Raw genomic sequence first — 51,978 nt, forward strand, 5'->3', positions numbered from 1 at the left:
AAAATATGCTCTCTTGTCGAGAATTAGCTGAGAATGTCGATACCCCTCTTACATCTGCGTGCTAAATAAGAGGCTACAGCCAGCAGCTGGTTAGCTTAGCTTAGCATAAAGACTAGACATAAGGGGAAACAGTTAGCCTGGTTCTGTCCAAATGAAACAAAATTCAGTTACCAGTAACTCTAAAGATCACTAAGTTATATTTGTTTGTTTAATCAGAAAATAGGAGAACACTACACCCATTCAAGAAAAAAATCCCTCACACACCCGCCCATAAATCTACAATTTCCCAAAATGTTGAACGATTAAGATATGATTGACTTCTAAAAACAGGCATGGACAGAAACAAAAAGACTCTACAAAGAAGAGGCGCACATGCATGTTCATCCAAAAAGGCTCTTTAATTGGTCTAAGTGATTAATTACAGGGAGAGTGAGCCAGGTAATATAGATACTAGAATAGCTTTCAATTACCTCATTTAATTTTGATCATTTAACAGTTAGAGGGGATGGGAAAAGAGGGATGATAAGGGAATATAAAAGAGTGGAAAAGAGAAAGTGATGAAAATCTTAATATAGGCCAACTGATAGAGTTAATACAGTAATAACAAATATTCCAGTAAATCAGCAACAGCTTTACAAAAAGAAAAACTGAGAATGTGTGATTAGAGTGTGATTAGAAAAATTCAAGAGTGACTATAAATTCCTATCATATGTAGAATACATAAATATGACACTAATCAGCCTCAAATAACACATTTTCTCTATACTGACATAATATTTAGATGCAGAATTGATCTATTGTGAGGCCCTGTGTGATGTTGTGCTGTGCTGCAGCCTCATACTGAGGCCCAGTGAGGAACAAGAATCCATGGTTTAAGACACCTAGTGCTGGTCAGTGCTGTCCCAAAACTTTAATCATTTTGCAGATTGTGTTCATATGGACTGCTTTCACAAAGTCTCCGCTTCCGCTGACTCATCACTAAATGAACACTTGAAAGGTTTAGCTCCAAAACATTATACGTCTTTAAAGAAGTTACCTGAAATTCATTAACAGAGGTCTCAAAATGATTATTTCATTCTAGAAAACTGCTGCTCTTCTTTGTCTGGAGTCAAAATGTTTTAATATTGAATGTGTTATTTTGGAATTAAACTCTTCACGTGTACGTCGCAGCTGTCCTCACAAATCTTGCTACAGTGGCTGCTTGTTTTTGGTGGCTGTATTTAAAGATACAATCCCTTATTCCTCCCAGCTGTAAACAGTTCATCTACTTGACGACACCCAAGACTGAATCCCAACCATCCACAATAGAATATACACAACACACACACAGCATGAAAACTCTGGTTATAGTTTAACCATGCGCCAACACCGTGGACTGTTGTAAATCTTAGTGCACATTAAAGCACAGAAAACACACAAGCGCTGTCATACGAAAGTAGCAAGTGGGTAAAACCTGCCAACAGCTTTTCCACAGCTTTCTTGAGGATAAATTGGTAACAGTGCAGTCTTCTTATCTTACTGTAGTGTACATCAAAAAAGTCCCAAACATCTGTAAAATGTGCAGACCCAAACTTCTATTCTTTACCACATAAAGTCACATAGGAAATCCACAATTACTTCAAGTCACAACTTCCTCCTCCTACATTAATACAACCACTACTCCCTCTCCACAGGCTTGTCCTCTATTGCTCTACAGTATCCATTTTATGTGGTCCCTTTTGGCTCCCATCAGACCTCAGACTCCAGACTGGATACCCGTCGCCAGGGGCGAAGTACACAGGGGCTCCCCACAGGCTGGCCCCCCGCTCCCTGACCAGACTTGGCCTCTGATCCAGTCTGGGATCCCTGATAGATCCCATAGGCCCCATACACACTGTCCTGGTACAGCAGAGCCCGTTGGCTTCCACATCTCCCACCACCACAAGCTAGCAGCTGGCACATGGGGCTGGGGCTTGGGTGGCTGCTGGAGGTCTGACTGTGTTGCTGCAGGTCTAGGGGACCGTGGTAAAGGGGCAGTCCCGGGTACGAGTTCAGGTAGTGGGTGTACTGTCTGCTGAGCAAGCTGGTGGCTCTCCGTACCATCCCCCGCCCTAACCCACTCCCATGTCGCACTGCTTCTCCATAGGTGGGGAGGTGGGCGGAGTGGGAGTAGCGCAGCCTCGGGCCCTTACGCCCATTGGGCCTCCTCTGATCCTCCCTTATGTGGAGGTAGGCCTGGTTCCGTGGGAGGCACAGGTTGTTTCGAAGGTGGGCAGGGTTGTAGGCCTTTGCAGGTGTGTTTGGTGTTAGAATGCATGGGAACAGGTCTGGCAGGGTGGAAGGTGATTGGCTGGACAGGGATGACTGGGATTCGTCGAGCTGGCGCATCTGCTCGCTGCCCCAAGTCGCTTTAAGGAAAGAGGGGCGGCGATGCCTGCGTCTCCCTCTCAGCACGAGGTCCTCAGGGGGCCAGGAGCTGTAGTTTTCTACCCGAGGACATATCACCTCACCTGAGTAGATGTTGTCAATGCTGGGGGCAGAGATGTGGTTGTCTTGGAGGTGATTGGCTTTGAGCTCACTCAGACAGACAGGACCTTTGTCATTCTTTTCCTGGTCCCTGTGTTTTCTCCTCTCTACATCCCCATCCTCACATTGGAAACTCTTGGACCTTCTTTTCCGTCGGGAGAAGCCTGCTTGGATGTGTTGGTTTTGAGGCGAGGAGACCGGATGAGAGGTGTAGATGTCAGGTAGTTGGAGATCATTGTAGGGTATGAAAGGTGAGTGATGATGAGTGTCTACATAGAGTCTCCCAGTGGTCTGGTAGTGGTGCGGGTGTTGATGAGGGAGCGGCTCACCAACGGCCAGATGGGGACTGCTGAGGCTGGACACAGGAAGTGGCCGGTCATACAGACATGAAGTAGAGTGAGTCGGAAGCGTATAGCGCAGTGGCGTGGGCCTGGTCACACCCCTCTGCTGTTTCAAAGAGGTAACAGCAGTCAGAGGTGGGCTGAGGGAGCGTTGGGGAAGGGGGCAGTGATTCTCGGTAACATAAGCAAATCCTCCCGGTACAGCCTCTGTGGCGACTTGTGGAATACGAACAGGTAAGCTGCCGCCATGTCGACTCAACTGCTCTATGGTCTTGGTGGCGTTGTCCAGAGAGGTCTCAACATTAGCAGTGGAGACCAGGTCTTTGGCAGTGCGAAGCATCTTCAGCATGTTTGCTTGAGCGTAGTTGGACGTCAGGTCAGGTTTGGCCAAACCAGATGAACGCCCATGATCCTCCACTCCATTGAAACAACTATAAATACCCTGAGAGATAAAAGAGAATGATAAAGAATGAAAAAGATAAAGAATGAATGAATGAGAGAGGAATAAAGGAGACAGGAGAATAAAAGAAGAATATAAATCACCCAATCATTTGTAATTAAATCAATAGTTAGCCACAAACTGTTTAACCTTGAATCAACCTCGTGGTCCTAAGGGGACAATTTCACAGACGAGAATTCATTTGTGCATCTCAAAGTGACGATCCACCTCCTAACTAATAAAAACCCCACTGGCAGTGAAATAAAAAAAACTGATTTCATTAATATCTCATTTTATCACTGAGGCAAGACTTAGTCACAAATTCATTATGCATTCTCCCGGGACTCAAAGAAAAACAGTTTAAGCTGAGAGGATTGCCCCAATAAATGCACAGGGACACACATGCCTAAAGTCCCCTGCAGAACAAACTGTCTCTAACTGCATGGACAAACAGAACCAAATCCCATGACTGCTCTCTACAGTTGGCTGAGAGATCCTGAAAAAGCTAAATTTAATTTGGCCCTTGGGGCCGCCCCATACGGATTAATGATCAGATAGTCATTTAGCCGTTAATCTGATAAAACCCGGATCCAGGCACAGTGGTGTAATTACACGGCCGAGGAGCATAGAGGCTGGAGTCCATGGACATTTCTCTGGCTGTATCTTTAGCCGGAGCTTTTTTGCCTCAATAACCACATTCCCAAACAACAGCATCAACAAACTGGGTACTGATTTAGGCTAATTGCAAATGAACATTAAGCAATCAAAGTTAAATGCTGCGTAAACATCAGAATTAGTGCTGCTTTTCTTTCCTTTCATGCCTCCTCTCTCCCTTCCCCTCTCATTCTTAATAAGAATGCAGTGCCATTTTTGCTGATATTATAACAAGGGACTCTAATGATACCACGTAATTACATGCAAATACACACCCATTTGCTCTAATTTATCATCACATAAAAACTACTTCATGTAAAACAGTATATTACACTGAAAAAGCAACCAGCCAACCACTTAGAGTCAAAACAATCTACCAGCCAATCTTTCAATCACTCAACCAAGCTGTTACTCAGCTAATCCAATTACAGCAAGCCAATCTGTCACTTAACTAAATAGTCAATTCAGTGAAGTATTTTCTCAACCCCACTTCCATAAACCAAGCAACCAGCAAATGACCCAATGACCCAACCAAGGATCCACAAACAACAAGCTATCCAGCTTTCCAAAAAAAAAAAAAATCAACCTACTAACCCTACTGATGGCCAACAGGAAGTCAAGTTTGTGAGACTTGTGGAGGGAGTGTCGTAGTTTCCAGTAAAGCAGGTGTTCCCAGGCAAAGACCAGCAGGCTGAGGCCCATGGCTACTAGCAGCATGTAGAAAACGCCCGCCATGTTATCAATGTCCAGCTTGCTACTCATCACTTCGTTCTTCTCATTCTGGCAGATGCCCGACAACCACACCGTCTCCAAACGCTGAGTGTCTCCTGGAGAGACAAAGGTTTATGTTAGGAAAAGGGTAAGAAAAGCCTTAAAAAATTAAAATAGATGCTTCGTGTTAGCCAAAAAATTAAAAGCCAATTTAATGGATGTAGTGCTACAGTTCACTGACCAATCACACAACCAACACTTCAGTTATACGACAGTTTTGAACTGTCTGATGACAGAAATGCTTGAGAGTCATAAACATTGGAATCCTTCTCTTCACTAACTTACCACGATGTGAACAGGCCATTAGTCTGTACTTCATCTGTGATGCACATGATCTGGTGGATTGGATCAGGGGACTGACTTGGCTAGTCAAGACTCTTTGGCCTGAAAACCTCCCTGATTTCCTTGTTTGTATGTTTAGCATCTTTACTCCTGCTCCATTTTCCTAAAACTGAGTGACTGTGTACAAATTGTGTACACGTCCTACACTGTAAATACTGTCAAACTAAAGCTGAAATTCAGCACTTATACCTCTCCAACCCCAAAGACCCATTCATTTTAGAGTTTCTAAGTAGACCCATTATTTATATATATATATATATATATATATATGTACACACACACACACACACATACACATATAAAAAAAAATAATGTTATAGTTATTTTATTTTAAATCCAATAAGACACTGAGCCAATCAAATGAAAAACATATCACCCTTCTTATCACTGCAGTACATATGCATACAACAACTTGTCTTCTTTATGCTTTTGCAGTGTAAATGCATTCCACCATGACAACAAAACAAATTTTGAATGAGAAGAATTTACAGCACTTAAACGCATCTCCATTAGCTATCATTACTACATAAGCTACTCCTCCAGGCCTCTGAACAGGTGGCCACCTCTTGAGTTGTGCTCTACCCAGCGGCCTCTAGGGAGCATGGCCCATTTTATCACTCAGTTACCTTATGTTGACCACAAACACACTATCTATTACATCATCACGAGTGAGTACGAGTGAGTGTGTGTGGAGGGGGGCTCTTAAGCTCTCAGAGGAGTGAGGATATTAACTCCACACCGGCAGTCATCATGGTGAGAGTGTGTGTGTGTGTGTGTGTGTGTGTGTAATAGAGATAATCATATCCCTAACACTCCCTGCTGTTCTGCAGGATATTAACTCTTCCCTGTAAGCCCACTTCCCTGCTAATACAGCACACACTGAACTGGACTGATGCCAGTTGCATGGTTTACATACAGTGTGCCAGAGAGACAGAAATAGCCACAAGCAAATAAAACAGAGGAAAGTGATCAGTGTGTGTGCAGGTATGGGTTATGTATTATATGATGTAAGGTGTGGATGAATTCCCACCGTCTCCGAGGAACTGCAGCAGCGCCAGGTCAATATGCCGTTTCCAGCGGGAGTCCTTCTGCAGTGCAATGCCATATCCTGTGGTGGCAAACACTTTCCCGCTACCGATGGTCACCAGCTTGCAGCCCTCATCCTTCCCGGCCATGTAGTTCAAAACAGCAGCATCGTAGATGAAGGCATCCAGCTTCCTATATACAAATAGATTCATACATTACTCTTTGTCTGAAATGTTTAGCTCTTGCAAAGTTCTTGCATACATTCTGCATACAAGGTTGTATTTATGGCTATATGTTTCTCTCTTAAAGGATCCTACAGCATCACTGGTTTTACATGTGCATGTTTTAGCCCATTAAATACAAATGGTGATATCTATCGCTGTAGAGCACTTTTAAAAGCATTTTAAAAGAGATTTTTTTCCTATTGTACAGGCCATTGCCTTCAGTTCATTTGAGACGCAGCTTGCTAAGATATCCATGATGACAATATTGATACATTGATGTTTTGCAAGTAATTTTTGCCATGCAAACTATCCTAATTTAGACTGTTAGCATGCTAACATTACAGCTAAGGCTGATGGGGAAAGTCATTTGTTTATTTCTACTTGATGTTTTGAGATGGTGACCATGGACGTCTTCACCAAACTTTGTCATGATCAATCTGAGATATTTTAGTCTGGACCTACTGACTGACATCAGCATCCTGACATTAAGCACATCGCTTGCATGGCTAAAATTACAGGTGAAAAAATGATCAAAAAGCATGTTTCAGGTCTCTGAAATTGAATTTTCATTCCACACTGGCATAAGAAAATCAATCGATCAATCAAAATATAAAATGTACAATGTACAATTTGTAGTTAATGGGCTCAAAATGTGCAAAATCACTTCAAGTGTTCTGAGCTTATTCTTTGTAAAGACAAATGTTTGACAGCACTTTTCTATACAAATTAAGCTGCACTAGACAGGATTTTTCATCTAAAAATACACCCATCACATCTGCCTAATTCACAAATAGGTGCTACAACACAAAGAGCATCAAATATCTGCTGTATCACCCAAATTACTGAGGTGTCTTATGTCTTCACTCTCAGGAGGATCTGTTAAATATAAACTCTTATCTAATGGTGTCACAAAGTAAAAATGTCAGTAAAATTGTACCCGGTTTTGAGGCTTTCTAGAGCTTCTTCCACCCCCTTCTGGTTGTATTTCATCATGTGTGTGTGCATGTCGGGGTAGTTGCTGCGGATGTTCCTTTCTGTGCTCCCGTTTGGGACCGTCCCGAAGCGGAAAGGAGGGTAATGCTCATGTGGTTTCTGGAACTGTAGGGAGAGAGGGGATGAGAGGAAAGGGAAAAGGGGGAGAAGATATGACAGATGAGGAGAGGGACACAAGAGAAGAGAGGGAAGTAAGAGAAGAAGAGTTTGGTGAGGAGAAGGAGGGAAAGAGAGAAGGGAGCAAGGAGAAAATGAAAGGAGAGGAGAGAGACTGAAAGGAGTGAGAGGGCAATGGGGGAGGAAGAGGAGCCGGCAGAAAGAGAAGAAAAGAATAAAGTAGATGGGAGGTGATGAGCACAGAAGAAAAAAGGAAGAGGTGAAAGAGATGAAGGAAGGAGAAAAGAGGGAAAACGAAGAAGGGCAAAAGAGGGAGGGAAGAAATTTTAAAAGGAGAGAGAAAAGAAGAATGAAGTTATGAGAGGGATAAGAAGGAGGAAGAGGAGGGAGAAAGAGGAGTGAGGAGAGACAGAAGGGGAGAAGAAATAAAAGGATAGTAATGGAAAAGGATGGCAGGAAGAAAGGGGGATAAAGGTGGATGAGACCAAAAGAAAGGAAAAAGGAGAGGAGAAGGTGTAAGGCGAGGCAAGGAGTGAATGGCAAGAAGAGATGAGGTGAAAAGAAAAGTGAAAGAGAAGAATAAAGGAGAAAGGAAAGGAAAGGAAACGAAGGGGGAAAAAAGCAGGTGTAGGGAAGCAGTAAAACAAAGGAGAAGAGAAAAGATTAGAGGCAAAGAAAGGGAAAAAGATGAGAGGAATGGAAAGAAAAGGAGAAAAGAAGAGAGGAGTAAGTAAAAGGAAATGATCAAGAAAAAGAAGAGGAAAAATATTTGGGAAAAGAGGAGAAAACAGGGACCAGAATGATGAAATGGGGTCGAAAGGAGTAAAGAGGATGAAGGACTACTCAGTTAAATGAAATCCATTTTAGAGTCGTTCCATTTTTTTCCAAGAGTGACTTCATCAGCAGCCAGACTCAACTCTGCATAAATGGACAGGGTACCTTTCCACTCACCTCTGTTTGATTAAATGTGATATTAGTCAACACACATCTGTTTGAATCATTTCACTGCCCACAGATGATCCTAATCCAGTTCAATCTGCACCCGATCGAAGTTCACATTTCACGAGCTGATGTATTAATGCAGGACGAAGCAGAAATGCATCTGTTAGAGCTCAATTAGACTGTAAACAGGAAAGATCTATTCATCTTGGTTACGGCATTGACCTTTTGAGCCGAGCGCAAATGAATGGGCCAATCAAAATGTGAGCATGTGAGTGGGTGTATGTATGTGTGTTAACATAATCACTCTTCAGCTGCAACTGCAGTGTTTTCAGTTCAGATGCTACACGTTTTTTTTCCCCTACATAATCAGCTGTTCGAACAAAAGCCCACATAACTGAGAGAAGATTAGAAATTAACGGATAAGTTCTCATATTTTCAGGTCTATCTCAATACAGTACACACATGCCTGTATGTACATTGAAAGCATTGTTAGTCGCTGTAACTGTACATCTTATATATACTAACATCAAAGAAATTCCTTTAAAAGTTTAATGTAAGCATTGGGCAACAAAATCCATATGATTGTGCACAAAAAGTGCAGTTGGAGCTAATACGAGGGTGCAGCAGTCTGACTTATGCAACAGAACAGCAAGAAAACACAGAAGAATTTAATTCAACAAAGACTGTAACTTTAGAATAACAGTATTTTCTCAGCACAGTGACTCTAAGGCCCGGCCTTCTTGAACAAACTCCAGAACTCTCCATAAGTCATTCATTAAGCAAGTAGTTACTTACAAAATTGCATCCAGATACAACTTTCTGAAATAAATCAGAATCAGATAAACACCCCTCAGTCCAAACTATCAGACCTTTATACCCAGTTAGATGGCCAGCGACCTTTATCACACCCAACTCCCCCAATCAGCTCACCAATATAAAAACCCTCTGGCCATGAGAAATACATTGAAGTAATTCCAACAGTTACTGGCACTAGATTTGTTACAGCTGTTAAATTACATTATAAACTGGTAACTGAGTGTATAAGCAAGCAGTATGTATTATATATTAATCATGTGTACCATGTGTTTTTTACTTTGCCCTTTGGTGGACATTTTTCTGTATCTGAAATACTTGCCAAATGTGGATTAATCGTATTAATGGATGAATTTAGTCCCAGCAAATACATATTTTAGTCCAGTTTGAGTAATGCTGTTTTGAGAAAGTAGCTGTTTTTAAATGGCACTACATATTTGTGAACCATTTTTAAGGATGTACGTCTTCAGAAGATACGAATGAGCTTGAGATAAAAGTTCTCTCCAGGTCCACTTGGTTCTTCGTAACTGAGACTCAACCTGGGACCCAAGTTGGGCTGGGTTCACATTATAGGTATCAGGTGCTTTCCCGTTGTATTTCTGAGGGTCTTTGGCCTGGGGGTCAGTGGATTTAATCTAAGCTATCAGTTCTGATCATATAGTTCATAATAATCATCACAGGAGAAAAAGCAAGTTTTGAATGTGACAAAGAGTGTGAACTGTAAAGTTCAGGAAAAATTACGTAACAGTTTATTTTACAGGTTCATCATTTCTGAATAATAACAATTTCCTAATCATTTCCAACAGGTTTCCTGTAAAGTGCCATGCAATTTGGTACTAATTATAGCACAAATAGTGGTAAATTGGCACTCCTCCAGTTTATTAAAGCCTCTTAATTGCTAGAATTTATTTAGAGTGCACAATAATCAACACTGACATTTATGCCTTGATGCACCTGTAGTACCAACACAAAAATGTGAAATTTGTCTACTTTGTTTACAGTTGAACATACAGTATATGAATGATATTAATAATTACATTTTGATTGATAAATTAATCATGAATGGATATTCACTTTGGTTTAAATGGAGCTTCTCTTCCAAAGAAATTCCTATTTTCCCCATAATTTGTACCACTTAATACAATTCTATTCATACAGCTCCAATGCAATTTCCAAAATGAGATGTTTCGACCGGGATTGCTCATTAATTGGCGGCAAATTATGTTGGCTTTGGGTCTGTTTGGGTCAGCCGGCTTGTAAAACAGGTCTGATTATCCTCAGGTTTATTTAAATCAGGTTCTGGCTATCCTCAGGCCGTTACACATCCAGTCTCCGGTTTGAAAAATGTAATTTATGCTCGTCAGGTTTGAGTAGGTTTTCCACAGTTCTGTTTTGGATCAAGACATAGATAAGGTAGGGTTGGAAAGTATTGAGAGACGGATTAACATTTATTGGCAATAGGAAAAATATAGAATAACTCTTTCCTTATCCTTTTAACCTGCATGATGTGAACCCCACCAGCCTACGGCCTAAACCCACCTAATCCTTCTGCCGGGTAGGATCTCAGATTTAAGGAGCAGCTGAGGTTGTATTGTGCAGCTTAATTTATATTGGTCCTTTATGCTGTGGGACATAATGCATCTGCATAAAGTTAATATTGTCAGTTTCAACCATAGATCACTTTGGTGGCTCTGCTGATCTTTGCCGGGGCGTTGCTTTCGCCATCAGGGAAGAATGAAATGCTTCCTTGTAAAGCTTCTCTGAGGCCCTGTGTCCAGGCTGTGTGTGTGTGTGTGTGTGTGTGTGTGTGTGTGTGTGTGTGTGTGTGTGTGTGTGTGTGTGGTAGAGAAAGTGCATAGATGCTGTTTTCTTCTGTGGCTTGAAGGTTTTAAATCGTTTGACATTTGGCGATCTTGTTTTAACAGTGTGAGAGAGACGAGAGATGGAGACGGCACAGGGGGAATATTGATGGACAGACTAAAATACTGACAGGACAAGTCAAGACTCAGACACCATCTGTATTGACAGAAGGCAGTAATTGATTAGTCATTCATGCCCCTGGGCTCCCCACTGATAGGAAAAGGACAGAAACGTTCACGACAAAGTCAGTTACTTGATTTCATCTTGAAGGCTTTCTGCGAGTCTTTTGTCTCTCTTCCGTTCATGGTTTATTAGTCGATGCAGAGTGATGAACAGAGAGAGAAGGAGATGATGTGGCATGAGCTGAAACACACAGACGTGGTTTGCTCCATATCTCACGGCTCCATAAAAACAGCCTGCTTTCTGTGTGTCTGAGTGGACTTTTAATGACTGTCCCTCATAATCACTCCGAGGTTATTATCGAAAGTGAAACTGTGTTTTTTCAGTCTCTTACCTTCTTGTCGGAGAGCCCAGACACTGTGTCGATATATTGTTCCTGGATCATGAAGGCAGCCAGGTTGGCAGTGTAAGAGGCCAGGAAGATGACAGCAAAGAAGGCCCAGACCAGGACCATGATCTTACTGGTTGTTCCTTTAGGGTTTTCGATGGGGACCGAGTTGTTGAAGACAATGCCCCACAACAGCCACACTGACTTCCCGATAGTGAACGTCGGACCACCAGGAGCTGAGCAAACAGAGGGAGGAGAGAGTAAGACAAGTTATATCCATGTCACAGTTTCCTGTATAAAACATGGAGACACCTTTAGCCCAAAGTGGCGAAATCAGTGGTTTTGTTTTAGGATTAGGTCACCTGAATACCAAGAATCATGTCCAAAAAGATAGTGGCGTACCCAAGGAGTATGTTGTAAGATACACTCAAGAAACAAAAATAGCTTCGAAGAAATAAGGGTTTAAAATTCTTCATAAATATTAGGAAAACATTTTAGTGGTCTCACGGTATCTAGACATGCAGATAGTTTTTTATCTGCTCTGGTTTTTGGGATCACCAAAAAATAAGCCTCCATCCCAACAGAAAAACAGTTAATGGAAGTTTGTTTCTGATGCTCAGAACATTAAAACATTACATTTAAACATATTTTCCAAAAATCAATACATTGATACATTGCTGTGAACAGTTTCTGTTTGTAATTCCTCTCAAGGTCAACACGTATGCCGCTATTGGCAGGAAAAGAGATGTCAGAGTTATGTCTTGTCGAGTTTGTTAAGGTTAGTTCATGTATTATGTATTTCCTGTTTTATTGTGGTGTTCAGCTTCTCCCTCTTGTTTCAGGCCCCTTGACTTCCTGCCCTTGTGTGTTTCCCGCTGCTGTGATTGTCTGCCCCGCCCTGATTGTTTCCACCTGTGCTCCCTTCCCTGGTGTATATATTGTCTGCCTCTTCTCTTGTCCTGTGCCAGATCGTCTTGTACCCTTGTGTCGAGTGTTCCAGCATCCTAGTCAGTGTTCGTATCTTGTTGAGAGTCTGGTCAGGTTTGTGTTTGTCTGTAAGTATTTTTGGGTTGTGTCTGCTTTTGGTGCCTTGTCTTTGTTGATTGTGTTCTACAATAAACTGCACCTTTTTGCCATCTGTTTGCCTCGCGTTGAGTTTTTGAGTCAGTTTTCTTGTGTGTGCTTCTGGTCGTAACACAGAGTTTCTGTGGTTAAGGTTTGGTTGGGTTTAGGCCAACTTAGTTAGCTTAGTTCAGGTAAAGGGAAGATCACTGTCATGGTTTTAAAGAGCCAGTGTTGACTGTCAGTAAGAAACTAGAAGGAAACGGCTGTCTCCCTGTAAAAGTCAAATGTTTTGCTGAACTATCCATCCTCATGACCTTTTTTCCTGTGCAGATTTTGTGGCTCTAAAACAATACTCTTGTAAATTATCTCCTCCTTTGCTCCTGATAAACAGGAGTCCTCATTTCTACAGCTACTAGTGGTGTTTTCAATCAAATGTGAACATATGCTGCAACTCCTGACACAGATGTTTGATTACATTGTTTTTAACACACATTTGTTTCTACAGGTTCTCATCAAGGAAAATATGTCTACTGCTCACTGCGTAAGTACTCGTGAACCGTCACATGCCCCTCTGCAAACTTCCAAACAGAACAATTTCACAGCCTCAACCCGTCTCCATCGCTCTCTGCCACCGTTGCTTATGTGCAGCAACGGAGGGTGCCACCGCCATCAATCACACTTCGATTAGCACAGCGACGAATGCTAATTAAAACAGGAAAATGACCTTTCGGACCTGGAGACGAGGCACGCTCTGTCAGCGCTGCATTCTGGGATTGATTAGCCCTCTCCCCAAAATCCTGTTGAGGAACTCTTAATGTTGCAGAACGTGCAGACAGGGCTGGATTTAGCGGCATGCAGCCTGGCTTACTGTGAAGTGCTTTGTAAGATGCAAATTAAGTACATTTCATGGATCTTTTTTTATTTCACAGCTTCTGGCTATTTTATGGCTATTTTTTGATGAAGTAAATAGAACAAAATTTATCCTTATTATATCCCACTCAGAAATCAGCAGACTTGCAAAATATGTGAGACTAACAAAATATGATTGGAATCTGTGGGACAAATATGGACTCTCTCTCCTGCTTACCTCTCCTGTGGTGATGCTACTGTGGTGATCATTCACTCCCCTATCACTGTACTCAGGGGGAATAAACCCTACCAGTGGGGAAAAAAAAAAAAAAAAAGGTGTAAAACTCACATTTGGCGCTGACCAGACTGCGGTTGTAGCCGACTGGACTGAAGTATTCGAACACAAAAACTGTCACCGCCACCACGGTGAGGCACATCACGAACATCATGACCCACACTGCTGGGCTATAGGGCTCTGAAGGAGGAGAAGTGAAGGAACAAACATAGAGGATTAAAGTAAGTCTCTTTTGTACTTCCTGCTTTTTAAACCACAGCCTGTGATGGAGTCACCATATGTGGTAGAAGGATAGCAGGAAGGCCTGACTGAGAAGAAAATGAGAATACAGAAATACACTGTTCAGGATTTTGTGCTGAATTTTGTTGTTTGGGGTTTGGAAAAGGGATTTAGGTGTGTGTGCAGTACGTAAGGGGATTTAGTTGTAGGCTACAGTTATCGGCGGGATAAAAGCTTAATGAGAAGTTTCCTGAAGCGTCTGCAGAGACAGAACTTGTTTAAGTAGGCCATCTTAGGAGAAAGTGATGAGAAACAAGGTGGTGGCAACATGGCTGACACCTACTGTACATCAAACTGCAGGATAATGGATGTTATGACCGGTTTGAACCAGCACAATCAAATCGAAATGGATGTAGAAGGAGGAGTTATTTTTCTTACCAAGAAAGGCAGATGGGGAAACTGTCCCGTTGCTGCGAGCTACCATGACGCTGATGCCTGTCTCAACAAACGGCACAGAGAAGTCGATGATTTCGGAACGCTCCTCATTGATAGTGAGAGAGCCGATGGCCATGTCAGCTCGTCTATACACAACCTGAGAGAGGAGAGTAAGTCAGACAATAAAGTAAAGCACGGTAGAAGCACAGTAGGGCATTGACAGTGGTCAGCAGTGTAAAAACATGATGTTCTGCATTTGTGTCAAACCATTTTTGGTTACTATATGTAAAATAGACCTGAATGGGTGTATTTTATCACAACAAAACCTGCTTCCCAGCGTCCCAAAGGACAGGCAACCAAGATCCTCTTTGCTGAAAAGAGAGCCATTTCTGAATTTCATGAGCAGTCCTTTTTGAACATGTAGGCCACAATGCAGCAAACACTTTGTGCTCCAAGTAAGACATGACTCTAATAAAGGCTGTCTGCAGAGATATATATGACAAAAATACTTGTCTCATCATCTGAACATCCAGAGAGAGAGAATGCTACATCTCAGGGGTGCTCATATCCACGCTTGCTTTTCTGAAAAGCAGGAATTTTGTTTTTATAAATGTAACACACACACACACACACACACACACACATACATATGCAGATACATACCCTGAGCAAAATGCCTGCAGGCACAGAAACATAAGCAAGAAGGTTCTCCAGAGGAACACCTGTTCAGGGTGTTTTACTTTCAAATGCAGCTGTGTTTGATGTGACTTGTGTGGTAGAAAGGTGTGTATTAGCTCCATATGTATATGCATGGCCTCACACCACTGACCTAGATAAAACCCATCAAAGAAAGTCTCTCGGCCATGCAATGCTCGTGTCACTTAAAGCACTATGCATCATTACTGCCATCCACTGCTATGAATCCTTCTGTACAGCTTTGGGGTTTTTACACCACCCGTCTAAATGGACGTTAGTGCTGCTCAATGTGTATTCAACCATTTGCTAACATGTTTACCAAAACAACTTCATAAAGTGATATGTCGGTGTTGTGTTTACAGTTTGCTGCACTGCCCAAGAGATCCACAAAAGTCTATTAATTAACGCAGCTTTAAATAATTTCTTACTTTTGTTGTGTGACTTTGTACTTCATGACTTCATGTTGCTAAATTTGTGTCTGCAGTAGGTATATATCTAAAGTTATTTCATTTCCCGTTTTCTATAACTAATCTGGTTAAATAAACTTACATATATAAAGAACAGTTACTGTTTATTGTATGCAGTGTTCTTAAAACTATGGGTCAGCTTCCACTGCTGTTTTTGGTGATATCTAGCATGCTACACACACATAACTTACCTTTAACGTAATTAGGGCATGCCATAGCCCAAAGCTGCATTTATTTTAGTTAGATGTGTGGATGAGCATTTTAAAACACCTTGTTCATTCAGGGAATTATCCTTCTTTAAATAACTCAGCCCTTACTCTCACCTCCCCAATCATGCCGTTCCAAGTCCCACGAACCAGCTTGCCATGTTTTCCGTTGGTGACCAGGTAGAGGTCATAGGAGAACTTGATCGTGCGGGACAACTTCTTCAGGATGTCTATGCAGAAGCCCTTACAACACAGTTTGGTGTAGGACTCCGAGTGGCCGATAATACTGTAACAGAAAACAGCATCAAACATCTGGTAAATCCAGTTTTGTTTTTTATATCTTGTGATCAAAAACACTCTCTGGTAACTGGGACTGTAGTTATCTCTAGACTTTTTTCTAGACTAAAGCTGTTTGTTTTCATGGGCTCTCACGGCGCGAGCATCATCTACGGTAGCAAAGTGAAGGGCAGGCGATGGCTGGTTCATTAGCTAAAATCAATGTCTGTTAACAGGATGTCTTTCAAGACGGAGACAGACGGAGGAGATGCTTAGAAATTTCAAACACACACACACACACACACACACACACACACACACACACATACACACACACAATTGCAGTGTGACAGAGCCCACAGTGGATGGTTGAGTGACTGTGATGGCCTCTAATCAAAGGCCATTACGGTGTATAGCATGTGAGGGACACCCACTTCCTCTCTGTGGCCTTGCTACTTAATGGGGTGTAGAAGAAGAGCACAGAGGGACAGGAAAAGGTGAAAAAAGAGGGAAAAATAATAGAATAAAAAATAACAGAGAGCCACATAGAAGCAACAGAGGACAATGAAAGTTAAAAGCAGACAAATTGAAGTCAACAAACTTCCTAAAAAACCTTCCTTTTTCTCTTTTTCATCCATTCAGCTGCTAAAGTGGAGGCCTAAACCTAAACTACGCTGTGTCTGTTTGTGTGTGTGTGCGAGCGTGCGTATGAGACTGTGATTGAAATAACCTCAGCATGTAAATGAGTCAGTACAAGAGCTGAAGAGTGATTAAAAAAAAGAGCATGTGGGTGAATAAATGAGCAAGACATTGAATGAAAAAAAAGTCAAGCGAGTAATTAACGTTCAAGTTGATTATTTTCAACAGCGTAAGAGTTCATTTTAGACACATTTAAAGTGTTTCTGAAAGGCTCTCTTCTTTCACAGGAGTCAATAGCTCTGATAAACGCAGCGTTAATTAATTGCTGCAGGAGCCGGCCACCTGTCGTTATTATACACACTCCACTGACAATGCACACACACACACACAAACACATTTAAATTGTGCCATCTCTCTCCACCACACACACACAAACACATGCACACATATAGTGCAGTATCCTCTGAGGATTAGCAGCAGTTGTGTTGTGTAGTGGGTTCTGCACAAAATGCCCAGAAACTAGTGCAGTGTGGAGGGAAAGCACCATGAGGGAGTTACACCCAAGATAGAGACAGAGGGGGAGGGAGAGAGAGAGAGAGAGAGAGAGAGAGAGAGAGAGAGAGAGAGAGAGGATTTTCAGGTGAACAGTAGACAAGACACACACGGCGAACAGCCAGACGAGGACTGACAGGGCTGTGGTTTCAGTTTGGAGGGAAAGGAGGGCAAGAGTAAAGGAGGACAGATGGAGGGGGAGGAAGAGGAGGAGGAGGGCATTTGAATGTGTGGATATGTAAAACTGATTAGGAAGCCATTGAAAAGTTAATGTCCTATAGTAATTGCTTCATGTTAACAGTCAACAAACTATCATAAACTTATATGCCAGCAATTCAGACCCAAAGATAAACTACCATAGCAGACAAAAGACTCTGATCAACTACATACTTCCTATATAAGCTTTGCTTGTTGTTGGCGTTCCAGTTCAGTCCCAAAGTGTTGGATGCGGTTGAGGTCAGGGCTCTGTGGAGGCCAGTCATATTTTTCAACAGCAAACACAGTAAACTATTTCTTAATGGACCGCACTTTGTGAAAGGGGACACTGTCCTGTTACCACAAGGTGGCAAGTAATAAACAAAGTAATTGCATACAGTAGCATGATGATTTCTCATTAAGTAGAACAATGGGAACTTATCCAAACCAAGAACCCCAGACTAAAAGCACACAGAGGTACAACAGGCCCAGTATCATTGGTTAAATCTGCAGTACACCATTTACTTCCAGTGCCAGCATTTAGTGTGAAGGCAGGAAGTGGTGTATCCTTCATGTAGTGATGGTAGAGGTCAGGTAATGAATTGGTATGTAACTCACCCCCCTACAACGTAATATTTCACTTTTTTAACTAGACATTAACCAAATGTTGTAGTTCCCAAACTGTAACCAAACCATAACCAATCATTTACTTGCCACAACCAAGATCTTTTGTTAACCTTAACCATAGTTGTCAGATGCAGATATTGTAGACAAAAAAACATAATTTCAAAAACATCAGTAAAGGATGTTAACCATCACTAGCCCTAAATGTTATCCAGAGTTTTATAAAATCATCCAGTATTAACAACCATTATTCGCTTGTTACAGAACATCTGTTCAAATACTTTTGGTCATGTAGTGTGTTTAATTTACAATAATAAGAAATTCAGAAATTAAGCAAATCCTCACATTTGAAGCACTGGATCCAGGATATGCGTTGCATTTTTGAAATATAAATTACTAAAGCAATTAATTAATTATCATTATTGTTAGAACTAATCAAAGTATCAACTTTGTGTGTCAGCACTACTTTATATTTAGCATCTGGTCACTGAATTTTGTGCTAAGATTTTTAGAGGTGGATTTTAGTGTAAAATTCCTGCTCTTAATCAGGTCAGCAAGTAGGCTCAGCTTTCTGGCAAAAGAAGCCATCATCTGTCCAAAGAAAGGATTTTTAATGAGCAAGACAAAAAGTTTTAATCACGCTAAACATCTGCTCTGCAGGGAAGCTGCTCAGACCACACAGCAAGATTAACTGATTTATATAGCAGCAGTCTTGTCTCACTCTCTTTTCTTCTCCGTTTGTTGGTCACCGTCCAAATGGGACATGCCAGCCAAAGAGAATGGTGCAAGAGAAACAGAAAGGGGGTAGGATGGGATAACACTGTCCCATGCTATGACAGATGTCCCCATGTTGGACAGATAAATCTTCTTTACTGGCAATCAATGTGCCATCGCACCCAACAACAGCCGCTACATATCTCTCTATAATTAATGTGCCAGCCACGGTCAGCTCTGCAATCTGCATAACCGATACATACTCATAGACAAACACACACACACACACACACACACACACACACACATGTGGAGTCACATGAGTGAACAGAAACATGGCATTTATAGGCTGAATTGATTGCTTTCTGTTGTTTTGGGTGATGAAAAGGTTAACAATTATGTGCTATGAAACATATCAACATCTAATGATCCATCACAAGTTATGGTGGTACATGTGATGCTTGCTGGGTAAATGTAAAAGGAACTTAGACAGAATGGGGGTCATTGTAGTTCCACCTTTGAGCCAGCAGCCGAGGTAGCAACATAGCCGAATCAACATTTGCGTAAAAAAGGTGAATTTGGAAGCTTTGCTTTTCCATCTATAACATGATACAAATGACACTATCTGCCTGCAATTCCAAAATTAAGTAAGATTGAAATAGTTAAAAAAAAAAAAAGTAAAATGATTTTAGCCCTGATATTCAAATATGAAATATTTACGTGAACATGTAACTGTAACACAAACTTCTCTGTAAAAATACTGAGGCAAATGGAGCTGGCTTTACAACTGGAATCGTTCTACTGCTGGGTAAACTCCCGGCTGCAGGTAAACAACATAGCAGCATGATTACATAGTAAAATAATCAATAACCGGCAGAGAGAATTCAGTTAGAAAAAACAAACCTCCAGAGTGCAGATAGGAGCTACTGTGTCTAAGGGGAAGGAGTCGTGTGCCAACAGCAACATGAAAACAGCAGCATACAAAGCGAAGGTGTGCCTAAAGGCCTTTAAATAAACCACCAAATCAGTGCAGTGAGATGTGGTGGGAGTGGCAGGTTAGCTGTCAGCTGACAACACGATGCCTGACTTAGTATCAGGGCTTTAACAAGTGCAGAACTGGCAGAAAATGCAATGTTTTGTCTGTTCTTGCATCTCTTGGTATGCTGAACAATATGTGTGTCCTCTGCTCTTAATTAGACATGATTAATAGATACTTAGAAGGAGCACTTCTCCTCTGTTGTGCTGCATCCTCGCATACCAAAAAATAGTAACTGAATAAAATCTCAGCATCTCAGTCAAAGAGAGATGTTGTCCACAGAAAATATGGCTCTTTTAGAAACCTATTCTAGTCTGGTCTCAATAAATGTCTCAGAAATAAGATATGATAAGAATAATGACGAACATAGAAAACCATACAACCATAGTGAACCACACAATATACTGTTATATAAGATTATGTAGCAAGGTTGGATTTTTACTTATTTAGTTATTTAATATCTGTGTCAGTGGGATTTTGAATGATGTTTTTCTTACTTCTGGAACATGACCTTCCTGGTTTCACGTTTGGCTCTGCACTGCGCGGCATTCAAATCACATAGTTTCACAATATGTAATTTCAGGCACACTTGAACGCCACCGTTTACAGGAATCCCCATCAATCTGACAACCCACGCAAAAGAGCAGGGATCTTCATAACAAGCTTTAGAAAAGAGTGGGTGTTAAGATTTTTTTTTTGTCAAATTTAAAACTGCACATCGAAGAGCAAGACAAGCTTGGATAAGTTTAATCATTTTGAGCTCCCATTTTTCATCTCAAAGGACAAACACTATTGATTTTAGCAGGATATCGTAATGACTCCGGCAAGTCAAGGACACTGTTGAAATTCACGCATGACACATGAATTCTGTTTGTGTCACTTATTGATCAGATAAACTGTGTTTTCAGGCCAGTCAAAGAATGAACAGTGATTTTAAATGAGACACACTTCCCAGTAGTTGCTATGTGTGTTTCCAAACTGCTCCTGTTTCCTGTGTGGAAACAATGAAGCTGAGCTGACAAAGTGGTTGACACTAGTTATTATGTTTATGACAGACTTATACTTATACTTGTACTTCTAATGTCTATGGTTGTTTAAACATAATGAAGACATTACGTACTCCTGGATAAAGTAGGTAGTCAGAGGTAATAGCTGTTTAATGGCTGTTTTCTGCCATGCTGCGATCTGTGTTTGACACCGGAGGTGTGTTTTTAAAGTGCTTAGACACTCAGCACACACAATTACGCTGTGTTTAATGAAGTGTGGAGGTCTGCGGTGTCTACTCAGAACTAAACTGGGGCAGACAAACAGAGAGGGAGGGTGCAGACATGCATGTGTAGGACTCGGTAATAAATGCTCGTTGATAAGTACTTAAGTTTTGGAACCCGAACCAAAATGATATTTAACTTTACATGTTTTGCAGGAGCTTTTTCTTATCAAAGAAAAAGAAGGCAAATCTCGCTAATGTATATTGTGGCGAAGCCTAAACAAAACTGTCGAAAATTTCTGTTCAAATGAGGAACATTGTGATCAAAGAATAAACAACAGAGCTTGACAGTTCATTCTTCATCCTAAAAACAGCAGCTAACAAAACAATCTCAACTCAAGGTCCACTTATTCGCTTGTTCTGGAGCTTCTGGTATTAATGGATCCTGAGCCGAGGTTGTTTTGTCAGCTGTTGCCTCAAAAGTCAAGAATGAACTGTCAAGCCCGACTCTTAAGTCGACAACGGACGAGGGGAATTTGCACATACAGCCACAGAGAGGAAACAGAGCAAGCTGAATCTGCTGATGAGGACACTGTGATACAGGTGAAAGCACAGATACAAGTGAGTAATGGTGAAATCTTTGGTTGCCAATCAAACGTGGTTGTCCAACAAAATCCGACGATGTAACTGCTGCTACGACTCATGTTTACAAATCAACAAATCAGGGCACAACATGACATATACTACACTTGGCATGTTAGCATAATGCTACTGCTACAAACACAGTTATCTCAAACTCGCTTTGAGGTAAATCAGGATTTCATGTCGCCCTCTTTTCCCAAGACGGACCTTACAATGTCATTTTCCTCATCCTCCTCCTTCTTAACCTTGATGCCAAAACTCCAGCAGCAGGTTGGAGACAAACATGTTTTGGTTTGCGGCACGGATGACCTTGATGAGGGCCCCAAGCAGAAATACGTTGGTCCCAGCATTGATGTTGTAGAGTCTGACCAAGGCTTTATTTGAGCCATCTCACACAGTGTGACATGCAGTGAACTTATAAGATCGTTGTAGTCGTTGTCTATAAGTTTTAATAGTTTTATCAGCCAATTAGTGAACAAGATAACAAACCTTATGAACATTCACTGCCAGCTTTTGGTGTTCACTACCCAACCCTATCTGTGACTGTATGTTTATGTTGTGTCTTTGCTTACATCTACATATTTGTGCAGACATAACAAGCTGTACATGCATTTGTGTTGCTGTGTGTACCTCTCTGTGTAATTGGACTGGCGCCTGCAGGGCACAGTGTTGCGAACACATGTGCCAGTGCCCGGGTCCACGTTCTCAACTATGACGAAGGGATGCTCCTCCAGCGTGGCCACGGTCAGGTGGCGGTCATCAGACACATGCTCCAAAAAGCTGCCATATCGAGGCCAGACCGGGTAGCGAACCTGGAGGATCCCTCGAGCGTAGGTACCCACCTGGAGAAGGAGGGAGACAGACAAAGAGCTCGTCATTATCGTGTACATTTGTGTTTGAATCTCAACCGTGACCTTCCCTGCATGTCAATCCCTTCTCTCTTCACCTGTCTTGTCTTTCCCTACTTCACAGGATGAATGATTTTTTTTATTATTTTATAAAGGAAAATTAGCATCTGCTGACCTGGAGGAAGAAGGTTAGAAGATGAAAGAAGAGTAAAGTTCATTAATGCATACCAAGAAGATTTAAAAGTCTTTGAGTAAGACAAAAAAAAAAAAGCAGACACTAAAACACGGAGCAAACCGACCGCATCACATCAATAATACATCCCAGCATGTGTTGCCTTCAATCTGTGTTCATTTTGTTGACTGATTATTCAATTATTAATTTTATCTTTTTCAACTGAATAAACAAATTGAAATGCCACTGTTCATAAATGGGAACTGTTCAAGTAATTAGTGTTAATTATTATCTGCATTTTTATGACTTGGTGTGTTTAAAGTATTTGCTGCTTTTGTCGAATGGCTTTGATAATGGAAAAAAAATTGGGTGAGCAAAGAATCAAACTGGAATCGACAAACCGATATGCTGACATGCAGTTATACAGTGGCATGGTAACTAATGAAAAAAAGGCAGTAGATTGAGAGTTTAATGTCAGATGGAGCCACTTTGGAGCAGAACTGTTGTATAATGTCACATCACACGATGAATAATGCCACCGATGTCGGCACTAAACTCAGTGAAACCTTCTCTGTGAGAGCCAGGACTGTTTGTCACATCAACCCAAACCTAATGAGCCATACTGAGCTCAGCCAGTGCTGACTTACTGCATGTGAAACTCGGTTCCTCACAGCTTTAATGAGACCTCTTTTTCATACCAACTCTTAAATCTGCTCTTCTGCTCGCTCATACTACTACTACACACTACCGCTGCTGCTCGCTCCTTCATCATATATGAATGATTTACAAATCTGCATGAAGGTACGGTGTGATGTTCAAGATGGTGATTTGTTTCTCTGCGCCATCTGTGAATGACAGAATCGCAGAGATGCCAGTTGTGAAGATCAATCATTTCAAACTGTCTTTCATAGGATTCTCCGATGTCTTATCCTCTCATGGAGCATCTTAAGCAGACGCTTTGTCATACACCAGCCACCCTCACACTCATTAGGAAGGTGCCAAAACTGTTATTGATTATTAAAGTACAGTATGAGGATCTTGAGATTTCCTCAATACCTCATGTTAGAAATCAAATTAAATGCTGATCATGTCTGCTGATGTGAAACGTCTTCCCGGGGCAGCAAATTTAAATTAATTCAGCACTGCTTAAATGATATATACATTCTGGCTCCCTGTTGCTGCTCACATCCAGTCCATCCTGCTGCTGCCAACCTCCACGCCATGGTCACCCCCACCACGCAGCTCTACCACTGCACTCCTCTGCCCGTGGACGTTCAGCCATCCCATTACTCAGAAGACCCTGTGGTTGCTCATCTCAAGTCAAAGCTCCTCTCTGCTCTGGCTCCACAGTGGTGGGATGAGTTCCCCACTGAACTCACTGCCCACCTTCAGGCTAAAATCCCACCTCTTCAGATTACGTCTCAACAGTCTTTGGTAGCAAAACACATCCCTAAGCAGTTTTACTACAGCACTGAACATGTTTTTAGTTGTTTGTTATTTTTAAAGGAATACACCACCAATTTTTGATGGGGGTGAACTTTATCCTACATGGTTTGAATGCACTTACTGCAAGACAATACATTTTGGACAAAGGCCTCCGGTGAATGAACGTAACGTAATGTAAACTGCATATGAAGTATCCCTTGTAAAAGACCATGTTTAGACTGACAACAGCACTTCAAACTCACGGATTCATCACTATGTTTTTATGGAGTGTATTTCCTCATTTCACTGGTTCCTGAAGCAATATGCTCCCACCATCACAGCTCCTAGATGCTCCACTATGTTCACCAGCTAGTGGCTAACTTGGTCTGTCAGCTGTTTGATGCTGGAAGGCATACAGTTGGTTTATTTGAGCTTTTTTAGCTGAAAGGATCTTCCTGCTCTTTTCTGCTCCTGCTGCTGGAAAATTAGGTTTATGAGAGTGTTGTCAGTGAACCAAAACAGTAAAGTTGCAGGACAAACAGCTAAACAATGAATTGAAAGATGCTATAAATTTCCATAGAGCTAAGAGGAGCAAGGTTTTTCACTACAAGTGACTTCTTTCATATTGTAGATACATAAAATATTGATTATTGCAGCTCTACGCCTTTTATAGTATTATACTTCAAGGTAAGTATTGTTTTCCATTTTGATTCCACAGGTCAAAGAGTAGATGTGAGAATAACAAGAAAAAAAGAAAAGAGAAGAACTACAGCAGCACCCTTTTGACAGTGATGAGGAGCAATACCATGTTAAACTGCCAGGGTGTCACAATGGAGGACATACACTTGAAAAGAGCAAGTACACCACAAGCTGTCATCATTACGGATGGGCTACATGACACGAGGAGGAGGGACAGAACAAGTAGTGAGAGATCAGGTTGCAATAAGGAAATAGTGAAAAGGAGAGAGGATTCACAGAATATAGACACTTGGTATCTTGTTTTAAGTGGTGTCCGGTTCCCAATAATGTGTGTGAACAACAGCAGTGCTTCATACCACACCTGAACACGAGGACATGTATGGATGAAGTGTATGTGAGGCTGCACAAGTGCAACTTGAAGATCAACAACTCCATACAAACCAAACCCCACTTCAGCACAATTACATGTCCATGTTCATACACACACGAATACACACACACACACCAGCGAAGAGGTGACATTGATAAAGTAGGTTGGTCTTTCCAGGGTAGAAATAAATGAGTTCAACTGTAGCTGTGAGATTACATTTAGGTCTCTCTGTTTAGTCGCACTTTTTCAATACACCTTCAGGCTTTGAAAAGTGTGTGTGTGTGTGTGTGCATATATATATGTGTGTGTGTGTGTGTGTGTGTGTGTGCATATGTGTGTGTGTGTGTGTGTGTGTGTGTGCACATGTGTGTGTGTGTGTGTGTGTGTAAGAGGGAGTAAAAATACTCCAAAAATGTCAAAGCATGGTGGCTATGAGACTGTGGTAAGAGAAGAATATGACTTCAACAGGAAACCCACACAGACACACATTATTGATTTGAAATTGCGCCTTCACTTGTTCCTTCAAATATCACCTATTGGTATGCTAGAAGTTATTTTGTGATCAATGGTTCAAGTTTAGACTTTTAATAAATCCACTTTCCCCAAGACAACTTTTCTTTAAAGGTTTTTCCTCAATGCTTCTTGATACCTCCAGTGCAACAGGCAGATAATTGTTGCATTCACTGTGATTTTCCAACTGTGAGGGGCAGTGAGGGAGAGTGAAGAGGGGAAAGCAGAGGGAGAGACAAAAGGCAAAGATACTGCATGAGGAGAAAGAGACATACTGGTTTTCTTAAAACAACAGGAAATTGGTAATTCAGCACAGACAGCCCAGTCAGAGCAGCAGTGGTCTCAGTCAGTGTTGTGGTCAAGACTGCCTAAACCGAGACCACATGTATCAAGAGTGAGGCAGGACCAAGACTTTGAGGGGTTGAGAGCAAGTCAAGACCGAGGCAGGGGGAGGCAGTGCCACACTGCATGACACACTTGCAATAAAATGAAGAGCATACAAACCATAAGCTCTTCTCAAATTAATCTCGAAGATCCACATTCCCCATAAAAACACCCACAGAGAACTAATGAAGATTCCTTTTCATTCACCTCTTGTATTGTAATAAATATGAGTGTCTGTGTGTGCTATGAGAATTGTCTTGATAAAATACTCAAAGGGGAAAGCAGAGGTGTATTTTATGTGTGGGTATTTTCCTTTTTTTATGAGCAAACAAATACAAGCAAACACTAGGGAGCTCAAATCAACTTAACCATCTTTTACTCTTATCTTCTCCTAAAAGCCATATAGTATTTAAGTCTTTGTTTTTCTCTGTCTTGTCTTAAACAATATTTGTTGCTTTTGAGCAAACAACCAGCCTTGTGCTAATGTGTGGACTCTTTCCGCAAGTACCAAACAATAATATAAGTAATATAGTAATTATATGTGAAAAATTTAGGCTGAGGAAGTGTGTGAGTGAGAGTGTTTTTCTCAGTTTCAAGTTTACTTTTAAAGGTTCCATGTTCTTCTCATTTTAGAGTTCATATCTGTGTTTGGAGGTCCTGTTAGGACAGCAGTTTAGTGATACACACCACACCTCTTTTCCAGTCTTCAAACAAAATCCTGAATCTGTGTCTGAGACAGTAAAAATGCAGTTGATCCCGAGACGAACCTGAGATCTTCAAAAAGACCTCTGTCTAGTATTATAATACGCCAGGACAAAGTGTGAGTCGGGTTGAGCATTAGGATTGTTTCAGGGAGTGTTTTGTTGGTAAGGATTTTGTAAAGATTTGGTCTGTGTGATTGTGATGGTTGGCAGAATAAGACCTTACAGTTGTTTCTGGTTCCATAACTTTTTAAATCTTAATAGTGTTACAGTCACTTGCATAATCTGATTCCTCAGAGTAACCTGGTTGATTGTGTTCATTAGACAGATATAATACATTATTAATCCCAGTGGGACATCGCAGATTAGAGTGCATGCAGCAGTAGCAGACCATATATTTATTGCACCGTTGAAGTGAATACATTTGACAGTCTACGCATCATTTGCGTGCCTGTGTATATGTGTGGAGATAATATTAGTTTTGGTGTTGAAGCTCCTGAAAACTTGTCTTAAATTTATCAGATTTCTCTGCTGTGTTAAATATTAATGAATAAATACGAATAAAATAAGCAACATTCAAATTTGAGATTTAGAAGAATATATTGCTAGTTATTAATCATGATGAGTTTAAAGCCAAAAACTGTTTCATCAGGACTGTGTGTGTGTGATCTGATCACAGTTCGTCAACAGGACAGTGGTAACGCGACGGTAACATGAGCAAACTGTTATATATATATGTATATATATTATATTCTTAATTCCTGATAAGTGCAAGGGAAGGCATGACATCACTTTTCCCAGATCTCTCTAACAAAATCTGCTCCAACATTGGCAGAAAACAGTGCATTCATGTTGGACCCCATCACTTGGAGTAAGAAACTAAGCGAGTGAAGAGGTTTTCAGGGTATTTAAAGCACTGTGTTGGGCTGCGGTGGGACTAAATGAATCAAGATCTGATTTAGTGTCCACATTTCAGGTCTGTGCAGAAAAACTCTCTGTGAAACTGGTTCCTCTAAAACGAACCTGAACCCTAAAAATAAAAGTCATGTAGTTGTCTATAAAACAGTCCTTGCAAATGTCACTGTCAGCCTCAATAATCCGTGAGTCCCATTTTATTATGTCATGGTTTGCTGTGCCAACTCAAGTCAGTCCTCTGTGCAGTTAACTACATAACCACACTGTACTCTCCTTTGGTTTCGTGATTCAGTTTCAGGTGCCAAGTACCTTGTCCCAGAGTCTCTCCCGGTCCAGAGCGACAATGACCATGGAAGGGTTGGAGAGGAAGCCTTGGTTGTTAAAGGACAGATCTTTTCTTTCCCATGTCACATTCAGCATGTGCCTGCAACCCACACAGACATTAGGTCATACACGAAAGCATATAGTATGCAATCAAGGACATTGATTCTACATCACATTAGAATTTGCATTTTCATTTACACAGATAGCAACAAACACAATGATCACCGCCTAATTAAGCCTAAAGCTCCCCTGGGAAGGCTTAATCTAATGTGGGAGAGTGGAAGTGGCTCATTAGGGGATGATAGAAGCTACTGATTGGTGGAGGGCAAGGAATTCCTACTGAGTGATTTCGCTGTCTGTTAAGGTATACATCCATGACAGACTGAGCTTTGAATAATTAATCAAGGTTAATTTACATTTCAGACCATGTGCAAAGGAGGTGCAAAATACCTTCACTTCATGTGCTGAAGTCACACGAAAAGAGTAAAAGCTAAAGTTGTGCTCCTCTGTCAATGCATTAGTAATAATCCAATAAGAATTGTCTGGAACAATTAAGTCAAATTAAGTTTAGGCTGACAAAAGTATGCCTCACCTGAAGAGAGTATTGTTGTCTGAGTGTTTAGCCAGTTTGTTGCAGTTACCATGTCCCTCAGGAACAAAACCGTACTGCTTCTTGTAGCTCTCAGCCCCCATCGCTACAATGGCGACACCTTCCCTCACCCTCTGCCGCAAGCTCTTCCTCCACTGGTCTGTAATCACACCAATAACACCGACGGGGAAGCTGACAGGTGGAGGGCTGTTGGGGTTGCCTACGGCCAGGCTGGGGAGGATCCAGATGTATCCTGGCCCCAGCAGACCCACCTCAGCTGCCTGACTAAACAAGTACTGCGCCTCTTCATAGGAGCAATACGCCAGCAGGACCTGAGAGTCCACCTGCAGACAGAAAAGAAAGAAAAGGTTTTGTTAATTGGAGATTTAAGCTTCACTACAATAAAGTGACACAATTAAAGCCCAAAGTAGTGCAAACCACTGTTACACTGTAGTGATGAATTTAAGAGTAGCCCAAACAAGGATTCTTATATCTCATTGTACCTGCTGCAGCATGCGCTTCGTCCTCACGTCACTGGCCCCAACAGACATTTCCAGAGATAATATATCTTGTAGATTCCACAGGAAATAGGAGGTATCTGTGTAGGACTGAACTATATCCACAAAGGTGTCGTAACCTGGCAGCAAGCTGGTGATCACCGCAAACTCGCCCCAGTCATACTCCTCCATGAGCTGAAACATATCGAAATAAAGAAGTGAGTGTGGTATCACTCTTCTCATTCAACTCTAAGAAAGCGAATAGGTGTAATTCCCAAAATGTCTGACTATTCCTTTGAGCATTAAACTGAGCATGAGACCATGTGTCACTCAAAACATTTCAATTACTCTTTTTTAAAGATGTTTTCTTATATAGTCTAATGTGTAACATTGGAGTTGACTCCAGCAGGACAGTAATGACAAGAACAAACTAGAAAGCTTTTAAAATCCGAACTGATTTTGAAAAAAAAAAACACATTTCATCACAAATACACCTGTCACTTTCACAATGGATGCTTCTCAGTTGTGGAAAGGCTCACACTAGATGAGATTATCCCGCTGACTCCCAAAACATCAGCAACATGAAGCCCGCTGATCTCATGAGAATTTATTCAATCTCTCATAAATACAGATTGTATTAGTTCATGGAAACTGGGCCAGAACTCCAGATCAGGGATTCCCCCACTGATTGCTGGGATGTCCTCGCATGGTGTTGAGAGGTCCCACATGTCAGGGTTGACCCTGTAAGCATTTGGTATGCCAAATACATTTTAAGTGAGGTTTATTGTAATACTGAAACACATTTCTGTACCTTGAACATGCTGACAATCTGCTGCTCCAGAGACGCTCCCATCTGCAAGAAGGAGGACCCCTCGGCCTGTAAATGGTAAGAAAGTCGCATGTAAGGATTCAGGCAGGGAAAATCTCATAGGGTGAAAAGTTAATGACGAAATAACACTTGGTTTAGTTCAAAAACACTTCAGAAGGGTGGATTTTTTAAGTTTCTTTTCTTGACACTAGATATGTACAGTTCTTTATCCGACTATGCTGCCTTTTTGCTTTTTGTCCATGAAGAAGACTGTTAAACATGCCCTTGTAAAAAATGCATTATGAGTTGTGAACGGGTTTCATGGACACTTGCGCGATGAAATATTCACCTGTGAAGTGAGGATAAATCAGCAAGCGAACATCAGAAGCAGACTGACGAAGGATTTTCCTCATTTCAGCAGTACCTTTAACAATGTTCTTGCTTTGAATGATCAAATTTTCAGATTTCAATGAAGCCTACAATCACTTAAATAAAAACATTACTGTTAAAAGTCACATAAGCAACACAGTGGAACAGCCAATTAAGTTGAAGAGAAGTGACAATGGGGGAATAAGTAAGGATTAAATGCTTGGACCATGGATCTCAAATCAGCTTTATGGAACGTTTAGAATTCCAGTTAAGTCCTAAAAAGCGTCATTGGAAAGTTAAGAAATTGACATTAACATACATGAGAGCAAACATGAACAATTTAGCATTAATAATCAGTTTGACCGAGAGCAATGGATACAACATGCAGCTGTCAAATGCACGCTTGCACCCTAGAGCAATAAAGATGTAGATGTAGAGTGAAGTAGAAACCGTTACAACCAATATTTAAATTACAGTTTACACCTTTATTGTCGCTCAGTCCTGCCGCTGTCTTTCTGCCAGAAGTGGTGGTCCAATGCTGTTTGCGTCTGTATGTGTTAGCATATATTTGCATACCATTTCACTGTGTTTTCATGTTTGTTGACAGATAAGATAGACGTTATGAGAGCCCACTGATCCCGTGTCCTTCAAATAGTATTCAAATAAAGTGGGCTATAGGGATGAGAGGAGGAGGACTATTGGAAAGTGTGAGAGGGACTGGATATGGACACAAAGTGGAAATCATCAGCTCATAAAGCAGAAAAAGATCTTTTTTTTGTCAGCTTGCAACACTAACAATATAACACATTTGCATCAGGAGTAACAGATATATTCCAAATCGTGATTTGACGATGAAAAAGGTGTCCACACATCTATGAAATTTGATCTAATTTGGATGGAAATTCAACATTTATTCTAAGCATTTATGTTACACATAATTGGTGTTTCAACAGCCTTTAAAGTACTACAATTGAATGTGAATTAGGTCCTAGCAACATGTCTTTTAAATCTTGTTGAAAGGATGATTATATATGTAATTTAGCCACCTAGAGATCTGATATCTACACCTGATGAGCAGATACACACATATGCACAAGCAAAACACACAAGATGCTTATGGTGGCAATTCAGGTGGAAACTACCAGCAAAACTTGCTAAATGTTATTAGATTCAACTGAAACTGTTCAACAGTCTGGACGCCCCGTCCTGGCTTTTTTTCAGATAAGACCTCTTAATAACAGAGCCAGGATGGAAGATGTAAGTTGCCTAAAGGTGCTGTATGGCATAAGTAGACTTGTGATGTAAGCAGGTGCAAGACCGTGCAGGGCTTTAACACAAGCAATAATATTCTGAATTTGCTTCGATAATGGACAGGGAGCTGGTGCAACAAGGCAAAGATCAGGGTAATATGGTGTGTTTTTTTCTGTACGGCAACGTCCTACACGATGGAGACAGGAAGTGTAGGAAATCTCAGCAACACGCATGTATGCATATAGAGAAGTCATGCATGAAAGTGTGAGGCAGGAGGAGCGTGCGGAGAGACAGAAAGGATAGTGTTAAACTGTCAAGCACCATTTGGGACCAGGTCTCAGATCTTCTCAGTCTGTTCTTGTCTCAGAGGTGACTAACTGTCATCTCTCCTTCCTGTTGCTCTTCCCTCTCCCACAGCTCAGAAGCTCTGCAAAGCCCCAGAGAGCCATCCAGCCTGAGGAATACCACAGGAATATCACAGCTAGTCTCTCCTTCACTCAATTTTACCAGTTTTATGTCTGTCTGAGCTTGTTTGAGTCTTACCTCCGGAGGCTGAAACTCCAATAGACCACTGACTGGGCTGCGCACCAAATAGCTATAAAAATAGCAGCACACAACCATGTCAGGCTGTCACTGAATAAATAAAAAAAAAAAAAGGCTCTGGATTGGCAGCCCTGGTTAGCTATAGTGTCCCACTTCATCTGATATGACCGAGGAGTGGTGAGGTGCGTCATTTGAAGAGGTGTCATTAAAATCCAATTTGTTTTGTCTGAGCTATTAAACAAACAAGTAATGTGTTAACCTCCCTTGGGCCAATAAGTGTTTCATCATTATCCAATTAGCAGCATCTTAAATTCAAACAAACTTAAATCAAACAAACTCAGCAGCAAAGTGTGATGAAAGACGTCCACTTTCCCTTTCACAGTGAAACCAAGCAAGAATTACAACAAAATTACTTCTTTTCCGTGTCTAGCTCTCACACTCACACGAGAAAAGAGAGTTCGCCCTCCCCCTTCATGTCCCCCACTTCCCAGCCGTCTTGTTTCACCACCTTGGCAGTGCGGCTGTCACACACAGACGTAATTAGCAGTCCTACTGCAGGAGCGTATGGTAATGTGACAGAAGGACGGTGGACATGGTGGTTGCTCGCACACTCCTCTCCTCCCACGGGGAGAACTCTGTGCCGTACCTCCCATCGGTGGAAAGACGGGCTTGGGTCAAACAGGAAGCAGGTCGCACACAAAGATGCACTCACTCATATACTGTATGGACTCATATACCCATGCATGTATATGTGGACAGTATATGTCATTCTACACTTCTTTTGTACATATGCAGGCTTCCATCTCCAGCACATTTACTAGAATTACTATGATTTAGTGCTATTTCAAGGTGCTTGTATGTCATTATTACCATTTTCTGCTACTCAGTATGTCGACTCCACTACACAGCAATCGCAAATATTTCAGTTTTTCTCCACTACATTTATGATGGCCACAGTTATTTAGCAATTTGAGGTCTGCTTACACATTAATGTACAAGTATCAGTAATAATAATCCTATAATATAAAACCTGCACAGTGTATACTAGGAACTATTCTGCTTTAGTTTCTTCATAAACTTTTTCTTTATTTGTTTATTTATTTTGACATATTTTATTTGAGAATAACATATAAACGACACAAAAATCGATGCCCAACTTGAATATGCTCACACACACACACACACACACACACACCTGGGGAAGGAATACAAGCAGCTAAGAGAAATTCACCCTAACTGTGTTGACAAACGTTCATAACAGCACAGATCACCCACGTGTGATTGCTAAAATGAGACAAAGAAAGGAAAATCCTAATCCGTGTATAAATACAAATGTGATCAACGTGGTCATCAATTAGTGCAAAAATGGATGCCAAGATTCTTCCAATTGGAGCTGTTTGAATGTGTGAATGGAGAATCAAAGAGTCCATCCAAGAGCACCTAAAGAGAGGCTCTCTGTCAGCAGAGAGCGTCCTGAGACACGAAGGGTTAAAATGTATGTAACATGTGTCTGCTTTTTATTGAACGACTGAAAAAGGGAAAGTGCCGTCCTCCATATTTTATCAGGCAACAAAGCATTGATTTCCCTTTTCCAAGCCTTCTTAATACATTTGACAGATACGAGATCCCTGGAGAAAAAAATCACAAATTTGGTGATAAGCTTCTTACTGTCTGGTGAAAATGAAAGCAATTCCAAAAGTGTGTCTTTTACAAGTGGATTCAAAATTGTGAACGTTTTGCCTCACAAAATGTCTCAGTTACATGTGATAGGAAAAAAATAGATTGAAGTAGATTATACTTTTTGTCTTTTGGCCTTATTTAAATCTTGAGGAATCATTGAGGGCATGCCATTTTTTCAATGATGGCAAGAGAACAATTAAAATAAAATTAACACATAGACAAATTAACAGCAGTTGAAGCATTCAATGGCAAAGTAGTTTTAAATCATGGTTTAAGTGGAAGCTAAGTTTTAATGAGCGTTTAATGTAGAATGTGTGCAGCACAAAATCTAGAAGCAGTTTTCTGTCTTTAAGCTTAATTGGGACCAAAAGATACAACCTTGTGGTCTAAACAGAAGTCCCTTAAACCCTTTTAAACACCATATAGTAAATGTGTCGTCCAGCAATGGGCCAAAGGCATTGTTGTGTCAAAATGGCGCATTTCCTGAAACACTAGGGGCTTTGTTGATATGTTTAATTTGAGAATCTTCAGTGAGTTTCTTTCAACAAAACTATGACTTATTGATCTCATAGCAGATGCAGGATTTGTAAAAAGTATGGAGGACAGTGAGGCATTATGTTTTTTTTGAGGACATAAACTCTAATTTTAACCAGAAGGGGGCAGGATTGAGTGATTCATGGTCTGAAGAACCCCATTACCAATATGGCAATCCTCCATCATTAGCTGCCCAACAGTTATCTTCAAATACTGGAATACCCAAACCTCCATCCACAGTGGGCCTAAATAGATGTGAGGTTTGGATAATCAGTCTTTTTTCTTTATTTTTATTGGCAAATTTGGAAAGCTATAGATATTTTGGTTAATGGCATTTACTCTTCCAGTTGTTGATAGAGGCAATGTCCTCCAGTATTCTATGCTGCATTTTAATTTATCAATAACTTCTAACATATTTTATTAGAGCAAAGTTCAGGATTGTTTGAGATTTTAAGTCTTAAATATGTGATTTAATCCTGAACAATCCTTATGGGGCAATCCTATAAAATAGCCTTTTCTCCAATAAAAAGTTACATTTTAGCCCAATTCATTGTGCAAATGAAATTTTGCTGAATGATTTAATATATTATAAAAGTTAAGGACAATAAACTTCAGGATTCATTAAGGTTACAAGTAAATCATCAGAGTACAGCATAAAAACACACTGATGTATCAGCTGGAACACCCTTGATGTGATGATGACTTCTTATCCCAACGGAGAATAACAAAGGGGACAGGGAACCTCCCTGTCTCTCACCTCCATACAGACTGAAAGGCTCTGATGAGCTAGTACTTGTTATGACAGAGGATTTAGGTGAGCGATAGATCATTTCAATCCTGTCCACAAAAATATTCCCAAATCAAAACCTCATGAAAGTTTCAAGCAAATTAGACTATTTAATAGAGTCAGAAGCTTTGTGAGCAAAGCACATTGAAAAAGGATCAAGCTGGGATAAAGCCAGCTTGATCTGGTTGGATAATTGCTGCTATATGTTATTTAATCTGGTGGGTAATACTTAAGTTAAACTTTTGTGATCAAAATTGAGGCCTAAACAGGTCTATAATTACCAGGATTCATGTGATCTTTTTTTTTTGCGCTTTAATCTGTACCAAAGTAATCTGTCAACAGTTTTCAATGCAGAATTTGCTGAGACATCCTTATGTTTAGTCCCTTATAGGTCCTTTATAGATCGCACTGCAGAAACAGGGTGAGTCTCCCTAAAGGATCACATACTCGTGCCTATTCTCCCAGCATGCAGCGTATATACTGAAATTAATAGACACAAATACTGAGCACATATGCTTGAGTAAAAAAATCCTCCTGAAACAGATGTTTCAGTTTGTATTCCACTGTTAAGAGTCTGCAGTGTAAAGACATATTGAGGGGATTAATCTGTATCATGTGATTCAGTGTCAGTTATACATTAGTGACGGGTTAGCTGTTGGGTCATCCAAACACATGTACCAGCTTATCCTCTTTCTTCAAGTGGTGAGGTGATTATGTGGTCATCTTTAGTATCTAGCGGTGATTTCCTGTTGTTCTGTGACTGACATATATATCATGTTATATATGATTTGATATATGGACACAAGACTATAAATGAAGTTTCAGTATAATTTTCTTCTCAGAGCCTAAATGGTTAACAACCACTGGTGAGAGGTAGAAAGACATAAATTATTAGCAACTTGGCTGAACTGACCGTTTGAACTGACACAGTTTTACGCTCCATTGTAGCGCACTGAACATTTTGTGTCCCCATTATGTTGGCAGAGGTGCAAACTGATTAATTTTCAAGCGTGGAAGGAAACCTTCGTTGACACCACAGCATTAGCAGTTTGATTGACTACTTATTGAAATTATTGGGCCAAACTGTAAAGCTTGGAGGTGGCCTGGCCATTAACATGCTTCCATTCCCAGTGTTCATGACCTGTTTATGGAGTTTCTGGTTTTCTGGACCATGAGAGAGCTAGAGAAGAGAAGAGACACAAGTACAGAAGGACAAACGCAGAAAGCGGGTCAGTCTGGCCACAGAAACAAATCCCAAAAAAAGAAACTTGCACAGTGCTCCAATGAGAGACGTCTGGCTCATTGCATCACTTCGGTCCAATATCACAAACAGAGTGTGACCTTAGACTGCAGCCAGGACTGAGACTGTAGCTCCTGAAATATAATCTTCTACTGACAGCTTCAAATTGTAATAAATGATGTTATACGCTTGAATACTCGAGCTCAACAGTTTCTTGGCTTCAAAAATCCATCATGTGCACACTTAAAAGGCACTTTTGTTCCTGTTTACTAGCAAACACATGAAGCTGTTGGCTTTGTTTATTCCAGACTTCATCATCTTCTACAACCACGATCACTCATTTGATGTTTGGAAGTGTAACAAACAAAAGACTGGTGTGTGAGTGATCAGATCAAACATTTACTATTTATTCCCTCAAAAATCAGAGAGATTTAATAGTGCTCCACGATAATAGGCAAGAATTGTCATCTGTAGCTAATTAATCTGTTCTCTCCCAAAACTGTGTCACAGCAGCCATGATAAAATGTTTTATTATGACCTCATTACTTAATTATTAACGTGTGAACAGTTTCTGCAAAAGCAATTATGTTCTTTTATGTGTAATGTGAAGATCATGTATCTCTAAAATGTCACTCTGGCATATTTAAAGCTTGGTGCTCATTTTTGAGATGATTCCAGTGTGTTTTGAAAGGGTTTTATGAACCACTCAGCAACAGAGGTGCCAGTCTGAATGATCTCCTCCACTTATGTCATAATTTTCATTATTATTTTTATTGGACTTTTAGCAGCCTTAACACCATGAGTTCAATTTGCATCTATCAGAGTGCAGGTTTTTACCTTCCTAGAACAGCACTAACATGTCTAACAGACTCTTATTCCATCTATGAGCTATGAGCTATTCATATATGGTTTAAATTAGTCTGTCGTCTGCATGTGATGGAGGTTGCCACATGGTTTTTCATTGCTTACTTTTGGAAGGTGACCACGGAGGATGATGTAAACCTGTGTACTACTGCATGTTTATTTTTTGTATTTGTTGCTAAATTTTGGAGGCATAAATCTGTAAAACTGGTCACAAATACTTTTGATTTTAAACAAGGCAAAATTTCCTAAAACAGCTGAGCACTGAAGTTTTTAGCAAATGGCAAACAGGAGTAAGTAGTAGCATTTGTTGGGGACTATTTTCAGCAACAGATTAAATGAACGTTTGCTGCTCTAGCGAGTGAGCATTTATGGAGTATGAGAGATTGACTCAAACTAAACTCCAGTGTGTGTTTGTTAGTTGTAATGGAGGAACAAGTCACACAGTGCACATACTTTACATTACTGATGAGTTTTTAGGCAATGGAAAATGATGGAATGTGTATATATATATATATATACATATATATAAATTAAGTATCAGTAAGTAGACAGCCCTGTGCACACACTTTAATGCAACAGTTTGGGGAGGGTTTTGCCAAGTTTAGGGTGGAAAATCTCAACTGGACTGCGCTGAGGAATGACTTAGACTTTATCCAACACGTTTGGGATGAACTGGAACACTGACTGTGAGCCAACATCAGTGTCCAACTTAACTAACACTCATGTGGCTGAATGGGAGAAAATCCCTGCTGCCAGCATCGTCCAACGTCTTGTGAAATGCCTTCACTGATATTGCAGCGGATTAATGTGGTAATGGTTTAGGAATGAGATGTATACATGGGTTTAATGTGTTGATATTCACATACTTTGTTTCTGTATCCACGTATTTTTGGCACTGTAGTGAAAGCTTAAAAATCATCAAATTTGGAGATACGCAGTTTTCACACAGCAGACATCGATGCCAGTTATTATCAGTCATACATCATACTATCATTATTCTTATACTCATTTATCAGACAGTGAAATATTGTGCCACATAAATTGAAGTTTTGTTGTTGTCATTAAAGTTTCTTGTTGTTTCCCCCCGCAGCCTCGCAGGCGGCTTCCTCCCTCCTCCCTCCCTTGTCTCCTCTCCTTCTCCTCCCTTTATCTCCTGCTCTACTACTCCCATGACTCGACATCTGGATGCAGCACCCTCTAATGATCACCCAGTACACTGCAATGACTCGCAGCCAGCCAGCTAAGGACGCACATACACGCACACAAGAAGACAAAACACACTCAACCTCTGATTTCCAACTCCTCAGAGAGACACGTTGCAATATTTTTTCTTTCCCTCACAGGCCCTATTGAACAGTCTTTATGCCTTTTCTCTGCTGTTCTTCACGATTTCTCATTTCCTCCTCTTTGCCTTTGCTTGATGTGTGTGCCGTCTGACAAAAGACACACTTCCTCTCCTCCCTTCAATCTTTTCATCTTTGTCTCATTCCCTCCTTCCTTGTTGTTTGCCATAGAGAGATCACTGAGACAGGAACCATAAATAGGCGGCCCGAGCGGGTGCTGCTTCTTTTTAAACCCGCCATCAAAGATATTCATCATCATCAGGCTATTGATAATCAAGCACTATTGAGCTCTTTTATCCTTTAAGAGAATCATGCACTCACACATATGTCTTTCTCCATCCAATCCACCTGTCCCATTGTACCAGACACCTCTGACAAGCTTTTTTTCTTCTTGCTGACAACAAAGGAGTGTATAAGAGAGAGAACGAGATCGAGGCGGAGTGTGTGGAGGAGGAGGGCTGAATGAGGCCTTCGACAGGCAGACCTCAGAGGAGAGTGCTTTACTCTTTGTGCTATATAGAGAACTGTCACTCAACACTTTGGGCTCGTCAGACAAACGGTCTCTCAGTACGATAGATAATGTCCCATCTGTGCATTTGTTTTTTGCCGCTGTCAAGCAGAGAGGTTAAATAACCAAGACTGAGCCAGCTGTGGTCGTCTCTGCAAATTACAAACCAGAGATTGTTTATAACTAACAAACTCCCAAATATTTTGGAGTCTCAGTGACCTTTTAGTCAGCGGAAGAACTGCCTGAGACAAGTATCAAAAGCACATCTGGGGTAAATATGAACACCTCCTCGCAAGTTTAAGATGAAGCAGCGACAGTTACAGGGAAGAGGGAGGTTATGCAAGGAAGCAGCAAAAGAGACTCACAGAGAAAAGAAGAGTGAATGGTTTGGTTTTTGGGGTGAATAATAAGAGCTGTGGGGGGCATCAGCCTCCTGAAGGGTCTAATTAACAGTTTAATGGGGTCCTGGAGCTCAGAGAGCGCAGAGAGGAGCACAGACCTCTCGCTTCTAGCCACAGTTTTAATGGATTCAGCCGACACACAACATAGCCAAAAAACTGGATTCAAATGTGTCAAAGAGTAAAGGTGATGGAGGGACTGGGGGGAGAGAGACACTACGGGGAACAAAATGAGAAGCGGACAGAGAGTGGAAAGAAAAGAGGGGAATGGAAGAGGATAAGAAAAAGCAGAAGTGGGGAAATAAGAATAGAGTATGTCACTTGCAAAAGAAGGAAGGGAGACTTATCTGTGAGACAGTAAAACACTGCCTTCAGGCAGCTGTCAGCCAAGCTTCATCGAAGCATCTTTCTCCTCTCTCTGTCTCTTACTCACTCACTCTGCCTTTCCCACTCCGCCATCAAAATACAGCAAATCAATCACCCTCCTGCAGCTACAACTCCGCCTGTTTAATACCCATCGATGACGTGACATCAGCAGATACCTTTTGATTAACAGGCTGATAAATGCAACATGCTATGGTTTACAAAATGTTGCCTGAGGGAGAAATCCACCAATCACTGACATATAGCTACACTTTCCAGCTTGGTTAGGATGCTTCTTGTGGGAATGCACCCATTTGGCTGTGTGTGTGTTTGTGTGTGTGTGTGCGTGTGTGTTATAATACGTGAGGGTGTTCATTTGCATGTGTGTTTCTATGTGTGAGAGTGGTTCTATAAATACAAGGTGTTGATGATGGCAGTTAAGTAATTAAAGGAAGGAAGGGAAGACAAGCAGGAAGCATGGAGCTTGAGAGGAAGAAGGGAAGGAGCCATTTTGCAAATCAAAAGAAGGGAAAAGAAGAGATTAAGAACCTGTCTGGTGTCATCAATCTCCTCTTTACAATCTAACTGCACAGCTCACCGCTCTCCATCTCCATTCATCAATGAGATACACGTTAAATCATAGCAGGAAAAACCTGCTGCTCTTCAAGTGTGCAGGGATGATTGATTGAGGTGCAGATCGCCCGTAGCACTTGTCTCCCCTCGCAAAGTTTCCCTTCCCACAACTCAGACTTTTCCCAGCCACAGATTATAGGAGCTGATGAGGGTCGATGGCTGCAGTCATCGCTGATAATTCACCCATCTGTATTGCTCATATCCAAATATTTGCATGCAGCGAGTTGCTTGCCAAAGTAGGTTTCACCGCTCTGACCTACTTAGGTTGTTTTAAGCTGAATGACGCCAGTGTGGAAGAGTTCTGACTAAGACAGGAGGCTGTGAAGGGCGGGTGCTGCTGCTGACAGGGTTTACATTACAGGCTGTTGTTCATTTCATTGCTAATCTTTTTCTCTTGTTTCCTTAATTACTCATTTTACTGTTGATGACAAATGTTATATCAACACCTCTGGGACACAAAATGGATTTTGTGTCTTAGCAAGAAGGCAGACTTCTCGAGCCCTGGCTCAAGCTCTGGGGTGGTGATGGGCCGCTGCTGAAATGATTGGCTCATTATTTTGACAGTACCTTGTATGGTATGACAACTGCAGAGCCGCCACTGATGCCCACGATCGGAAGAGCTGTCTGAGTGGAGAGGAAGTCCAGGATCTGTGCCACTTCTGCCACCTGAAGACAAAACAGACAGGCAAGAGTAAAAGTTCATTCTTGACCTTGGAAAAGTCAAACACCTGGGCCAATTATATCAGCTGACAAAATACATTTAAATGCTCTACCAAAAGATTATTTAAAAGAAAAACACTGTTTAAAGAAAAGAAGTTAACGTTTATTAATTTTTTTCCCACAGTCACTGTCAGTATCAAGTCATGTTTGTAATCAAGTAATTTAAAAGTTAGGTAAAATTGTAAATGTAACTATTTACATTTTGCCTCTACAATTTGATGTAGCTTCTACTCCCTTTACAATTTGAATACCAACAGCATAATTTAATTTGAGCAAAAATAGCACATGCTTGGCATCTCAATTAGTTCTTCTTTTTTGCAGCCCTACTTTATGATTTAAGCTGACAGGACAGGTGCTTTTTTACATTAAAGTGTTGCCTTGTGCAGCTTTAGGAAACATGGATGTGGGTGACTGAACACCGTGACTCTGGAGAGGATGTTTTATCAGAAAATCCAAAAATGCATAAAACATTTTTACCTGAGCGTCGGCACCTGAGCCAACATCATCCTCAAACACCACGCCGTGCAGCCTCTCTGTTGCCATGGTATCACAGAGGTGTGTCAGCAGGTCACGGGGGTTGGTGTCGTTGACCAGCACAGTCACCGGGCTGACAACCACGGGCAGGTCGACAAAGTTTTCCCCGCTGAGACGACCTCTGACCTCATTCTGGTAACTGGAGCCGCTGAACACCACCGCCACGTTGATGGTAGGGTGGAGGAGGAGCGGGCGGGCCTGCAGGGGGAGCGGGGAGGAGATGAGGAGGAGGATGAAGAGGAGGAGGAGGAAGAGTGGAGGCCAAGGAAAAGGAGGGGGGTGTCCCCTGGGAATGGCCATGTTGGCAGCCTACTGCCTGGAAAGGAGGGGTAGAAAGAGGGCGAGGGAGGAAGGGAGAATGAAGAGAGCAACAGTCAAACATACAAGCTGCTGATGATGTTTTTGACATAATTCATCATCATCTGTCATATCCATCCTTTGTTTCTCTCTCCTGGTCTGTCTCTTTCTGACCCTTTTGTATGACAGTATTAGCCCTGCATTTAGACTCCTGTGTCATGAGGAAACTGTGTGTTTGTGTAATCCTCCATAATCCAACCCCCAGTGTCATGACTGTAATCACCTCCCCATCTCTACACATCTCTAATTCAGCACAGAGACACACTCAAACATACACACCGTGTACAAGCAGGAACCTCATTACTGGGATTACATTACATTACATGATATTACTTCTCTAACCTCACGGTGTGGTGTAATTCGCGTAATGTCAGAAATACAACAAGTGAGCTACAAAAGCTACAACACTAATTGCTGTTGAAATCTGTCAACTTGTATGTAACTGACTGGTGCTGGTGCAAATATAAAACTGCTTTCAACGAAATTGTATTACTTGTGCACATGTTGTCAGAACCGAATGGATATCTATTTCGCAGATATTACTGAAAATCAGTTTTTACTCACTGGTGATGATTTCCTTATTTAGAGGACAGGATGATCACACACTAAGTTTTACTGGACCACCAATGTTTGACCACACTAAAAGCAGTTTTAATACAAGCTTATGGTACTGCCTTAAATAAACATTCACCATTGTGTCATCAGACAGCAGTCTCCAATGTTAAAGTCTGATGGTTTGTTGACCCATCCACACAAAACAGTGTGTTTGAGTTTGTGGCTCTATGATAATGTCACCTTAACTCCTGCCTTACTCCAGACAGACAAGAGTCATAATTACTACGACCTCTAGAGGGCTTTGTCACCTGAATGTAAACCTGCATCATTTTTTGGGATTTGCCATTAATGAAACTGACTAATCTGACAGCATGGGCGAAGGAGGCTAACAGTCTTCTGAAATTATGATGTAAAGCGGGATGTATTCCACTCCAAATTGCTGTAAGACTCTTCATGCCCACTTCTGAGCAATCAAATCAAATCCCTCAACGGTCTTAATATATAACAAGAGATAACAAGATGCACTTAGAGTATGTCTGAAAATGTTTAAATGTCACCCAACTTAAAGAAAGCTGTCTAAAAGATGAAAACAAGACTGCCTTGAAACATCTGTGATAAAATGCATTTATTGGAGCTTAGTGTTGGGTCATTCCCTCTTTAAATATGTGTCACTGCCATAATTAACACCCGACATTTGGTGTGCATTCAACATACAACTCACAGACACTTCAATCAAATGTTTGCTGTTTGAAGATCGTTCCTTATTGAATCAATACCTTTGAACCTTTTATAAAAGCAGGTGGGCTTTCTTATAGCAAATAAAGATCCACATGCACATACATATTTGGTAGGGGGTTTTATATAGTGTCGGTCTCATCTGTGGCCATCAGAGACACTCTGATAATTAACAACCCCTCTCAGCTTTGATTCAAAGCTCCTTTTAAAGCAACACTTGGTTAAATGTGTCCCTCTCTCCCCACCCCCACCCCCTTACTGTTAATGTTCCTGGCATATCAATCATTCCTCTTAATAACATTTTAAGCTTCTGGGCTTTAGGTACCCATAGCAATAAATACACAGTTTCAACCTTTGAAAGACAATCCCTCCCTGTTATTAGATGCTGCTGAATGGATCAACCTTTCGTCAATACAGGGTTATAGTTGGAATGATGGACATAAAGCAGCCTCAGTGCAGATTACTTCATAGACATGTGTGTTTTTACTACTTGTTTATGTTGGGTGGGTGATATTCGGGCCCACAGTTCAAAGGCATTTTGATGAAATTTGCTGAAAGATTTCTGCGTTTGCAAAAAGGTAAATGTTGTTGCACATTTTCCTTTTGTAAAACCGAATAATGTATTAGAAATGTATAAAGCAGCGTCATCTGCATATAGTGATATTTTGAACATTTGGCCATTTTAGATGTCGTATGAAATCCATATAAACAGGGTTTTATTGAGGGGTACACATAAAACCACATCTTAAAATCTAAAATATGATTTATGCAGATCCCCCACGAGTTTAAGCAGATTTTACGCACTGCACAGGGCTGTCTTACACTTTTTCACTAGTAAATCCAGGGATTTCTTGTTTTGACTCACTGAGATGACTTTATTTGTCTTCAATGAATCATTATATCTTGATGTGAGCACAGAGCAGCCATTAACCCACCACCCACTTGTGCTAGGTGGAGATTAAAAACAAACAAACCCCCCACGCAGCAAAACTCTGACAGAATCAGAAGTCACAGATATGAGACAAACAGAGTCTGATTGTATTTTAAACAATCTGTGAAAGACAGAAAATGTACTGTAGCTCTAGACATGTATCTACAGTTCAAGCAGAAAACCAGGTAATACGTATATTCCTCAATACACTTTTTTATTTATGAACCACAGGCATATAGCTAATTTTACAGCCTGGGAGTTACTGAGATTAATATTGTAGACAGAGACAACTTGATATCCTGAGGGTTGTGAGATGTCATTGCTTAACATTATTAAAGTCTGTGGATCCGAATATGTTTCTATTCTGAGACAGACTTATAACCAAGTTGCAAATATATACAGAATAAGAGTGTCTGCCATCTGGAGGATGAGTGTATAAAAGCTAAGATACTATATGAAGATACTATTTATATATGAAGATTCTTGGATATTGGTACATTTTCTTTTAATTCAGTGGTTTATGTCGCAGTAAGAATTGAATGAATTTTCCTCATAGTCACATGTGACTTGTTAAGAGTTCAAACTCACTGCATTTTCAAATGGTACTACGCAAATAACTGTAACGGAAAACAATCACTCACAAAGTGGGCAGGGTAAGCATTAGTAATATTTCTGCAGCAATCATGTAACTAAAAATCTAAAATTTAAAGCAACCAAGAATGAAAAAGAAGAAGTGTATTTGTGGAAACAGGAGGATTGCAAGAGATAGAAACAGCAAGAGAGAACAAATGAATGCTGACTGGAGGGATCATATGACTAGAGACAGGTCAAGTGTTCATTTAACAGTGTAATCTCTGGAAAAAGGCAGCATAATCGCGACTCAGATTAGCAGTGTGTGTGTGTGTGTGTGTGTGTGTGTGTGTGTGTGTGTGTGTGTGTGTGTGTGTGTGTGTGTGTGTGTGTGTGTGGTGGGGGTGGTTAGAGTTAGGGTGTGTTTGCTCCAGGTTAGCAGCAATAAAACAGAGTGTGATTATGACACATAAGCACAATGAGTTGCATTTCAATCAAACACAAGCAGAGCACACAAACAATCAGCTGACTATCCTCTTATCTATATTATCAAATATTGTGTAATCACACTAGCTTTAAATCCTGTTGTTTTTGTTCGTATTTTTTCCAAAATTGTATTCAAATGTGCAGATCAAGTGAGCGTGGTAGTGCATGCACTCGGTTTTCAGTTATTATGGAGATTTCCAGATGGAGTGCAACTCTGCCATGAAGAATAAACTCTCTCACTGGGACCGACGACAGACTGTGGCTGCGTCTGTATCGAAATGACTACACACATCCAAATTCATCCTACGACATATTATTAATGAAAACTAACCATGCAGCTGCAGCGATACATTTTGGAACATGTCATAGAGCATTGGAAGAAAGAAAAGCAGGATTACTGTGTGACAGTGCCGCAGAATGAGGAAAAACCTGTACCATCAGAGGAGTGTACAGCTTGTCATCTTTCATCATCCACCCTCAGTGTCTGTCCTCCATTACTGCTGGACCCTCTCTTAACCTAGAGTCAAATCCCTCACATTGGTTCAAGTTGATTTTAACAGCTCTCATGAAGATTTTATGGATAATTTATTAAATGATAAAAACAAACAGGCATACTTAACCCTCTTTGCCTCTGAAAATGTATCAAGAGACTAAAAATATCATTTTTCCATATAATTCCTTCATAATATGGGACAGCAAAACTATAATCTATTGTAATCTATATAATTTATAATCTATGCCAAGAATAGACAATATCATTATGCACATTATGAGAAAACCTGTTGGACCACATGTTCAGCTAATGCTTAAGCTTGTCCTCTGTTAAAGCACCATACACCTCCAGGGACATACAGTATATATACAGTAGGGAACATTCAGTCATTTAACTACTTAGCTGGGATATGATGGAGTCCCTATACTGAGTCCCTAGGGGGTGGAGAGGAAATGAGCAGAGAGGATCTAGTTGATGGGATGAGCATCGTCACCAGAGAATTAGCAGCATGTCTGCCTTGAACCTTGTTTTTTTTTTTTTTTTACAGCACCTTGCAAACTGATTTGATTGCATTAATTAGGTTGCTTGAATTAGTGGGTTAGTATTAAAGTAGTAGACAGCCTTCTTGTCATCATCATCATAGACGCGGTGCTCTGACAGCTGTATGAAACGTCAGGATTCTCTCTAGAGCCTCATTTATGCAGACTCGAGATCAGTCCAAGAAATCCCAGTGAAAACGTATTCTGCAGCAACAAATTCATTTCCTGATACTGCTATTCCTACTACTACTGGAAATCCTAATTAATGCTGGTTTTTAAGCATTTCAAGTGCAAGAATTACTTCACTATGCTTAACTCTGATGGCTGGAAGCTATATTCAGTGTCATAAGAAGTATTCAGATCTTTTACTTAAGTACAAGCAACACCACAGTGTAGAAATACTAGTTTATAAATAATAAGTCGTGCAATTATTTACTTAAAGTAGTAGTTTTTTTTTTACTTTTAACACTAAAAGTACAAAAGTACTTGTAGCAAAATATACATAAAGTACCAAAAGTAAAAGTACTCATGATACAGAATGTCTGCTTTCAGAATAATTTGTATTGTGCTCTTGGATTGTAATTATTGATGCATTGATGTCACTTTAATCACTTAAAAGTTGCAGCTGGTAAAGATGGGGCTAATTTTAATTACTTTATCTGCAGGGCAGCTTGTGAATTTCCCCTGGGAAACAACAAATCTTATCTTAACCTATAATAATACATCATAATTTATTAGTTGATTATATTTAGCATTACAAATCTGTGAAGTAGATTATTTTGAACCCCATTGTTTTGCCCTGCTCTCATAACTCTAATCAGCATAATTCCCAGCCTTAGCTGTTTTCAGCTAAAAAGCTCTGATAAACCTACTTTACACAACCTGCCCAGCGCCGAATGTCACAGGGACAAAGATAGCAATTAGCTGGTAAACACAGCAGAGCATTTAGCAGCTAAAGAGCCAGATATTCCCCTCAGAAGTTGGTAGAGTATGAAAACAGAGCTAAAAAAGAGAGCGATTATCGGACTTAAATTCATCAGGTCATCGGAAACACCACCCCAGATTTATGCTAATATTAGTGTTGTGTTTACAGCTTGTTTCTGCTGCCTCCAAGTGGCCTAAAAGTCAAGGAAAGAATTCAGTGGAAAGAATTGTTGTTTTTGGTGTTTTCATTGGATTTGTTGAACAGACTACATTACCCTTATCCACAACACTCTAATTATCACACCTAATATTTTTTTACCTCATAAACTGCTAAGAGGTTCATTTCCAGTCCACTGAATCACCGCCTACACCTCCGATTTTTTGTCAGCAATAGAAATAATGAAGGGAAAATTACTTTACCATTCAGTTTGATTACCTGGCAGCACCATCTTATTGGTGAGATTGCATTTTCAGCATTTAGTGAAACAGGTTTGAACATCAACACGTCAGTACACTAGGGAAAAAAACCTCCTGACTTCAATCACACTTTGGATTAATGAGACCCCACACAATGAAACACTTCCATCACACTTTCTTGAAGTCACCATTAAGACAGCTACATTATCAGTTATGTATATGACAGTAAACACACCATGGAGCCTGAACCACGAGCAGCCACTCTGTCAACGTCAACCAGCTCAGCCGTTCCACCCTTCTTTTCCTCTGGTTATCCCTCCATCCCTCCATCTCTCCTCCTTATGGATGAGTGGTGGAGGACAAGTTGATTTGTGTGTTTCACATGCAGCTCTCACAAGCCCATGCTCATGTATGCACATATGCCACACACACACAGACACACACACACACACAGCTAATAACCATGCAAATTAAACTCACAATATGAATAAATGAGTGTCACGTCATGCTTATTATGAGACATATCACACAACGTCTGCCACATAAATTTATCATAATTAGGGTTTTAACTGTTAACATTGCAACCCCGTCTCTCTGTGGGTTCCTGCTCTCACACATAAAGATTTGACAGCTTTACAGGAAATCGTTGCAGGCCGTACGTGATGAGTGACGTTGACGTGACACGGTCATTTCTAGATCGGCTTGGCCTCCTTGGCACCAATCAAACGTAAAGCAATCAAAATCTCAGTGACACCCAATCTGCTGCCACACCTGCTTAAAATAGATGTTGAAACACTTACATGAACATACATGCAAGCATGCATTTGCTCACACATTCACACGTATGCTCCTGATTGTCTGTCAGTACATCCCACCTTTTTGGCTTTTGACCCTTTAACAGAAATCAATGTCCACTTTCAACCATTTATCACAAACAAGTGCAGGATGTCCATGAATTGTGAACTGCTCAATTTTTCATCTTTGAGGGATTCTGATGAGCTTGAAGAGGTGCATAGTTACTATTCTAATATTTCACAAATAAATGTCAAATTAGAGAGAAAAATCTGAGAAATTAGAATAATTGTCTCTTGATATCCCATCACCTGTTATCATGCTGATCTACATAACCTGATATATTTAAACTGAAGCAGTTGGCAGCCTCAAAAGGGATTTCAGAAGGTTGAAGAGGTCAAAGCAAGAGCTTCGCCAGAGACATAATTTGTAATGATTAATATATTTTTTCTAAAAGATATAATGTATTGTAGTTATCAATGCAGAGATCATTCAGATTTATCTTGGCACCCCTTTGGGTCGCAACCCCTATATTGGCAACCAATGCTCTGTGCAGCTAAGACAAACTCTGGTACATGATGTTGCAACCTTTTATATGCATCCAACGCAAAATATCCAATATTAGACAAAAGAAATATAATGATTTGATAAAAGTCAGGTTGTATTTTTGGTTTTGTTGTTCCTTTAATCATCTTATGACTCCTAAACACGGTTACGGGACCCTGACCCCCCAGGCTGGGAATCAATGGTCATGAATTGTGCAGCCAAAATAAATGAAGGTGCATGAAGGTGTGACATGATATATATCAACTAAAGAAGTTTGGAAGGTTCAAAAAGGATTTTTACAAGCTTGTAGATGTAAAAGTAAGATGAAGGTCAGAAAGCACATTTACCTTGTGCAAGGTAAACATGTTTTTTTTCTTCGTTCATCATCTTGAATCTCCTTAGATTTATACTGGGACCCCTTGGGAGACCCAAAACCCCAGGCTAGGGAGCCACTGGTCACTGATCTATGTTACTGTGAACTATGCAGCTAAAAGAAACTGTGGTACATAATGCTGCAACATGATATATGTAAACTGAAGCAGAAAGCTCCTGTCACTAATGGAGAAAAATGAGAGCTGCTACAGACAGCTTATGGGACAAATCAATGAGCATTACCAGATAACTGATACGACAGTAAAACACTGCAACTGTAACATCCATAACCCATGAGTAAATGAGTCATATTGAGTAAGTGTGCTTGCAGGTACGGAGGGATTGTGCACACACATGCACACACACTTACACACACTCCAAACAAGCAGTTAACCGCCATCCGCCGGTGAAAAATGCTAATATATCCTCTTACAGTAGTTCCTGTTATAGTAACAACTGGCTGTTCTGCTTCTGTCAGCAGCAGATGGGAGCTTTCTCTCGAGGAAACTCTTCACTTATGAAAACTAAAAGTAAGACTGCACTCACACTGTATGTCTATACCCATATTCTCCTTGTGCTTCTTATTCTATCTGTTCTGGCTCTTTCTATTGCTGCATATCTGTCACCCACACTTTTATATTAACTATGAATTCCCAACACTGGATCAAGATCACGTTAAATGACAAAATGAGAGGATATAAATATATAGGATATTTATATATATATATATATAAATATATATATGAGAGAGAAAGAGAGTGTAACAGACTTACCTGTGCTTTTTGCTGTCATCCAACTTCAACTCCTGCTGCTCCATCGTTCCTCGGCTACTTCACTCCAAATGTCTCTCTTTCAATTTCTGCTTCTTTCCTTTTCACACGGTTTTCACCTGCCTCTCTCCCCTCTCAGCACCTGTAGGAGTCCACATTTAGAGCAAGTCTCTGTGTGAGAGTGTGTGTGAGTGTGTTTGGCAGCTCTGGATGTCTGCACACTCCCCTGGAGGACTTCACAATGTGACAGCAAGCGTATGTGATCTCCCTATTTCTCAAAAAAAAAAAAAAATCCTCCTTGCCGGCTCCTCACTTTCTTCACCCTCCTCTCACTTCTCTCTTTCTCTTTTTCTGTGTGTCACAGCGAGCGCATTTACAAGTGGTCATGAAGGTGAAGACAGGACATCAAAATGGGAGAGGAGAGGACAGGAGGGTGAGGGAAAACGAGGGTGACAGAAGATGAGAGGTGCGGGAGCCCCCAGACGAGCAGTCAGCCAGTGTTTCTGTGTGTGTGTGTGTGCATAAACCCACTGTGTTTAGCTCTCTGTCTGTATCCCTCAGGCTCCCTGCTGGTCGGATGAGAGGAGGAGTGAAAGGGGAGGGAGGAAGAGTGATAAAATGCCTCTTCAGCGGAGGAGCACAAACGCCGGTAACACTTCAGCAGCAGCGGCGGTGACGCTTCCCCGCCGTCTCTTCCTTTCTCCCCCTCTCCACCTCCTCTGTCTCCTTTTCACTCTCCCTGCTCGGGGGTAAGAGACACAACAGATCCATGGGAAGTTAGACAATCTCACAGGCAGACGGGGAAGGGTCCTCTGCACACCACTGCATCTTTGGAGCAAAAGTTTTTCCCTCCTTTGGTCCAGTTATCAGCCCCTGTGGTGATGGTACTCCGCAGCAAGGGATCCCCCCGATGATGATGTGCCTCTCAGGTCCTGTGTGATCAAAAAGGATGAGGGGAGAGTAAGATTTGGGTTTTCTGGCCCCCCTCGCCCTCTTTCCCATATGGATGCGAGGTGATCCAGATGTTGGTTGATGGTAGGAGCGTCGGGAACACGGAGAGAACAGCGGGACAGATGGCAGGTCTGCGGGGTCGGGCCGGCTGTGCACTAGCAGGTCTTCATCCTGTTGCACTGATTTGTTTTTTTTTCCACCAGAGTTTCTCTCTCTCCCTCACCGTTGCACTGCCGCTCATCTGCCGGTGCTGTCACACCAGTAATCCTGCTTTCCATTTCCTCTTTAACTCCATCTTTTCTTTATCTCTTTCTATCTCCTCTCACTCCATCACAGGAGGGGCTGTATGTGAGCCCTGATAATAATGGTGTGAGGATTTAGCCTGCCTGCTTCCTCTCCTCCCTCTCGCTCACTTCAGCACAACCCCTCCTCCTCTCCCAGCCCACTTTTGCTCCCGTTTTCTTGGTATTATTCACCTTCATCCTGTCACGTATCCTGCCTTCTTTTCCTTAAATCACCTCACTGTATTGCTCTGGTGTTCCTCTCCCTATTTCTGCCTTTTTGCTTCTCTTTCCCTTCACCATCAACTGTCCCAAAATGAATCAGCAATCAACCGTTGATTGTAGTGTTTTTCCTGTCTGGAACCCCCAGGCTCCGTCCATTGTTTATCAGTGTGAATGCATTTTTATAAGTCAATAGCGACGATCACATTTACTTTGGACTATTCACAGAAAGCGATAGCAAGGAGCCTTGACAAGAGACAAAGCAAATATCAAATTGAACTTAGTAGAGCTGAAACAATTCGTCCATTAAAGGGGAATTCCATTAATTTTACAAATGAAGTTCAGCCTACCTGTCATAAGGGGTACTACTCTTGAT

General features: G+C 41.0%; 1 protein-coding gene across 1 annotated transcript; it reads right to left on the reverse strand.

Moving 5' to 3' along the window:
- Nucleotides 1–1,728: 1,728 nt before the first annotated feature.
- On the reverse strand, nucleotides 1,729–41,961 carry LOC139219783 (glutamate receptor ionotropic, NMDA 2C-like). Its single transcript, XM_070851742.1, has 15 exons — nucleotides 41,605–41,961; nucleotides 40,975–41,073; nucleotides 29,898–29,963; nucleotides 29,093–29,281; nucleotides 28,593–28,933; nucleotides 27,986–28,100; nucleotides 22,283–22,494; nucleotides 15,885–16,053; nucleotides 14,402–14,555; nucleotides 13,799–13,924; nucleotides 11,542–11,771; nucleotides 7,240–7,400; nucleotides 6,083–6,270; nucleotides 4,534–4,766; nucleotides 1,729–3,288 (listed from the first exon to the last, which is right to left on the reverse strand). Exons 1-15 carry the CDS (start codon nucleotides 41,959–41,961, stop codon nucleotides 1,729–1,731), a joined length of 4,200 nt encoding a protein of 1,399 aa, XP_070707843.1.
- Nucleotides 41,962–51,978: the final 10,017 nt, after the last annotated feature.

The sequence above is a fragment of the Pempheris klunzingeri genome, chromosome 20 (assembly GCF_042242105.1).
Source record: "Pempheris klunzingeri isolate RE-2024b chromosome 20, fPemKlu1.hap1, whole genome shotgun sequence".
NCBI lineage: Eukaryota > Metazoa > Chordata > Actinopteri > Acropomatiformes > Pempheridae > Pempheris > Pempheris klunzingeri.

Coding starts and splice junctions, on each gene's coding strand:
- LOC139219783 (XM_070851742.1), bottom strand. CDS start 41,961: ATGGCCATTCCCAGGGGACACCCCCCTCCTTTTCCTTGGCCTCCACTC. Junction 6,271..7,239: donor CTAGAAAGCCTCAAAACCGG/GTACAATTTTAC, acceptor ATTTGTATATAG/GAAGCTGGATGCCTTCATCT. Junction 4,767..6,082: donor GCTGCAGTTCCTCGGAGACG/GTGGGAATTCAT, acceptor TTGTCTCTCCAG/GAGACACTCAGCGTTTGGAG.